At 35.6% G+C, this 72089-nt stretch overlaps 1 protein-coding gene across 1 annotated transcript; it reads left to right on the forward strand.

Moving 5' to 3' along the window:
- The first annotated feature begins 5014 nt into the window (after positions 1 to 5014).
- Positions 5015 to 55212, forward strand: AHR (aryl hydrocarbon receptor). Its single transcript, XM_025993183.2, has 11 exons — positions 5015 to 5677; positions 17260 to 17447; positions 31700 to 31803; positions 34660 to 34749; positions 36395 to 36518; positions 37789 to 37919; positions 39331 to 39533; positions 40249 to 40358; positions 41222 to 41363; positions 48795 to 50058; positions 52679 to 55212. The coding sequence occupies exons 1-11, from the start codon at positions 5613 to 5615 to the stop codon at positions 52823 to 52825; spliced, it is 2568 nt and encodes an 855-aa protein (XP_025848968.1). The 5' UTR covers positions 5015 to 5612; the 3' UTR covers positions 52826 to 55212.
- The last annotated feature ends 16877 nt before the right edge of the window (positions 55213 to 72089 follow it).

Here is a 72089-nt window from a genome sequence, read left to right on the forward strand (position 1 = left end):
CTAAAGTTATTAGTTGGTATCTTAAAAAAATAATGCACCTTGCATTTTTAAAAATATTTATGTTGTTCTTAAAGAGATGTGCACATCTATTGGGCACTTTACAAATTCTCAAAGCTTGGAATTGGATTGGAAACCACTACCCTCATTTTCTATTTCATAGTCATTTTCTCATGGTCCTTGTGTTTTATAACTACAACTTACAGGGATGCCTGGGTGGCTCAGTGGTTGAGCGTCTGCTTTGTCTCAGGCTGGGATCCCAGGGTCCTGGAATCGAGTCCCACGTCAGGTTCCCCACAGGGAGCCTGCTTCTCCCTCCACCTATGTCTCTCCCTCTCTGTGTGTGTCTTTAATGAATAAATAAAACCTTTTTAAAAAATTACTACAACTTACAGAAACCCAGCATCACAAAGATATGATGTCATCAAAAGGAAGAAGTACAATTTCATGTTGAAGTTCTGAACTACATGGAGCTAGTGGTTTGCGTGGTGTTCAACTGATGTCATTGTGTTGGCTAAATGAAATGAATGAATACATGTACTGTGACAGAATAGGGTTAGCGTTCAATTTAGTTATTTTCCTTTATTCTAAAACAGCTGCTATCTTTAGCAGCATTCCTAAAACTTAATTCTTTTTTTTTCTCATAATACTTAGCAGGAAATAGGAACCAATAGACCTACAGCTGCATCTGAAACATCAGAGAGTAATCTCACATAATTTAAATAAAAGCCTAACATTGCTTTGGATAAAGGAGTAAAATATTCACAAACCCTTTTAGGCTAATTATTTGTTATAAGAAAGAAATTACATTGTTACATAAAAATTGATCACAGGAAATTTTAAAATCTGACTGATAGCCGCAAGCTACACTTTGAGAACCATATTCAACAGCAGACATATTAGAAGTAGAAAGTGATAGCTTCCAGAAAATGGCAACTCTTTTTTTTTAAATGGAATTATACTACAAAGACTAATTTCATTGACATACTAAGCAAAAATTGTCAAGGAAGTGCATGGTGTTACTATTAAAATGAAATTCTGAAAACTGTATTAGTCTTATGATCTATTATACAAAGATCGATTACTAAAATAAGACTGTAATATAGTATAGCATCATAGGATTTCTGGATAATGAAAATAGTCCTGAAGTCAAGCAGAAGATTAGGGTATGGAAGTAGGAACAAAATAAGATAATGATTATATCAAGTCACTAGCAACTTTAAAAAGGGTGGACATTTTGTAATAACACTAAAATTGGATTGGTTTATGTGATTTAGTACATTGCGTTTATCTCATTTCTAAAAGGAGCTTTAAGCTACACAATCAATAAGTTACATTTTGGTATGCATTTCTCACTCCTGAAGTTCCTATGCTAGGAGGAAATTATTTGTACACTTTATACATTTTAGATAGAATGGCAATGAATAAGAATACAGAGATGAAGAAATAAAAGAGAAGGTAAGACATAGACAGCAAAGTCCCCTGCATGCAGTGTCACTTTTGGGAATTTGTTCCCTCTTTTGCCTTAAACTGAAAGCTAGCTGTCCCTGAGGCTATCATCTTCCAAATGGTGCCTAATTATTTTCTCTCATCACACACCCAGGATATAGGGCTTATGTCTACCTAGTTCCCTGTTGCCATTTCCCAGATCACTTCTACTTCATAGACGTGTAAAATGGAAACAAAACCCATCAACCACAAAAAACACCTGGTTTCTTTGTAGGTCGTGCTAGAATATGTGCCTCATCACATCTCCCTCATCTTTCTGAACAAAAATCACCAGCCTACCAGGTCTCACCCACTGTTCTTCTTTCCCCCAGCTTCTGTGGGATAGTGCACCTCAAACTTTATGTACAGTTGAACTATCTGAGAGATCTTGTTAAGGTCAGACTCTGGCTCAGCAAGGACACTCAGAGCATCTGCATTTCTTATAACTCCCTAACAAGCTGTGGACCACTATGAAAAATAAAGCACTAGAGGAGCTATTTCTACTATTACCTCATCTACTATACTCCTAATTCCCCTGTTCTGCTGGGCCACTCATTCCTTTCTGTCTTTACTATTTTTAATACCTATTGTTCCTTCATTGTTTCTTGTCTTTTTTACATAGTCAATATCCATTTCTCCTCTCTCTCTCAACTGCACAAGTTCATTCATTAAAATACACACACACATAAAATCCCAACCTAACCCTTTACTCTCCTTCTAGCTACCTTCCCAAGCCTCTCCCTTTTACAGCCAAACTTTAAAAAATTGTCTGTATTTATGTCATTTCTTCATTTCCAACCCAATTCATTATCCACCAACATAATGTTCAGTAAAGTCACCAATGAGTCCATGTCGAGAAGCCAACAGTTTCAGTTCTCATCTTATGTAAACCTATCAACAGCATTCAATACTGTGAACCACTCCCAACAGTTCTCCACTTTGTTCTCTATGACATAATGATCTGCATATTTTCCAGTTAACATTTTAGTGACTCTTTTTAAATTGTTTTTTTAAGTCCATCATCTTCTATTCAGCTATTAGATATTATATATTGAAATTGTTTGGGGCCCAGTCCTTCTTTTCTAGTATATATTTGTACCCTAAAATCTCCATGCTCTGTCAACTAAATGCAAATGACTTCTAAATTTATGTCTCTAGCTTATACAGCTTCTTTGAGTTACAAACTTGTGTACTCTATTGCCTGATATCTTCCCTTAGATGTCTTAAAGGTATCTCAAACATAAGAGATCCATGCTAAATTAATGATTTCCCAGAAGTACTTGCCACACACATAGCCAGGTACACAGTAATAGAAAACTATTAAGTTGTTGACACATCCTCTTCCCTTGCTGTCATATATCTACTCTATCCTCCAAGAACTCCCACATATCTATGGAATGTATTCAATTTTCTTCATCTCTACCATCACCTCTACCCTAGTATCAATAATTGCCATCTCTGGGGTAGTCTACAGCAAATGGTTTCCCTAGATGTATTACTTCCATGTACTCTACTCTAATCCTCCCTCTTTAATCTGTTCCACACTCTGCAGATATGATATTTTTTAAACACAAATTTCACCATTGATGCTCCAAGCTTGTTTTTGTCCTTCATATCTGCCAGGCTCCTTCCCAATAAAGAGACGTTGCTTATACTGTTTCACTGGCTTGGAATGCTTTTCTCCTCTTTTCTCCTAGCTAATGCTATTTATCCTTCAGACCTTAACTCAGTTACTATTTTTGGGGGGGGGGGAACCTATCTTTGCCTTAATGACCAGGTCAAATTTACCTAATAGATTACAATATTACAATATTCCTTGACTACACGGTACATTTCTGCTTTTATTCACCATTATCTCCCCAGTTCTAGCACAGTTCCTGACACGCAGGTGTTACCCTTTACAAAATCTCTTCTCTTGATAAATTAATGTATGGAGAGGATGATACCAGTTTAAGAATCCCAAATAGTATGCCATTTGAGTTGGGTACTCTCCCTCTGTAATTATTGAAGAATAAGGTGGAGACAAATTCAGGATATTGCAAAGAACAAAATGTATTAGCATTTGCTGTAATAAATAGAAGTGGAAGGGGACTTGAAGATGTTTCATAGGGGACCTGGAGAATGGTAGAGTTGATGATAAAGCAGTTTCAGCTAAACTAAACAATAAGCTCCATTTATTGAAGCACTGAATTTGAAGTTACAAGCTCACCAGTTGGAAAGGGCTTGAAGACCTATCAAAATGTAGGAATGTAGGATACGGTGAGAGATATCATCCAGACATCTTAGCCTGGATGCCCTTCTGTTCCTAGCAAGGAAACAGAACTTCTCTGTCTGTGTTCAATACCCTGGTTACCGGGATCCCTGGGTGGCGCAGCGGTTTACCGCCTGCCTTTGGCCCAGGGCGCGATCCTGGAGACCCGGGATCGAATCCCACGTCGGGCTCCCGTTGCATGGAGCCTGCTTCTCCCTCTGCCTGTGTCTCTGTGTCTCTGCCTCTCTCTCTCTCTCTCTCTGTGTGACTATCATAAATAAAAAAAAAATAAAATAAAAAATTAAAAAAAAATATCCTGGCCAGCACAGAAAGAGTCAGAAATCTTGGAGCCATTTGAGATCGATGTCTTCTCGTCTCCTGACCCCTCTCCATCATCATGTTTGTTCTTTCTTCTCTGTCCTACTGCCACTTTCCTGGACTTTCACCTGGACTATTTCAACAACTCTCTTACTACTCCCCCTGCATGCAGGCTTGCCCTCCTGTAATCCAGTTTGCACTTTCCTCCCAGAGTGACTTTTCTGACAACCGCAATGGCACTTTTCCTGCGGAATATCTTTTAAAGGCTTCCACTGACTACAGGATAAACTTTAGACTCTTCACCAAGGCTTTGTGATCTGATTCTAGAATTCCTGAACTTCACTTTCAGCTCCTCTCTCCAATCCTAACAGACTTATTACCTCCAAATGCTCCGTGATTTCCTTCTCCCTTGCTCCCTTTCCATCCCATTGACTATAAAATAACCAAGTTATTCTGGCTGGGGAAAAAGATATTATATTGTCTAGCGTGGAGACAAAAAAAAAAAAAAAAAAAAAAGGCCAAGCAAACTCCTAGGCTTCAAGTTCAACTCATACGGAGGAGCCTCCTGAACGGAGCCTTCCCCTCTAGGAAAATATTTCGAGTCCACTGTAATTCGTAGTCAAAGTTAGCTGAGTCACTCTCACAGAGGTGAAGTTAAGCTCAGTGTTTGGCAAGTCTGTCCTTGAGCTCCTCTAGCTACAAGGAGTTCGGCTCCTACGTAATCAGCTGTCACACCTCTTTTCTGGACTGGAAAGGTTTCCACAGAATCCTCCCCTTGACCTCAAGAAGATGGCTACGGGGGTGGGGGGGCGTCGTTACGCCTTACGTCACCACGTACAAGGAGGGTGGGGCCCTCGAGGGACTGGGATGGAGGGGCGGGGCCAAGCGGGGCAGGGCGGGGCTACGGTGTGCTGGGCGGAGCCGGAGAGGGGTCGGGGGCGCTTCTGCTGCGGAGCCGGCGTGTGCCGCGGCGAGAGGGAGCGCGGGGAGCGTCCGCTCGACGCCCGGTCCCGAGAACGTGACCGGGACCGCGGGCTCAGAGCAGGGGCAGCCGCGTAGCCGAGCGGAAGCTTGTGGCCCCGGACTGCGGCCGGAGTCCGCGTTCTGCAGGCGGGGAGCACCCGGGATAGGGGAAGCCCCAGGAGCAGCGCGGCGGCGCCTCCCTTACCCGAGGGGCCGCGGCGACGGGCACGGGGCGCGGCGCCGCAGCTCGCGACCCGGGCCAGGATTCCAAAGAGGCGGCCCAGGCTCCTCCCCCGGCCGGGCCGCCTCACCTGCGGACAGCGCCGCGCCGCCTCCGCCGATGTAGGAGGCACCTGCGCCTCTGGGCTCGCGGGTCTCCGCCCCTCGCCCCTCGGCCTCGGACCCGCGCAGCGCACCTGGACGCGCGCGGCTTGTGGGGCTTGTGGGGCTTGTGGGGCCCGGCGCCTTCGCCCCCGCCCCGCGCGGACGCAGGTGGAGCGGGCGGGACTGCGTGGAGCCCGGCGCCGGCCGCCGCAGTCGCCCCGGTTCCTGCCCGGTGCCGCTCCCGGGGAGGAGCCGCCGCCCGCCGGGCACCATGAACAGCAGCAGCGCCCACATCACCTACGCCAGCCGCAAGCGGCGGAAGCCGGTGCAGAAAACGTGAGTGTCCGGCGCGCGTCCCCTGCCCGGTGCGGGAGGCGGCCCCACCCCGCCCCCGATCTCCGCCGTCCAGAGCTCAGGCTCGTTCCCGACACCGTCTCTGCAGCCGAGACTTGGAGGCCGGTGGAGAGACCCAGGCCTTTGGTTTTTTCCGTTTTTAATTATTGCATTTTAAAAATTGCGCCCCCCACCCGCAGCCCCTGGCGCGCGCACACCCACCCACCTGCACCTCTGTTCTGTGTTTTTTTTTTTTCTTTTCTTTTTTTTTTTTTTCTGCTCCTAATTTGTTGACAGGTCTAGCCTGCCCTGTGGGGCTCGTGGATTAGTTAACCTAAAACCGCCTTGAAATCCCCTTCCACTTTTAATATCCTCATGGGTTAGGTTAAAGGACGGTTATTATTCTGGTTCCTGGCAGGGCCAGATGTTTTAAAGAGCTGAACACGTGCCGTCTGCAAGAAAGGCTCTCGGTTCCTGTGAAGGTACTTTTTGGTCCTTGCAGCCGGCTTTTTGGTGCGCTCTTATTTACTTATTTGGCAGTAATTTTGTAGCGCTCAACGTGATCATATCAGCAACGCACATAGAGGTGGTAGCAGAGATGAGTGAACGTAGTGGACAGGAGACAACGGAGGATTTGCATGTGCAGCCACCCCGTTTTGGGGAACTTTCTTACACTTTTGAGATGGTTTTAGGGTCTGGAAATGGAAAGATTTAGAGGTGGAATTATTGAAACAGACGTTTGCATTCTTAGTATCTTTCTCTAATTACCTCCCCGCCCCCCTCCCCACTTCAAAGTTTTATCAGTTCTAATAGAGTGATTAGAAACTTAGGTATTTTGTTTTGGTGAGATATTTGTGTGAGGTGGTAAATAATGTTTCAGAAAAAAAAATCTGTGCTTGACACAGATTGCTGCGTGTTGGCTGTATTCATGTGTTTATTACTAATGATGATGTTTGAGTTACTTAACGTTTTTCAAATTTTCATAAACCATTTTAAGAACACAAACGTTTACTCAACACAAGTCAGAAGTGTGCATTTTGCTTAAAGCTTTAATTTAGGTCGTTAATGCAGCTCAGAAAACTAAGTTTAAAATTTGTGTTTGGAGCCAGTAACTGGATTTTTCGTTATTTTCGTTATGTTTCATTATTCTGGAGTTTTAATTTCCTTTTAGAATTTACGTTATTATAGTTCTTCAGATTTAGACTTGGCATTAACAGAGAATATTAACCTCTAAATACACTGATTAAAATTTGGAAGTCTTATCCTGCAGTGTGGCTGACATTAGGCATAATGCCTAGTCAGCAGTTTTCTGTCTTGGCAGTTCTGTGATACATATTTTGTAGAGTGGCATCTTATATAAAAATGTATTTGCCTAACCTACCCTCATCCTTATTTAAAATTGAGAGGCATCCCAAATGCCTCTCCATGTATTTATTAATATCCTAATACACCTAATATAATATAAAATAGAGATATCATGGGTTATATCTGTATGGTTAGAAAACTTGAACATATCCCTGATGAATTTTTAGGTTTTAGTCATTGTTGTAACAAAGGCTGATTTAAAAAACAAAATCAAAAGCCTTAATACTGTATTCATTATAAAGTGTAGCAACTTTGGTTCTAATTAACATTTTATTAAAGATCTTCCCTTTAAACGTATTTTTTTAATGTAAGATGTACCTTTCATTATTTCATCTTAGTGTTTTAATATACTTCTAAAACTTTTTAATATACTTGTATTTAATAATCTCATAATACAGTATAATTAAAGCATTTTCCACATTCACCTTAATCTTTGTTGAGCACCATGCCTTGCTGCTAGTCATATAAATACCTTAAAATGTCACTACATTGCTCCCTAAGAAAAGCCTAGTACTGGCATTCACATACAGAATCATCTAAAATTGATTATAAGTTATTTTTGCCTGAATGAAAAATGGTTTACTTTATAATGCAGTTAATCAAAGTTAATTTTAGGAATGTGGCTATTAAACCCAATATTAAATTTAAGTTGGATTTTTAGTTACTATTTTTTAGCTGATGAGGTCTAAAATCCAGTGTTGTCAGAAAAATACATCTAGTCTGAGCTGAAAATGCTATTGAGATCTATTTAACTTTGATCCCTTAAGTGAGAGTCATTTTATTTTACTTAAAGAAAAAATATGTTGTAATTATAGGATTGTTACTAAGACAGTCATTTTAATACACAATTCCATAGCATCTTGGAACCAAGTAGGTGATAACTTTAACCTGAAGCTCTTCCAGTTCATCTTCAATTGAATTTATTAAACTCCCCCTAGTGGCAAGTCTAACATTGACAATTACCTAATTGGTAGGATATACAACTTTAATGTGTTAAATTTAATCCCACTAAAGTACCTTGTACATAGTAGATGCTCAGTAAATGTTTTATTTATTTTTGGAGTAATTAGGATAGGAAATATAAGGATCCAAAACAACCTTGCACCAGACCTATGTTCCTAAAGGAGTTTTCAAAAGATACACTTAACAGTGGATTCTTTTGTAACTTTCCTTAAGGCGTTGCTCTATATGTAATAACCCTGCTTGGAAGACAAACAATCTTTTTTTTTTTGCTTACATTCTGTTTCTGTTTTCTTTGGAGATGAAAGTATTTTTCTTCATTTGCTTTGTTTTCTTATGAAGATTGGTGAAAAGCACACTATTGAATTAAACAATCTTTTTTTTTCCTAGTGATAACTTTGTATATATTTTTATAGTTTTTAAAGTTTTATTACTAGAGGGAAAATTTTATTGCTACTTCAGTTTACTGTATTTCTAGAAAATAATTACTGATGGTAAATAATAGGTGTTGAATAAATGATATCTACACTTAAAAATGATTATCACCATAGTGATGGTCAAGATAGCCATCATGAAATGTCAGAACCAGTAATTCTTCTCAGTTTTAGATGATCCTGTTTCCTTTGTTAACATAGTAATAATGTTAACGAATATAAAAGCGGGCAGCCCAGGTGGCTTAGCGGTTTAGCGCCGCCTTCAGCCCGGGGTGGAGACTCGGGATCAAGTCCCACCTCAGGTTCCCTGCATGGAGCCTGCTTCTCCCTCTGCCTGTGTCTCTGCCTCTCTCTCTGCCTCTGTGTCTCTCATGAATAGATAAATAAAATCTTTTAAAAAAAGAATATAAAAGCATGCTCTTTCTTGCTATATTTGCTAAGTTGCTGCTCCATTTAAGCCTCATGAACCTCATTTATATAAATAGTAGAATAAAATTATGTATTGCTTTGCTGCAAATGCTTTTTATAAATGTACTATAATACCGTTCTAAATAGCTTTTGAAATAAAAGGATAGGTCTTTTCAATTATATAATTATTGCTTCGCCATCATTTTTCTTTCAGATGGTTTTACTTAGTTTGTACATAGTGACTCTAGAGACTTACATATTGAAACTATTAAATAAGTGAAAGTGTATAGTTATCAATATTTGTGAAAAATAAATGACAAAAATAAGAAAAAGTGAGAAATAAATTGAAATAACATTAGGTCTAAACTAAGAGATGAGGTCTAGTTTCCTTGCTTTTGTAGATCTGAGCAAGTGACTGACCAATAGAGCAGGACAGTCCATACCTACAATGCCAGTTTCACAACTGAAATGAACAAAACAAAAGCTTTCTATAAACTGTAAAGGTTGTTAACATATAAATGAAACAGAAACATAAATTCTATTCTTTAAATAATTTTAGCTCATATTATCACAGAACAATCAGTTCTCCTGCAAGAGGCAGTGTATGATTATGTTCTCAGTTATGGTTAAAACTGAAATGGACTACTCCACTGACAAACTTACATAGTATGTGCTTAGCATTGTATATAATTAGGATAATTACTTAGGAATAAATACCATGCAGATATCTAACAGTAGTAACTTTCTACTTCCATACTTCTTTTAAAATGTATTTTTTGTACAGTGGTTTAATTCTTAAAAAGCTGCTGTTTATTAGTATTTACTATGTTGCAGGTGTGCACAGTGTTTTATATACATCATATTTTATTTATATAATGATAGTATGAAAGGTATTATTTGTTTTATAGATGGCGGTCTGAGGTTCAGGTTCAGAATTGTCAGGTAGTATATGAAAAATCTTGAGTTTGAATATCATGTTTCAGATCTTATGGCTCCAGAGCTTATGTTGTTATCAACTTTACTGCTCAGGTGGTAAGTGTAGTGATACATTCAGTCCACCAATATACTAGGGATTTCCTGAATATCCACTGTTTCTCCTTAAATAATTAGTGTTCTGAAATAAATGATTTACCATTTCCTAGACTTGTGAACTCCACACTTGCACTCACACTCTTTCCTCTTAGTCTTTTCCTACAATCCTCTTGATTTACTACCTACCTCTTGTCCTTTACAATATTGTTTTCAGTGGCTGACTAGTACTCCTTTATGTGAATATTCCATGATTTATTTAACTGCTTTTCTTTTGGGGGTAAATTTTGTTATTTCCAACCTTTTAGTACTTTACTATTTCAGAAAATAACCTTGAGATACGTGAGTTTCTATGCAAATTCTTAGTTGTTAACTAAGGAAAAATTCCTGTTAATGAAATTTGAAAGTTCAAAGCTATGTATGTATACTTTCAAGGTGGAGCCAGATATGCTCTGAAACAATATCAAATTACTCTACAAAAATTCGATTCCTATTGGTAATATGTGAGAGTGCCTGTGTCCTTGCATTTTTGCTTTAAAATGTGAATTGCCAATTTTGTAAGCAAAAAAGAGAGGTGGGGTAGGTAATCGAACATAAATGTTGGGATTGTGAGTGTACATGTGTGTGTATGTATTTGAAATTGTAGTACTAGTAGTAGTAAATAGTGTCTGCAGATTTTTCTTCTTGAGATGTCCTTTACATGCTATTTTTCTTTGTCTTATATTTTTCAATTATTTTTTAGTTTGTTTTTTCCCTTTTATTGATAGAATTTTTTTTGGGGGGGGTGAAAAGTATTCCTATTAAATACATATGCAGGGTTAAGAAAGTCCATAATATGTGTATAAATGCTATCTTCTTTTTAGCATACAGGTATGATCTGTTTTATTGTGATAGTTAAGGTTACTAGTGTTCTTTCATCTCTCCTTCACCCCCCTTTTTCACCCTCTCAGTATAACTATCATTACGTCAGTTTAAATACACTTATATGTTCCATTAGTTTTTAACAGTAAATATTGTTTGCTGCTGAGCCAAGTAATATGCTATGATTACATTTTCCTTCCCTTCCTCCTGTTCTGTTTTATCATTTATTTTGTTTCTACCTATTTTTCATCTTCATATTATTATCTGGGTTTAACTCTCTCTTAGGTGTATTCGAGACAGGCTGTTTCTGTCTCTGGTTTTCCTTGTCTAGGATGACTTATTCAAAGAGAAGGGTCTTTGTAGATAGTTATGTGTTCTGCTGTCATGAAACTGGAGGTGACCTCCCTGACTTTTAAGATCTCATGTACATGTCACATCTTCATGAAACCTTCTCTCATTAGTCTACCTGCTTTTACTTTCCTGAACTCTTGGGCGTCACTTTTTTATGGCAACTGTATTATTGTAGGATACATTGTGTTTGATTTTGCCTTGTTATAATGCATCCTCTCCTGGTAAGAAAGATAAATTCTTTAAAGTTATGTTAGTCTTTTGTCTTTGTAGCAACGAGAGCATCCTAGTATCATGCATGTGGGTAGTTGAGCTTTATTTACTAACTTAACAATTGACCACTTAAAATTTTCATTTCAGTGATTTTGGTATCGTAGATATATTTTATGTGGGTCCCAAGAGAAATAATTTAAAAAAAAAGAAAAGAAGACAAAAGAAAAAAAAAGCTACATTGATATAAGAAGAGGTAAAGGGGAATATTTTTAATGAGTTTCTTCGGGATTTTGGAAGTAACCATGATTTCCAGGGCATATTTCATGTTCTGGTTTTCACTGGTAAAGTCCTAGAGACTGTAAACTGTATGTATTGCCTCTTCTTTTGTATAGCAAAAAAAAGGGAGAAGGAAGGATGTATTACTGTAGAGTAACATCAGGAGAGTGACTGAAGAATTCTGACTCATTAAAAGTGACTTCCAGTTAGATTCTCTGAAGTTTTTATAGATTTTTTTTCTCATCTAAGAAAGTAAAATATTCACCTGTATTCAGCCTGCCAATGAAATTTGACTTCATTTGTGTTACAGATCAGTCTCCAACATTACATTAATCATATAATGTATGACTTTAAACATTTCAGCATTTACATTCAAAGATAAATAAGTACACACTGAAACCATGAGGTGGAAATGATGAATGAATGGCTTGAGTATAGTCACTATGGTACAGAGATTTATTGAAGAATATGTCAATTTCCTAGCTGTTGGCTAGAGTGAAGAGCAGTACCATGTCCCATGGAGAGAGGGGGATGCCCGAGGTCTGGAAAATATGAATGAGAGGACATTCAGGTATAGGGGCTAGAAGTAAAGATAAACAACTTATGAGTAAGTAGACAGAAGCAGTTGAGAGTAGATTAAATCACTGAGAGGAAAATGCTGATAGAGCAGACTCAGTACTGTGATAGGTAATCTTTGTTAGAAAATGCTGCTTTAATCTCATAGGATTACTGAAATTGTATCTTTGCATGTCATTTGAGGTTTTACGATAAATGTCATATAAAAACAAACATTTACAGTTAAGGTAATTTATGATTAAACTGGGTTAAATTTTTAATTTTGCTTTTAACAGTGGGCACAAGTGATGTGTCTAAGACATTCTACACTGGGATATGAAAAAAGCTTGAAAGACAGCGCTTATACTGGCATTAGTTGTGCTGCTGGGCTTATTAACGACAGCACTTAGAGCATGCAGGGCTTCTAAAACAGAAGCACGGTATGCAGTCCGCTAGAGTGTTGATTTCACAATTCTGATTTGCAGGTTGGGGCAAGGTTTTTGAGGTAAGGCTTAAAAAATAATAAATTGCTCCTTGGCTTTATCAACATCAGTGGTCTCTCTGTTTCAGGAGATATCATAACTTCAGATCTCCCAAATCTCATCTTACAAGGATTTTGTTTGTATTTCAGATGTAGCTTTTCATTTAAATAGATGGTTGGCAGTATATTTTGGCATAGATTTAAAGGCTTTACAAAAGTAAAAGTACTAGCATAACCCAAGTTGCGTATAATTGATGTAAGTTTACTCTCTATATTTATTATGTGCATCCTTAAAATGTGTAAAAAAAGATGAAATATTTTCACAAAATAGTTATGAGTATTTCTCACAAAATCAGTGAAAAAGCATGTCATGTCTGTTACATTAGCTTTAACAACAGTGGATTTGAAATGCAATGCCAAGTAGATACTTCTCAGCTCTGACCTTGCTTAATTTTTCTGTGTATTTGATTTTATTCTGTAACCTTGAAAATATTCTGCTCTAGTTCTTTTCCTGTCTTATTATAATTCCCTCTCTGTTGTCTTTGCCTGTGCTTTTTTCTCAGCCTTAACCTCGATGTTGGTATCATCAAGGTCTGTCTTCAAGTCTCTTTCTCTTTGTTTGTTGTACCTTCTGTTTAGGAAATATGGTCGTTATCCCAAGCTATAAATTCCAGTCATTGGCAACCTCACCCTCACTCAATTTTGTCGTCTTCCATACTTCTTGTGCCCTGTCAGCAAACATTTGAGTCTTGCTATATAGCAAACTTTGTGATAGGCACAAAGTGTCATTTTTTAAACGTCTCTCACGACACCTTACAATCCCTGTTATTACTGCCTTTGGTCAGGCTCTGATAATTTTTTGGGGGGGGGGGACACTTCTGATTGGCAAACACTAATTTAAAGTCCATTCTATGTGAAATGCTATGCTGAGCAACGAAGATACAAAAGTGATCAAATTTACATAGTAATAAGAGCAACTAACAGGTATATGTAATACTGGTTATGTAACTTGGGAAATTTATCTCCTGCTATGTATTCCATAATGTGCATAGTAACACATTAGAGCTGTGGGCAGTTTTACATGGCACAAAGAAATAGTTTGATCTAGTGCAGGGTGGAGTACTGCTGGGTGCCAGCACAAGATAGGCAGCAGTACCACATGGAGGGATATCCTTTTTTTTTTTAAAGATTTTATTTATTTATTCATAGAGAGAGAGAGAGAGAGAGAGAGAGAGAGAGGCAGAGACACAGGCAGAGGGAGAAGCAGGCTCCGTGCAGGAAGCCCGATGCGGGACTTGATCCAGGGACTCCAGGATCACACCCGGAGCCTAAGGCAGGTGCTAAACTGCTGAGCCACCCAGGGATCCCTACGGAGGAATATCTTGAGTGCTATTTTTCTCTTTTACCATGATTGTTATTTCTCTGTGTCCTATCCATTTTTCTTGCTTCGGTGTTTGTGTTACTGTCTTCTTTTTGATGTTTTATAATCATTACTGGAAAGCTACTAGAGTGCAAAATTGCATTTTCAACTTACTGAAAATGCTATTTGCAGAGGATATTCCTTAATGGAATGGTTGTAGAAGACGTTTGCACAATATACATAAGGCACAGAAGTACTACAGGAGGAATCTATTGTGAATAGGTCAAGGAGGACTTCACAAAAGTGATCTAATTGAGCAGGGCTTTGAAGCTGATGGGACAGAACAAGAGGATTCTGGAGAGTAACACGTATGAAGCCATCAAAGTATATGTTTGTAGTGAAGTAATTTCTTCCCCCTGGAGTATAATGGACAAGGAAGGCTTTGGTTGGAGGAATGAGACCAGAGAAATAGTTAGGGGGCTATAAAAGATCCAGAAGGATTTTGCTTGCTAGGCTAAGGAACATGGACTGTGCAGAGCTACTGAAAGCTTTGAATCAGAGGAGTGACGTAGATTTGTCTTTTAGAGAGAAGCGCCAGCTTCAGTGAGAGCTGCCCTACATTTCATCCACTCCGTAGCAAGAGTCAGCTTTGTAAAAAACAAGACTGGTCATGTAAATACCAACTGAAAGCTTAAGATGACTCTTAAGATCTCAAAGTCTGATTTTATGCCATTTCTGTGAGGAAATTTACTGTTTGCTCTATCTTGAACACTTTTTCATCAGACACCCACATGGCTCACTCTTTCATTGTATTTATGTCAGTGCTGCAATGTAACATCAAAGACCCTTCCTGGCTATCAAAACCAGCACCCTTGGCACTCCCCAGTTCTTATCTTACTTTATTTTTCTTCTTAGCACTTACCAGCCCCCCAAATGAATCTTTCTTTTCTTTTCTTTCTTCTTTCTTTCTTTCTTTCTTTCTTTCTTTCTTTCTTTCTTTCTTTTCATTCATTCATTCATGTGTCTTCCGACTGAAATGTAAGCTTCATGAGAACAGGAAACTTGAGTATGTATTGTTCACTGCCAAATCTTCTGTGATTGGCCCATGGTAGGTGGTCACTGTTGCAAGAATGTGGCCTAACCAGCTTTCTCCTTCTCCTTTCTCTTGTTCTCTATGCTTCACACTCCACATAGGGAAGATCAGTTTTTCAGGCCTGCTTCCTCCTAAAATCCTGTTCATCTTTAAAGGCCCATCTCAGATACCACCTTGTCTATGAAAATCTTTGTTCAAGACTTTGCTCACATACTTTGCTCCTGTTACACTTTTTGAATGTGCAGAAGAAGAATGTTTTCCTAGACTACCCAGGACATGATAAGTGAAAGTAAATATTTGTGTTAACAAGTAATTAACCAATAGAGAATTACTCAGTGAGATAGACATGCATGATAGGTAAAATTCGAAATTTAGTTGATTAATTGAAGAAATTTAAGGTGACTTGAATTTGATTATAAATGGAGTATAATTAGGGGAAAATAGAGAAGCAGTCACCAGTTTCTGTTAAGTATGCAATTATACAGACCGTCTGGAGAAAGTACTTGATTTATTTTGTATATCATATACTTTACCAATTTATTAACTCTTATTTTTTTAAAAGATTTTATTTATTTATTCACGAGTGACACAGAGAGAGAGAGGCAGAGACATAGGCAGAGGGAGAAGCAGGCTCCATGTAGGGAGCCCAATGTGGGACTCCATCCCGGGACTCCAGGATTACGCCCTGAGCCGAAGGCAGTCGCCCAACCGCTGAGCCACCCAGACATCCCTAACTTTTATTTTTGTAGAAATAACATGAACTGTAATAAAAATAGAAATATACAAGTTCTAGAAATTATTTGTTAGGAACAATATAAAAACAACCTTTTATATTGACTTTTTAATTAATTTTTTATATAAAGTATGACTTCACATATACCATTGAAAACAAAGTAGAAATATTTTTTTTTGTTTTTTTGCATTTGGTTTTGTTTTGTTTTTAAAGATTTTATTTATTCATGAGAAATACAGAGAGGCAGAGACATGCGCAGAGGGAGAAGCAGCCTTTCTGTGGGAAACCTGATGCAGGACCCCGAAGGCAGATGCTCAACCACTGAGCCACCCAGGCATCCCTTAAAAATATATTTATTAAATCAAATTAGTAGCACTACACTCAAGTCAATTTCTACTTTTTTTAAGACACTGTAATTTGAAATGTTGAAAATGTCTTTGTCTTCTCAATAAAACTGGGAGGGGGAGAGTCTTTGATGTAAGAATACTCTGCATAAGTTTTAATTTTTCTGGCAAATGGAAAGGTGCAGAAGATGATCTATTTTGCTTTTTAATATCCTCTCTATATTTCATTATGGGTATCTGATGATCTACAAATTCCCTTTAAATAATGAATTTCTGCTGTGAAACCCTGGCTAAAGCCTTTGTGAAGTTACCTAGTTTCTCATTTCTAAACTCAAGTTCTATTCCTAATCGTAAATATCTTTTTTTTCAGATGAGAATCATGTTAAATGTTGGGGTTTCATTGAATTTTCTAATTGAGACATTAACTATGAAAGCTAATAATTAAGTAGAATTATTAACCAGTCCTAACAGCAAAATTTGCCAGTAATCACAGTTAACCTCTGATATCTGTCAATCAATTATAAATAACCAAAGTCATTTTTTTTTTTAATATCAGAAGACCCCTTAGATGGCTGGACGACCATCTGGAAGTACCTGAAGTCCTTTGAATACTTGTTACTGACAGGATGAAAGTGTTAAATATAGGAAGCTAAGGGTGATAAAGCTAAACTTTTTATTTGGGGTAGCTCTTAACTATCTACATCACAAATGATGCCAAGATGCTTCTTGTAGAAGATAGCAAAGGAAGCATAATTTTCACATAATTTATTGCAGATACCTTTTTTTTTTTTGTAACAATGGCTGGGTTTAAAGAAGACTCCTATTGGACTCATTATTGGGAATCGTTATACAACAAATGTATGAAGTAAAGGAAGTATGACGCATATAAGATATATGCAGCATTTTCTCAAGATAGGATCATAAGCTTTTAATGAAACATGAAGAATTTTACCCACTCCTTTGTTTTTCTTAATCAAGATACAAAGGAGCATTTTGAAAGAATTTATATTAACTTGAAGTAGATTTTAGATGTTTGTTTTATTAGAGAAATATTTGAGGAGCTATAATGCAATAGAAATGTTTGCCTCATGTATTTTATTTTGTGATATTTTGTTTATTTTTCAGTGTCAAGCCAATCCCAGCTGAAGGAATCAAGTCAAATCCTTCCAAGCGACATAGAGACCGACTTAATACAGAGTTGGACCGTTTGGCTAGTCTGCTGCCTTTTCCACAAGATGTTATTAATAAGCTGGACAAACTTTCAGTGCTTAGGCTCAGTGTCAGTTACCTAAGGGCCAAGAGCTTCTTTGATGGTAAGAAGAAGTTTTGCTTACTGCTGTATAGTAACATTTAAGTGTTCCAGATTCATTCATCAAAAAGATGCTGCCACTTAGATGACATGTGGTATCATTCTTTGAAAATCATATGCTTAAATGTTAGGCCCATATTAAGTATGTCAGTTTTTGTTCCACTTCTCCTTCCAATTCAGTTTTTGAAAGTTTCTCTTTTTTTGATGGAATAAAACACTTATGCTATGACATATTTTTGCTGATTCCCTCCAATATGTTTGTGTAGATATTTCATTCTTTAAAAATTATGTACACTTCTACTATTTTATGGTTACTGTGTATTTATTCCAGGAGAATAAAATTAAATTATTTTTCCAACCAAAAGAATATTTTAGTATAGGAATCAGTAGAATTGGATTTCAGTCTCCATTGTGCCATGACAAACTCTTTGTTTTTAACCCAACCAGTTAGCATCCTTGTACCTTGCTTTACTCAGCCATGAAGTTAGGGAGTTGAGCTAGCTCATGTTACCTTTCATTATTTCATAGTTGTAAAGTATTTTAAGTGGAAGTTTTGGTTTGAAAATAACATTTTAGTGTATCTTCTCTTGTAAAATAATTCTTCAAATTCTCTTTTTATCTCTTTATATGTCAGAAGTAGATTTTTTTTCCCCAGGAAATGTTCAGTCTTTTAAATATATCATGTTATTTTACAAACAGTGGTAAAAAATTGTTGATAAAATCTCAGTGGCCTATATCAGTGCTTCTTAAACTTGAAGGTACTTACAGATCATAAAGGGATCTTGTTAAGATGAAGGTTCTTTTTCAGTAGGTTTGGGTGGTAGGTGGAGATTTTGCATTTCTAACAAGCTTTCAGATGATGCTGATACTGCTCCCCTAGACATATATAAAGATACACATTTATAATTAGTTTCTAGAATATTGCAAAAACAGTTATTTCCTCTTAGGTTTGTATTTAAATGGTTTGATTGTTTAGTCTGGGAATTTTTTTTCTTTGCTATCTGCATATGTTCTTTATTTTCGATAAAAGCTGTATCATTTAAGAGTTGTAATTTGGGCAATATACGTTGATATAAGGATAATTATTTCAGGGCATATTATATGTTTATTTTTTTTATTTATTTATTTTTTTTATGATAGAGAGAGAGAGAGAGGCAGAGACACAGGCAGAGGGAGAAGCAGGCTCCATGCGCCGGGCGCCTGATGTGGGATTCGATCCCGGGTCTCCAGGATCGCGCCCTGGGCCAAAGGCAGGCGCCAAACAGCTGCGCCACCCAGGGATCCCCATATTATATGTTTAAAGGTTCATAATGACACTTAAATTTTTTCTGGCCTATCAAGTCTTCGAATTTTCAATTTTCATGTACACCAGATCCTTCATCTTCAAGATGAGTTATGTGATATTCAGTGATGTGTGTGTACATTTATCAACTGAATAGTCATTTTGTGATAGAGCTGGAACTAGAACTCCAGTTTCTAGATATCCTATGTTGTTTTTCCCTAACCATATCTCAGTTACTTCTCTTTTTTTAGGAATCATTTATTTAGCACAGTCCTAAAGACTTTAAACTGTGATCCTCAAAATGTAGTCTCCAAACAAGCAGCAATAGTGTCACCTGGGAATTTGTTAGAAATGCCAGTTCTTGGGCCCCACCCTAGACCTGCAGAATCAAACTCTGGCAGAGTGGTAGGGTTAGATGCATATGGAAGTTTAGAGCCCCTATCATAGACTCTAACCTTGCGGCTACTCCTGGCTTTGTGAAATGCTATCCTAATCCTCAGCATTTGTTCACATGCAGTGCTTACTGCTTGACCTTGGCGGGGGAGGGGGGGTCCATAACACATAGGATGTGGTCTCTGCCCTTGGAGAGTTTATAGTCTAGAAGATAGAGAGATGTTATTCCTTGATTCTGGCAAAGATGAATTGATGTCAGTCATTTTGTCTTTTCATTTCCTGCTCCTCTACAATGAAAAATCAAACTATAAATGTTAAAAAAGAAAAAAATGTCTAGATTATGCTCTATTTAGAAGTAATGAATCAAGATTGAAGCAACTTAGTGTGTAGTCAACTGCCATTTAAGTATTAACATAATTATTGTTTTCTAGGCAGTATGTGTGTATGTATGCTAATTAAGGTAATATATGTATGTTTAATGTATAAATTTATATATAAGTATATTTTTTATCATGATTAGACATATGTGTCCTGTTCAGTACCTCAAGTAAAGAAGATTTTTAAGCCTACTTTATAAAGAATGCTGTAGGTTAGCAGGGTTCGTTATGGAGTTCTTATTAAAAATTATTTCCTTAACTCTTCATTAATGAGTTTATTTTTTTATTTTGGTTTACTGTATTTAACAGAGGATCTTATTACCCTACTTGCTTCATTCCTTCATCAATTATACTACCTTTAATCTTGGTCCTTTGCATTACTGCTTTTAAACTTCATTGTATATCAGAATAACCTGGAAAGCCTATTAAAATTTAGCACATTCTAGGGCATGCTCCTCTTAGGCTGATTCTGTGTAGTTTCTATGGAGAACCAAGGAATCTATATTTTTCCTATGCATCTGAGATGAGTCTGAGGCAATGATTTAACTTGGCTTCAATTATGCTTGCATTAGTTAATTTTTTTTATTTGCCTTCAGAAAGACAAATCCCAATGTACAAAATTTTAGAAAGACTATAAATGTGTTTGCTTAGTTTTCAGTGGAGTGCATACCCTAAGTATTTTCTTAGGTTGTGCAATACAGGAACAGAATTAGATGGAAGGTGAAGGAAATAATCAGTAGAAAAGATCCCATAGTCTTCTCCAGACCTCTAGTGATCTAGGAAGGCAATGCAATATTTTGAAAGGACAGAGACAGTAAATTTTTCATGGTAATTCTTAAGACCTGAACAAATACTAAATGCTGCAAACGAGGAGACTTGGAGCATGCTGACTGATGAGGATTTTTCTGTGCAGTTAAAACCACTCTCCCACTATTAGGGAAATAGTATAGTGAAGTGAAGGGAAGCTCTAAGTGAATAACAGGATGCAAACAGGGGGTGTGTGAATTCCTGCGGAAAGAACAATATAAACGAGTAATCATACAATCTTGTTAGAAAGGAAACTCAGGTTTTACTGTAACAATAGATATTTTTCCAAGAAAATACATCTATTTATTGCAAGTTTAAATAATCCAGCTTGGGTGGATCTTCTTAAACTTTGGAACCATGACTCTACTTCTATGACTGACTGAAAAGCAGCAGCGCTTAAGATTTAAGAACACAAATATTTACCCATTTCTAATTAATCCAAACATTCTGAAATATAACTATGAAGTACTTGAACAAGACTTAGTTATTTTTAATTTATGGTAAAGTTAGAAGCAGTTCCTTCTACACTACTCAATTAAAATTATTTATAATAAATTTTGTAATTCAAGATTGCACTTTATTCTAAACACTGTGCAGGTGCTAAATTCACAAAAAAGAAAAAGAGGGAGAAAAAGATTTCTGCTAATAGCTCTAATAGTGTCTCAGCAACTGTGACAAATGTAGCATATGAAATCCTTTAAAGATGGACCTATTCAATATTATTAATGCAGTATTTAGCATTTTCAAGGGAAGTAAGAAGATTAGGAGTTTGTTTTGGTTTGAACTGAAGAAATAATGGAGAGAATCTTTGAATGTTTAACCCTTGAAAACTCTTGAACTGTATATATTCTAGACAATACAGAGAATCGTCAGAGAATTATTTTTCCACTTTATACTCTGTTTACACTACAGATGAAGTAATCATAAAATTTTTCACTTTTATATTACAATACCTTGATTTTTCTGGTGCACTTAAAAGTACTATATATATTGCCTATTTCACTAATTAGAATGGAAACTCCTTGAGGATATTATGTGTACTGCTGTATTTTAACCAGTGACTTAAACAATGTCTGATTCATAGTAGGTATTCAATAAATATTAACTCAATTTCACTAACTTATATCTGAAAAACAATGTAAAATTCATGTTGAAATTCTAGATTATTTATTTTAAAATACAGTTCTAGAGCTTAGTTTAAGATGTAAAAATTTTGAGCAGCCTGGGTGGCTTAGCAGTTTAGTGCTGCCTTCAGCCCAGGGTGTGATCCTGGAAACCCGGGATCGAATCCCATGTCGGGCTCCCAGCATGGAGCTTGCTTCTCCCTCTGCCTGTGTCTCTGCCCCTCTCTCTCCACACCCCTGTCTCTCATGAATAAATAAAATCTTTTTAAAAAATGTTAAAATTTTGCTTTTCCCAGACAATCTGATAGTAGCCAATTACAGTTATTGGTTCTATTAATAATCTTATCTTCTATCTATAAACAAAAGATGTGAGAAATATTTTATGGAATTATAGCCATAAAATTTCTTACATGGCCTCTGATTGGCTGGCTTATATAGTAAAACGTGTACAAGTACTTAAGAATGCAAATGTCAAAGCTACATACATCTTTTTAGGACAAATTAGTATCAACTGTACCGTTCGCAAATCAGTCCTGCCCTTTGCATTCGTTAGCTATCTCTTTGCTCCTTTGCCTTGTCTTTACGGGTATTATCTTGTTCGTGGTTCACTGGTTTCCTTCTTTGTTGGATGCTCCTTTTGTACCTCCCAGCAGTCTGGCAATCTTGGTACTTTTAAAATTTTTGTTAGCGTAGATGGAATGTGCAAATAGAACTGAGCATTTTTTAAAAAATCACTCCCTCTGTAAATTTGAAAGATTAAAAATTCCAGAAGAAAGTGATACTTTATTATTAATTTCTACACAGTGGACATATGTAGACATGTTTTAAGAATTAAAAACAGTGATGTATTAATAATGAGAGACTAATTAAAATAGTAAAAAGCTATTTAAGTTGTATTCAGTTTCCATAGTAACATTGCTCTTCTGTGTTATCTTTTATTTTCCCCTGAAGACTTCTCAAAATTATATATCTTTGAAGTCTCTCTGTAGAATCTTTTGTGTTTTCAGAAAATACCCCAAATCCAAAATTGACGTTTTCTGATGTTGGTGATTAAGCATGATAAAGTGCCACTTTTGCCTCTCAAGACGAATTAAATCAGTCCAGACTTGAGGACTGTTAAATGATCAAATGGAGCTGTGATCTGACAAGTCAGTGAGGAATTAGGTCCTGGAAATACAGTCTGAAAGCCTAAAATCTTTAACATTACATTCAAACTTTTTACCAAATTTTAGAATGTTAAGATTAAACCTTATTTGCTAATTAAGAAGAAAAGTGGAGCATTAAAGGAAGTCACAAAATAAGTATTTGTTGTTGTTGCACAAAATGAGTATTAAACTCAAATACCATGTTACCTCTAGAGGGAAAAATATCTAATATGTTTAAATAACTTAATGACTACGATCAATAATAATTTGTTCAGGGAGAATAGGATATGTATGTTTACAACCCAGCATTTGAAATTGGTTGATACTAAGGGAACAGCCTTTTTCCTCCTGTGTTGTGTCCCTTAGTACCAGTTCAAATAGTGGACATTGGCCTTGTTGACCAATTGGAATCAGGATGGTAATGTTTTATTCTTAGAGTAATTACAGCATATAAAAAATTTTGAGTTAGATTTCATTATCACTTTATCATCATTATGTAAGTTTTAATTGTTTAAATTATTATTACTTTTGGAGAGCATCCCCAAAATTTATAATATGGAAATGACTCTTTTATATCTCTGCTGAGACACAAGTATCTCATGAGTAGAAAAGGCAGAAAAGTTTTCTTTCAGTGAGGCAATAGTAGGGGTCAGTGGCATGTAATAGTTGTCATTTCAATGAAATAATCATAGTACATACTACATCACTAAAATATAATTATTAACTGTGAGATCTTTTACATCTTCCATTATTATATGTAAGTCCTGGGTTATTCTTTGTGACATCTTTATAATTGGAGTAAATAAATTTAATCTGTGGAAAGGAAAATTTAGAAATAAGAAGGAGATGATTTTTGTCTAGGTTTCAGGAAGCCTGACAAAAGTGAGTTTGGGGATCTGAGTTTCTAATTCCGAACTCCTGCATTATGTAGCTGTCACAGGGAACAGTTTCTGGTTAGTTTAAAAACTAAGGAACGGGGTAGCCCCAGTGGCCCAGTGGTTTAGCGCCACCTTCAGCCTGGGGTATGATCCTGGAGATCCAGGATCAAGTCCCACATCGGGCTCCCAGCATGGAGCCTGCGTCTCCCTCTGCCTGTGTGTCTCTCTCTTTCTCTCTTTCTGTCTGTCATGAATAAATAAATAAAATTTAAAAAAAAAAACCTAAGGAACGTAGTTCTTGAACCATTTACACTCACTTAAAATAATCACCATTTTATAAAGTGTAGTAATATTTACATATTGGGATGTTCTAAATTCACAAAGGCTAAAAATGCTCTGAGAGGAGGATGACAACAGTTAATTTACATGATGGGATGATCTAACATTTATTCAACCTCAGTGTTGACCATAGATCTTTGTTAATTTTATTTTAAATTTTAAAAATATCCATGCTCTTTTCTTGGTCTTCCTTTTTTAGTTATTTAACAGCTCCCTTCCAGTTCATTAGGTTTTCAAAAGAGAGCTATTGTGTTTATTCATCTTCAGTTTGTGTGTTTCTCTAGATTTCGATCCTGTTTTGGTATCCGTGTAACACAGAACACTATCTTGAGAAGCACATATGCAAAGAATGAGCTTGAACAAGCAGAGAAATGAATTAAATAAAAAGCCCTTTTGAGCATTTAAGTTTTATAAAGTTTAATAGGTTTATATATGTGCTTTTCATTCATGGAATTTGTATGCTTAATTTCATCTGCATTGCTATAATTTTTAAGTTACTGAACACCAAGTAGTTTATAAACTTTCAGTATAACTCTATCACAGCAAATGTGATTTCTTAATTCTAGACATGTCTATAGTAGGATTATTAGCCCAAAATATGAACACATTTGAAATCATCATATGTATTGAGTTTCTTTTGTCTATGGTATTATCTACTTTATCGTAATTGAGCCATATTTTTTCCAGAATTCACATTCTAAAACGAAACTAATTATAACATTCATGATAGCTTCCATAACTAAAACTATAAAATTTAATGATTCTTTTAATTAAAAAAAAGATTTTATTTATTCATGAGAGACACAGAGAGAGGCAGAGACATAGGCAGAGGGAGAAGTAAGCTCCCTGAGTGGAGCCTGATACGGGACTCAATCCAGGACCCCGGGATCATGTTCTGAGCCAAAGGCAGATGCTCAACTACTGAGCTGCCCAGGGACCCCAACATTTTTCTGTTTTAAACTAAGATTGACCATGAACAGGTTCAGATGATCAAAAATTGATACCTTTAGTTTTCTTTTTTTTTTTTAAAGGAGGATTACCATTGAGGTAATATTAAAGCCAGCTAACTTACAGCATTTTTCCCCCTTTTCCACCCCAAGTAAGGATTTTAACTGTCTATAGTTAATTTGTTTGATTTTTTTGTGTGGCTTTGTTATCTGGTTAATGGAAATCTACATCTTCCTGTTACAGAATTTTAAAAAGTGTATTCACATAGAGTAGAGAATTAATCACTTTAAAGCCTGTAATGAAATGCAGTTATATTACCACTAATCATTTTATTTAATAATCAGGTTTATATGTTATTTTTAAATCATGCTCTTACAGCTTTTCTACTTTCGGATCAACCATTTTTAGTCAGTAGTTCAAATTCATTTATTTGTTCATAGCTGGAGATTTAGATTTTGGAGTCATTATAATATAGTGGGAATAATATTCTAAATCATGAAAGTGAATAAAATATTCCAGAGACCACATAGAATAAGAGGAGAAATACCAGAGATGAGATGTTTTAAGGATGAGCAGAGGTGGAGGAAAGCAAATCTGTATATATATGGAATATAGAACTCTTCTGAGGTGACAGTTTGCTTAAGGATGCCTTCATTTGGTGTTTCAAGTTCTTGAATTAGAGGGTCAAAAGAAGATTGCACGTGAAAGTATAAACTAAAATGAAATTAAAGTCCATACAGAAAAATCATAATATTACAGGAATAATATTATGGTCCTTGATTGTCCTTAGAGGCCAGAAAACCATTCAGGTGTTTGCAGTGGGAGGTTGAGAAAGGAAACAAGCAGTCACATTGAATCAATTTAGCCTAAAATTGTATTTAATTATTCTGGTTTCTTCTAGCCTTAAATTTTCTCATATGGTGTGAGGTGCCTTTTATGGTCAGTTTCACAGATATTCTTTTGTCAGCTGGATTCTTGATAGTATCCAGTGTTATGTGTCTGGTCTCTAAGTTAGGGAGGTTCCTCCTCTGTATTTTAGGATGGTGGAGGGAGATTGTCATCTAACAAAAGCACTGGTAGACAGGAGACAGACTAATCCTGTGGCCTTTGATATGACCTTTAACCTCACTGTTGCTCAGGGTCTTTATCTTCTCAGCATGGACAGTAAGAATGCTTGCTTGCCCCAGGTTTTAAGTTTGTGGTAGATTTACCCTAAAAATATGAGATGTGTGAAGTCAATTTTATAATTAAAATTGTTACATAAATTATAATTATTTCTTGTGGAATAGTGATATTTTACTTATTTTCATGGATGATTTTGTGGTCATTGTTCAATATGCATAGAGGCCTTTCAGACCAGGTATTCATATCATCTGACAATCTCTTGAATTCATTTTATGTTTTGATTTAGAGATGGAAATTTGCTAATAAATTTTTTAGCTTTATAGCATAATATATAATAATTTATTTCCCCATATTGTTTCATTTTTCAGAAGTGGCACACACTCAAATCTAGAAAATCTGTTCAGGGAAAGGTGACATGGCTTGCTTTGGTGAAGATATAAACAGGGCAGTGTGCTACTTGTTCTATTTGTATACATACAGTATTTTTGTTATTTTTTGTTTCATTCTTGAATTATGTGCTTCTTTTTTATCTTTATAAAATTGGCATTATTTCCTGAAGACATTCATATTAAGAGCACTCTTTAAGTAGAGGAATGATAATTTTAGAAAATAGTAAGGGAATGAGATCTGGAACATTTATAAGTTATTTCCAAAATTGTGAATTTCCAAAGTCACTGGTTCTTAAAATATGGCACCTGGTCCTCAGCATCACTTGGGAACTTGTTAGTAGTGCAAACTGTAAGCCCCCATCCTAAACCTCCTAAATCAGAAATTTTAGAGGGTGAAGTCCAGCAACTGGTATTAATAGGTATTAATAGCCATAGCTTTCCTGGTGATTCTAATGTCTGTGAAATTTTGAGAATCACTGCTCTACTTGATTAAATTCTGCTACAGAATGCAATTTGAATTCCACTCTTGTACGTGTGGAAAGCTCAGTGCAACTTATTCCCCACTGAAAAGGTAAACTAAGCTGCTGTTGGTTTTGCTAATTCAGAGACCTAATATAGTTACAATAGAATTGTGTATAAATGTAAAACTGGGAAAATGTTAAGCAGATATAGGTCTAACTTTTAAGGACTTATTCAGCTTTAAAATGATGTTTTTCAGATTTGCTAAAAAGAGAGTAAACTACCAGTTATGCAACCTGCATTCATTCATAAAGATACAGACTAACATTTGCTTTTTTAAAAACTGAATTTACTTTTATTCTGCCTTAGTGATTAGAAATTTCTAGGTAGAAAAAAAAAATCTGTCAGTATCATCAGAAACTACTGCGTAAACTGTGTAAACCTAATCTTTGTGTCCTGGAAATTGAGAATATAGTACAGTTTTCTTTAATTTCAGTTTCTTCCTTCTTCTGCCCAAAGGAACACTTCATTTACAAACACCAAAATCTTTGTGTTGAACTCTCTCTCTCTCTCTCTCTCTCTCTCTCTCTCACCCCCAGGTATTTAGAAGAACTCTCATTAGGTGCACTTAATATATTATTTGGAAATTATTTGTAAATACTGATCATACTAGACTAAGCTAGGGGTGTTTTCCTTATGTTCAAGAAATACTGCATTACCTAACCCTTTGTAACTTATAGAAGTTTATGTGGTTGAATTTTATAGTGATAGCTGTGCTGTCTTGTATGCTTATATCAATGTGAGAATGGAATTTAACTTTTTCTGCCAGAAGTAATAAAGGGGATGATAAATGTAATTATAAAATAAATTGAATTTATATCAACACAAGAAGATTTAAAAGTCTTATGCTTTTTCCTGGCAAGATATTTACCATGTCATCTTTCTGTTTAATTGCAAACTGCAGTAACATACAAAATATAGTTTACTACATGCCAGTATTTCTTCCTTGTGAATTTTTCTGTTGAACAATTTGGAGCATGTTTTTCAAAGAGGAAGTATTTGGCTTGTAGGGAGAAGTGGAAATCCAAGCTTAGATGTGTAAGGAAGGAAAGTGTCATATAGGAAACAGTTATGGTTAAATACTTGAGGGAGTAAGACTTGAATCACTTGGTAAAATGACTATTTGATAATATTCTGGTAATATTTATACTCTGGTTTCCTTCATCAATTAGATTAAATGCTTGTGTAATTCTTTCATTGATCTCAATGAGGAAATAGTTGAAATATTTCAGTGCTTTATTATCTTAATATTCCACAGACTGTTTAAACTCAGGTCTTTATATTTTGGAAGGTGTAGTATTCTTGCAGGTGGGGAGGATTTTAACAAATGTCTGTTTATTACAGCAAATGCTTCTCAAGTAGCAGAATTGGTTGTGACTTACTTTCTGATATTACATTTTGTTTCTATGAAGTGTCATATATTTAACTCCAGTGATGTAATGTTTCAAGTATCCTGTGCATCTGATTATGTGTATAATTTTTATAACTTACAGTTGTGAAGTACTTTCAAATTTTTGTTGTATAGGCATCATAGCAGTCCTGATACTCATTTTTTCGTGTCATCTTTTCATAATGATTTGAGGGTATATCAACTCAGTAGCATATAGCCCATTATTGCTGTCCTGGGCTGTAAATTATGTATTCCAGTTGTTACTAAGGTACCCTGCCTCTTATTTTAGCCCTAAAAATAATTTGTCTGCAGAAGTATCATTGTCCTCAAGTACAGGTGAAGTCCAACAGGTGGTTAATAATAGCTTGAACACTAGGGTCAGGCTATCTAGGTTTGACCTAGGCTCCACTACTTCAAACTCTGACCTGGAGACAGTTTCTTCATCTGAGTCTCAGTTTCATTGAAAGGACAAAATAATACCAGTCTGATAGGATATGATTATAAAGATTAATAAGATCTAATGTATAGAAACTTCTTGGTATATGGAATGTGTTCAGTAAGTATCACATATTATTATTAAGGAAGTTATTTAAGGCCACTTAAGTGGTAGGAACTACACTGGTGATAGTACTCCACATCATATTACTCTTCTGTTGCTGTCTAACCGAGACTAGAAATATATACGTGGAAGTGACTAGTATTAAGGTAGTTCTAGCAATTTTAAGAAGGGAGAGGTAGCGGGTATAAGGTCAGATAGAGGATAAACTTCGTGGAGGGGCAGAAATTGCCTAGTATGGGTCAAGAGGCTCAGACATAGACAAGATTTCTAAAAAGTCACATTAGTATATTTTTACAAAGAATGTGAAGGGAATTCATCTTTCCTAGACTCATCTTTGCACAGTATTTACTTAAATCCTTTACTAATTATTAACTTTAAACATAAGAGCAACAAATATTTTTAGAAGAACTCTCCATTGATCTTTCTTTAAAATGTGCCTGTTGCTTTTCCCTTACACATATTAAATATTTACCTCCCAGCATTTACAGTTGTAAGCATTGGTGTTGAAAAAGTTTCTTCTCTTTATTTTTTCTTTCAAGTTCCTGTAATACTTTAATTAAATCCCATTCTGCTACTTAATGTTTCTGACATTCTTTTCTAGTCATTTATTTTCCATAATTTATATTCCCAACTAAAGGCAGAGTCTGTTTGATGTCCATTTATGTTGGCCAGTATCCCCAATACAGGGTCAGAAACAAATCATAGATTATTCTGAGATGAATGATCTTGGTGGTCCAGTAACTCTAGCTGGAACTGACATCAATTCTATTAATTAGAAATTCATTTTAAAAGATTCCTAATAAGATAATTTAGACATTTCAAAATTTGATACTAGTAACATCTACCCATTTTTACAATTACTTTGCTGCTTTTTACAATGTGAGGGTTTTGTTGTTTTCTTTTTAATGGTGCATCTTACTGACATATGGTAACCCTTAAATGGTGCCTCATACTGGAGCTTTTAAAAAGTAAGAGAGTGTAGATAACCCTGACATTGTGAGCTTTTAATGCATTTAAACAAATTTGGCCATTAGAAAGCAAGCAGCAGCAGAATAGGAAGGGAGAAGAGACCTTTTTTCTCTTGTCTTTTTCAATGAGAAAGACGAAGCATTTCCTTTGGTCCTGATTAACTGTTAGATCAATTTATGTACCTCAATTTTTTTTTTTGCCCTAAGGAAATATGTTCTCTGGCCTTTTGAAATTGTTACAGAGGCCAAACTTTTGGCCTCTTTAAAAGCAGTATGTTTCAGGTTCTGCAAAGGCAAGAACTTGGCATAAGATTGCAGTGTGACACATGCACTGATTTACCAGAAAATATATTTCAGCATGAAAATGTGTTATGTGTGAAGCTTTACTCAAACTGAGAGAAAATCTGGTTATTAGTAAATCTAGTTTTCCACTGAGCCAGATTATCTTTGGCAGAATAGAAATCTAATGAAATAAGTCTTAAAAAGAATATTAAAGTCCGTGCTTTTTTTTTTTTTTTTAAGATTTTACTTATTTATTCGTGAGAGACACGGGGGGGAGTGGGGGGCAGAGACAGGCAGAGGGATAAGGAGGCTCCATGCAGGGAGCCCTACGTGGGACTCAAGGATCCGGGTCTCCAGGATCAGGCCCTAAACCACTAAGCCACTGGGGCTGCTCTCAAAGTCAATGTTATTTAATGATTTCTCGTATTTAAATATTGATGTTTAAAAACAGATCAGGAAATGGAAATACATTGTGATTGTATAAAAAAGGCTATACTTTTTAACAAACTAGCCTATAGGATCTGGGAAACACTGCTAATAAAGTTACCATTTATTGAACTTCTGAGCCAGGAACTTCACATATATTCTCATTATTCTTCACAATAACCGAGCAACATGGTTTTTTGTTTTTTGTTTTCAATTACCAGTTCACATTTTGGGACATAGGCTCAGAAAGCCTACACATTTAGTAAATGGCAAAGCTAAGATTTGAACTTCATTCTGTCACTTACCAATATTAAATGAAATGATATTTGAGAGTGCTTGGAAAAATTCTAAGTAAGTACACAATAGCTCTTACTACTCTTCAGTTGTGTTGCCTCCCAGACTATACAAGACACACACACACACACACACACACACACACACGAGAAAAAGAAGAGAGATGACAGAGAAGGAGAGAGAGTGTTATAACCTGCTACCTCCAGGAGTAAGCATCCTGCCATGGCATCAGACTTCCCCTTATATATATAATCCACAAGCAGTTAGAAGATAATAATGGAGAAGCCACTTTAAAAAAAGGAATATGTAGAAATAAACATAAAAGTTAATATGCAAATCTTTTTGTGAACAACTTCAAAATACTCTAGTGGGACAAAAAATACAGATTTGAACAAAAGGAAGAACATGTTCTTGGATAGAATGATTCAAAATCATAAAGTTGTTAATTCTTCGTGTGTTGATTTACAAATTTAACAAGACTGTAGTAACAATACTACTTGCTTTTTACTCTAAAGCTAGACAGAAGGATTCTAACCTTAATGGAAATATATTTCTTAATAAGGCTGATGGTTGATTCTCCCTCCTCACCATTATATGTTCACTGTTTAGGTATGTATATATTGATAGTAAAATCATTTTACAGGTCATGTTCTGAGGAACCTTATAAGTAAATGAATAAGAGTGGGGAGAGTTTTTATAGCAGCACTATGTAGTTCTTTAAAACTCTTAAGTTACATGCCAAAAATCCTATTGAGCTCATCACAAATTATTTTTAATACTTTATTGTTTTTTAATAAATTATTTATTGGTAATTAATTATTTTTAGCAATCTGTCCACTGATTTGGAAACCACTTATTGACAAAGGATTATACTTAGTCATTATAGTACTAGTGGACAGTATTTCACATTATGTCTCTGTTAGGTATATGGAGATTTTCCATTATAGCCCTTTGAAGTCACTTACTTGAAAAACTACTTACTATATCATTGCTTTTCCCTTTTCTGCATAGTTGCATTACAGTCCTCCCCAACTGACAGAAATGAAGTCCAGGAAAACTGTAGAACAAAATTCAGAGAAGGTCTGCATCTGCAAGAAGGAGAATTCTTATTACAGGTAAATTTTAGTAAATATAGTTTCTCATAATAAAGACATGGTAAATGAAAGATTAATGAATCAGTCTTTTAGTTACTCCAGTTTATTTAGAACTCACCCAGTATTTCATGTCACTTCATCTGAACTGCAATAGTGGTGTTGTGTTGCTAGTATGTGAAAAAATATAATTGTATCAAGTAGATTAGAAGTCTACTTAGCGATTTCCCTGTTGTATTTTTTTAACTAGAAAGAACTCCTAGATTATTTCAAAGGTTCTCATTTAAGACATTGAATTTACATATGCTTTTTCAGGGATATCACTTTATTAAAACAGTTAATTACATTTACTTAATAGTTCAATATTGTTCTTAAACTAAATTTCATTTTTCAATATGTTCTTATAACTGTATTGTCTCTTAGCTACATCATGTCGTATCAACATGCTAAAGATTTTTCTCAACAACTAGAAGCCCTAATTTTTGCTTTAGAACTCAGAGAGTTTTTAGATTTGTTTGTAAAACTTTTTTTTTTTTTTACTCTATTTTTTTGGAACTGATACGATGTTTAATTCTCATCTAAAATTCTCAGGTATTTATTTTGTTGAAAAAAAAAGATAGAATGAAGATGTGTGCTGTGCTATGTGCTATTACTATTATGTGATCATTTTCAATTCCATCCAGTGAACAGAGTGAAGAACTTAGTTTCCTTTTGTGACAGAAAGTAGCTGCAACTTTTACTAACTCCTTTAATTCATTCTGAAAATGTTTATGTGTAACTCAATAATTTTAACATTTTTTATTATTTTTGTAATTGTGAAAATTAACTTTTGCTCCCATTAGGTTAAACAAATTAAATGTATTCAAGCATGAGTCCTCTTCCTGGCCCTGGCTGAGGATCTTTATTTATATAATAGCTTCAAACATAAAGACTCCTTATTCAGGTCATAGGAAAACATTTTTATAATTGCTGCTTTATATGATTAAACACACACCTCGGGTTCTGGAGTAAAGTAATAAGGAAATCCTACATTTCAAGAGAAAATAAACAAATATGGAATGCTTAACATTTGATAAAGCAGTTTAAATTATGGGCCAATGATTTTTTTCCCTCCTAGAATATTTAGGCAAATTTTAAGCATATACTATGTCAAGGACAGAGAATAAAAATAATATTAATGCAAGACTAGTATTATTTTTTAATTTTCTGAAAATTGGAAACATTTAGGTATTTAAAATAAATGCATCTGGTACAAATTATGTTGGATATCACTTGTAAATTAGTTTCCAATAGGAAGCATCACATATCATATGATTTGCTAGGACCCAGTTGGCTGGATCTCTTCTGAAACAGATGATCAAGAACATTGTAGACATATGAAAATGGTGTATTTCATTACATACAGTTGTCATAATGACATCTAACTATACTTTCAGCATATGGTTATCAACCAAGTATCCCTAAGGCATAGAGAATGTTTCCAGAGATACAATATACTACTTGCTGTGACACTTTTAATGAGAAATCATTTCCTTTAGTTTTAACAAAGGAGATAAAGAAAATGTTACACCGTGTTTTATTACGAAAAATTTAAAATACTTTCAAGCTTAGCTTAAATTCATTAGTATTATATAAGGTATAAAAATAAAAATAAAAATGACTTTCTCGGGCAGCCCAGGTGGCTCAGCGGTTTCGTGCTGCCTTCAGGCCAGGGTGTGATCCTGGAGACCCCGGATTGAGTCCCATGTGGGGCTCCCTGCATGGAGCCTGCTTCTCCCTCTGCCTGTGTCTCTGCATCTCTTTCTCTCTCTGTGTGTGTGTTTTTCATGTATAATAAACAAAATCTTTTTTAAAAAATGACTTTCTCTGTCTTTTCATTATCCATCATTTATTTCAATCATTTTCATTTGTTTAATCATCTTCTGCCTGCTGCTATTTACTATCATGCCTATTAGAATCTGCAGCTTCATTTTTGAGTTAACAGAAGTTGAAACCATAAATAACATTATCAGTTGCAACTTATTTCTCTCATATTAAATAGTAAGTGAACCTCATCATGATTTTCAGATAAGTAGGGCAAATCTTTGTGACTAATACTAAAGAATAATAATCTCTTTCATTAATATGTAATTAACATACTCTGTTTGTTCACTAATAATTCAATATAAGTAATAACCTTCTTCCAAATAGTATTTAAGATCTTTTGAGAGATACATAAAATTGGCATGCATATATTCTTTTTAAAGGCTTTTTTGTTTTATTTTTGACAATTAACATTTGTCTAAAAGCTTGTGATACTGTATCTTAAATTATCTTTGTGCTTTCTGGCATAAGGAGTTTATTGGAAAGTACTAAATTCATTTCACTGTTTGAACAATCATGACTCTCCACAAAAGAAATGCATATCATCAATGGATACTCTTCTCTATAAAAAAGATAATTCAGAAGGAAAAAAATACAAAATTGGGTGTAACTGCTAACTGAAATTTAAGACTATTTAATTTTGAAGGTGTTATTAAACATTTCAGTTCCCGGTGGGTGCCACCACCATTCATTTGGGGGCACTCACCAGGTACTATAGCTATGATCTCTGAATACCCAAAGCATGAGGAAAAAGAAACCAGTTTTTTATTGAAGTTACTGTGATTGAACATTAAGTTTAGCTGTCAGCTTTTCCTTACCTAAATCAAAAGGTATAAATAGATTCTTTTCATTCGACAGTATATGGTATATCTGTGTTTATGAGATGTTATCATTTTAGCCATTTTAAAGAGAGATTTTTCAGCAATAAAAGTGACAACCGTAACTGAAGTCAGTATTTATGAGTGGCAATATTGTTATTTAGTCACATTACTAATTTGATAATCTTTTTCCTTGTAGGCTCTGAATGGCTTTGTGCTGGTTGTCACCACAGATGCTTTGGTCTTTTATGCTTCTTCTACCATACAAGATTACCTAGGGTTTCAGCAGGTAAGTATATTTTTCTCAAGCCATGTAAAAAAATTTTTTTTTGGAGAATTAACTCTACTTTTTATGTATCATATGCTTTAGGCATAAAAGATAATTTGTATATATAAAATATCAATCAAAATATTCTTTAAAATAAAAATATATTTTTAGCTAAAATTTTTATACTATTAATAATTTACTACATTACAATTTTCTTAAATGTTTATGAGATTCATACATATTGTGTTTCATCTTACACTTATTAAAGACTCTTATATATAAGAAACATTCAGGTTAGGGGCAGATACACTTTGGATGGGGGGCAGACAAGGGAATATTTGCCATCCCATTAGTTATGGATACCGGAGGGCATACGGCAACTGTGAAGTGAATGGAGTGATATGTAAAGGTACAGGCAAAGTATCATGGCTTAAACCTTTAATTCTGTCTTAAGCTGATAATGGAAACTTTCCTGAAGGAAATGGTATTTAAGCTAACAAAGAAAGCATAAGATTCAGGTGGGTGGGCAGTTGTAGAGAGAACACAGGAAAGAAAAGGTAGAACTATGTTAAGCAGTAGTAGACCAGAAGTACTTTAAGAGATGAACATGTTTGGTTTGTTTAGTGTCATTGAATAAATGGTGCATAAATGGAGTGGTGATTGTCATATTTGAGGGACAAAAATATTTGGTATAATTTGAGAACAGTTTGTAAATACCCTTGAATGTTAGCTATTCTTATGTGCCAGCATTTCTTAAATTCTAAAATGTGTAGGACTCACTTAAACTTCATGTAAAACTCGAAAATCTTTGGGCCTTACTTCCAGATAATCTGATTCAGTTTGGGTCAGAGTGGGGCCTATCAGTTTGCATTTCTCACAAGCTCACAGGTGATGCCAAGGCTGCTGGTTGGAATAGCAGCATCTACAGTGTTATATAGACTGAAATTTAAACTATGTTGTATACACGATAGAAACCACCAAAAGTCTTTAGTTTTTGTTAAGGGACTGTGTATGCTGCAGTCTGTGTTTCAGGTGAGAACTCTGGCAATTGGAGAATAGATGGCATTAAGATGGTTTAATGCTAGATTAAGTACACAGGGAGGTTTAAGTGTAGATAGCTAAACTCGATAGATAGTGGAATCTGGCCCTCCCACAAAGCCTGACTTACTGAGAGGCAAGAGGTAGAGGAAGGAATCTAAGCTGGTAAAAGCACGATCCTTTACTCTTCTAGAAGTAAAAGTTTAATATAAAGAAAATCATTAGAGGACAGTGAAAGAAATACATAATACTTTTAAGCGTTAGAGAAGTCTAAGACGACTAGATTTTCAGACAAGGTTTTGTGAAAGAAGTAGGATTTAAAAGATCAGTAAATTTAAAATGAGAAGAACTGAATGTGTTGCAATTAAGGAATGAGATGATGACTTAGAGACTGAAAAGCATTCAAGTAGGGAAGTGATGGTAGTTAAATTTGGCTGACTGGTTACAGTGTTCTGCTCACTCTAGCTTTTCCTATCTTGGATGACTAGAGAGTTTTGCAACAATCTGACATACATTTGTCACCACTGACAAGCACTCAGTAATCTAGCTACGTTTTGATATTAATTTAGTAAACCACGTTTTTTAAATCAGTACTTTAAAAAAGTCTCCTTGTATCTTTTTTCTTTAGTCTGATGTCATACATCAGAGTGTATATGAACTTATTCATACTGAAGACCGAGGTGAATTTCAGCGTCAGCTACACTGGACATTAAACCCTTCACAGTGTACAGACTCTGGACAAGGAGTTGATGGTAAGAATGTTTGCCAAAAGACAGTATGGTGATTTCTTGATACAGTTCTCTGAAAGGAGGCCAGAACCTCTGGGAGATGTATAACTCTACGGTAAAGGTTGGAAAGAAGTAGGAAGACATTAGTCTGTGGTTGTAGGCTCCAGCCAGATAACAAAGAGCTTGGTAGCCTAAGGAATATTTTGACAAATTATTGATGAATTTCAAGCAAGAAAGTGTTACCATACTCAGTAATATATTTTAAATTTTTTCTTAAAAAAAATATTTATTTATTTATTTATTTATTTATTTAATTGATTGATTGATTGTGCATGGGTGGGGGAAGTGACTGAGGGAGAGAGAGAGAAGCTGACTCCTTGCTGAGCACAGTCTCATATTTAGGGCTTGGTCCACACCCTGAGACCACGACCTGAACCACAATAACAGCTTGATGCTTAACTGAGCCACCCAGACGCCCCTCTCAGTAATATATTTTATAAAAATCACATATAATATTTTGAGAGACTGGAAGGAATGTGTAAGGTTGATACTCAAGTATGTATAAATTGTTCTGTCTATCGAATGGACCAAATAAAAAGCAAATTAGAATATGCAAGTATAAAAAAACTTTTCGGAATCCCTGGGTGGCTCAGCAGTTTAACAACTGCCTTTGGCCTGGAGCATGATCCTGGAGTCACAGGAGTGAGTCCCACATTGGGCTCCCTGTGTGGAGCCTGCTTCTCCCTCTGCCTGTGTCTCGGCCTCTCTCTCTCTCATGAATAAATAAATAAAATCTTAAAAAAAAAAACTTTTCCCTCTGCAGTGCTTTTAGAAGTCTAGGAAAGTGGGCAGCCCGGGTGGCTCAGCGGTTTAGCGCTGCCCTCAGCCCAGGGTGTGATCCTGGAGACCCGGGATCGAGTCCCACGTCAGGCTCCCTGCCTGGAGCCTGCTTCTCCCTCTGCCTATGTCTCTGCCTCTCTCTCTCTCTCTGTGTCTCTCATGGATAAATAAATAAAATCTTAAAAAAAAAGTCTACGAAAAGTGTTAAGAAGATAAAAGGCATTGGAAAATATATTTTTGACAATAGAAATAAAAAAAAACTGAGTAAAGTTCTATGTAGTAAGAGTGATATTCTGTGCATTTTAGTTTCTTTTTATTAGCTACTCTTCTGAAAATGATTCTTTTTTGTATCAGAACAGAATCCAATTTAGAAATTAATGCAAATTTCAGCTCTCCAAACACTTGATTGTACAGCAAAATGAGGCGTAAATTCGTGCTGCTATTATTTCTACAGATGCTAATGGGCTGCCACAGCCAGTAGTCTGTTATAACCCAGACCAGCTTCCTCCAGAAAACTCTTCCTTAATGGAAAGGAGCTTCGTGTGCCGACTAAGGTGTCTGCTGGATAATTCGTCCGGTTTTCTGGTAAGATGCAAAGTATTATGATACTGGCAATTCCTATTAAGTTTCAGAAAGCAAAAAAAAAAAAAAAAGACAACTGAAACTACTTTCTTTGGTTAGATTTGAGTTTGATATTTAAAACTCCTTTAAGAAATAACTTCATGAAGGAAAGTAACTAAAAAATTACTTTTTTCAGATTTTAGTATCTTCCATAACTCAAAATCTTAATCTTTTAGGATGTAGTGACAAAGACTGAGTGAAATATTATAGAACCTTGATCTTGCCTATTTTTAGGATTTCATAATATGTAAGACAGAGAACTTTGTAGCCCTTTTTTAGGAGCAAAATGCTTACCCTCTTTGGATTTAATCCTTGCCAGCCAGAAATATTATCATAGCTTTTTCTACACAACTACAGTAACTGCTATCTAAAAATGGTTGTATATTCGTGATTGCAGAATTGTCATGTGGTATGAGCTGCCATTGTGTAGCTTGAGCACCTGAACAAGATAATCAGGGAGCAAGCAGGTTTAGCAGGATACTCAGAGTGAAAGGAGTCTTTGTCCTTAAGATAGTGCACTCCACTGGGTACAGAAGAGAATATAAAGCATGATACATATTACTTTTGTGAATTATCAGGACTTTGAAATAGATAATAAAATCTTAAATATTAGCAGTTATTTTTGTTGATGTGTTTATTTGTGAAGGTAATTTTGCTGACCCACAGTTAGAATTGTGCTTTGAGGTAGTTTTCTTAGTACTGATGATCAATTAATATGTATTTCTGAGATAGAATTTGTATACTTGGGTCTTTTCTTCCTTGTGTTGCTGTCATATACTGAGGTCAGAATCATTGCTCAGCCTGGTTAATACACTTCTAAGCAACTAAATTGATCATTTTCACATTTAAGTTTCTTTGTTTCCTGTCTTCTAAAAGTGCCCTTTATTGTTAGTAGAATTCTACATTCTTTAAATGATTTGATTATTCATTCTAGCATCTTAATAAAATTGCATTTTATCTCTATATGAAAGATTACCATAGGTTATGAAATAGTGAGCTATGGACTATAGCTTATCTGTATTTGAAAATTAGTATGTACTTGATGACTTTATTACCATTCATTGAGGAAATATGTACTGAATGCCATGGTGAGGGGAAGGAAGGTATTAATAACAGGGCAATTGTGAGCTCAGAGAAAGATACAGATAATTTTGTTGTGACAGCTCCCTTGTCAGCCCTTTTAGGATAGTGTTTGTACTACCTGTAGGGATAGTTGTTAATGGGCTTCCTGTGAAGAAAAGAATGAAAATAGCATGAGTCAGCCTCATGAACTTTTGTGGAATTTTCAAGACTACTGGAAATGGCCATGATTGAGCTTTTTGAAATGAACAATTTTTAAGCATTAATTTTAATGAACTGGTTTCGGTTTTCTAAGGCAATGAATTTCCAAGGGAGGTTAAAGTATCTTCATGGACAGAACAAGAAAGGGAAAGATGGTTCAGTACTGCCACCTCAGTTGGCTTTGTTTGCAATAGCTACTCCACTTCAGCCACCATCCATCCTTGAGATCCGAACCAAAAATTTCATCTTTAGAACCAAACACAAACTAGACTTTACACCTACTGCTTGTGATGCCAAGTAAGTAAAACTTTTTCAGTTTTGTTTCATTAAATATATATTTTGTTGCAGTAAATCTCTTAGCATATGAAACATAGAGTGTACCTTGTAATGTTTATTATTATATGAGCGATTATTTCATACTCTTTCACTATCGCCTCTTAAAGTAATTTCATCAGGCTCACAGATCATCTTAAAATTTTTTTACAATACTTATCACAATTTATGTATCATAAAGATGACTTGCTTATTTTAGTAATAAGATTCAGTATTCTGATGACATTTATTGTTGGTTTATTTTATATTTTTAACACATACAAACTTTGATTTTTAGCTTTAGAAGTTTAATAACTTCCAGAAAATTATGAAGTGGATTTGATATTAGCATTCTTATCATATCAAAATGTAAAATTGTTTTTCTTGTAACTATGGGATTGCAGACAGGTTTGAAAAACTTTGTCCCTCAAATGGAGCATTCTGACATTTTTATTACAGATTCTTTTTTATGTATGTAACTCTGTTAGATTTGTCTTCCACGCTAATTTTCATGTTCTTTGTTCAAGAGATGAAAATCATCTAAAACTTAAATTAACAGTCATAAAAAGAAGAAAGCAGTTACATGAATGTGGTTAATTGATTGTTTCTACCTGCTACTGTTAAATTCTGAATGTCAAGGAAGACACAATGCAGAAAAGAGCATATAACTAATTTCTTATTTTACCTTTTTTTTAAACAGAGGAAAACTTGTTTTAGGCTATACTGAAGCAGAGTTGTGCATGAGGGGATCGGGATACCAATTTATTCATGCTGCTGATATGCTTTATTGTGCTGAGTACCATATACGGAGTAAGTTGTATTTCCTTGTATGCATGCCTGAAAAGTGGCATACATTCTGGTACATATTTCAGATTATTACATAATGTATTTAAGGTAACTATTTGAATAAACTTACACTTAGTGTCATATCATTATGATTGCCCTGAATTACACTCTATTCTAAAGTGCTCTATAGCTGCCACACAAAAATATAATAGCTTAATTACTAGGAAAATGACCATTTGTCCAACATTTTATTTAATTTTTAATAGCATTTTAAATGGTATCAATTTATAAATCTATTAATATATATTAACATTTTATTACACAATTTTTATTATTTTTATTTTATTTTTTTTAATCATTTATGATAGTCACAGAGAGAGAGAGAGAGAGAGAGAGAGGCAGAGACATAGGCAGAGGGAGAAGCAGGCTCCATGCACCGGGAGCCTGATGTGGGATTCGATCCTGGGTCTCCGGGATCGCGCCCTGGGCCAAAGGCAAGCGCCAAACCACTGTGCCACCCAGGGATCCCAATTACACAATTTTTAAACATAAATGATAGAAATGTTCCCCTTTTAAAATGAATATAATTTTTATCTTTTTGTTTTCCCCAAAATGTATACTCTGTAGTTTCATGTATTACCAGGATTTTCTGACCTATCTTCCCTTTAACCTACTAAATAATAAGTTTAGGCTGAAATAGAAAAAAACAACTTTGAACAACTGTTTCTATGCATTTTAATAAATTGTGTTTAAAAGTTGTCAAGACATTTATCATATTTTATGATCAGTTTTTCGATGTATCGAAAAATATGTTAGAGGGGCTTTGTTTCAGAGATTTTCTTTAGTATGTTGATTTTGGGTTTGATAATTTTTGTATTTTATTTTAGTGATTAAGACAGGAGAGAGTGGCATGATAGTATTCAGGCTCCTTACCAAAGACAATCGATGGACCTGGGTTCAGTCTAATGCACGTTTAGTGTATAAAAATGGAAGACCAGATTATATCATCGCAACTCAGAGACCTCTAACGTAAGTACAAAGACAAAAATGTCTCATATTTTAATTTTTTAAAATGACACTGCTTATAAATCCTCTTACATGAAAACTTCCAAATAAATCCTATGAGAGTTTTCTCTGGAAATAAAAGTTGAAAAGATAATATGTATAGAAAGAAGGCATAAGTGAAGGACATTGAGAAGATAGAATTAACAAACTTTACTGAACAACTAAACTTATAGAACTACAGAAGAGAATTAACAATGAAAACTCCAGGGTTTTATTGTGGTATATGAAGATGAAAAGTAATACCATTTGTAAAATAAAATAAATATAGAAGAATGCTGTGTTTAGTATATTTTCTAAGCAGGCAGTGGTTTTTAGGTTTCTTACATATTCTGTAAATGAGTATTTTGTCAAATACTGTATTGCAAATATTTTCTCCACTCTGGAGAGCTGATATTTCTGTGTGCTTTGTATTAAGGATCAATGTCTATATTCCTTTATGTGTATATCCAAGTGACCAGTAACATTTATTGAAAAGACCATCTTAAAAAAAAAAAAAAAAAAAAGAAAAGAAAAGGCCATCTTATCCCCCCTGCACTGAATTTTAATTAGGGGATTTGCTCCCTATCTCTTACTCTAGTTGTCTATTTTCACACCAACCACACATTGTCCATTGCTCAATCTTTATAATAAATCTTGATCTCTGAGTGTATGCTCTCCATCATGTTTGTTGAGTTTTTTTGTTGTTTTCCTTTAAGACTGTCCTCTGTTCTTTTTATTTCCATATATACTTTAGAAATCAGTTGTCAGTTTCCACCAGAGTATCTGTTGGGATTTTGAATGGAATTACATTGAAACCATAGCTTATTTTGGGAGAATTAACGTCTTTATAATATTGTTCCAACCGTGAACATGGTGAATAAATGTATGTACGTGGGCATATGGGTACATGGGTATGTACCTGTCTTTGTTTGAATAATGGGTTGTATTTTTCTTACCCAAGTCTTATATTTTTTTCTTAATTTTATTTCTAGATACTTGAACCTTTGCAATGGTATTCTAAATGGTGTGTATGTGTAGCAATTTCTTTTTTTTTTTAAGATTTTATTTATTTATTCATGAAAGACACAGAGAAAGAGAGGCAGAGACCTCTCTCAGGTCTCTGAGAGGCAGAGGAGGAAGCAGGCTCTGTGTGGGAAGCCTGATGTGGGACTTGATCCCAGAATTCTGGGATCACCCCCCAAGCCAAAGGCAGACGCTCGACCGCTGAGCCACCCAGGCGTCCCTGTATAGCAATTTCTAATTGTTGGTTATTTTTGTTTATTTTATTTTATTTTATTTTATTTTATTTTATTTTATTTTATTTTATTTTATTTTATTTTATTTTTTTATTTTATTTTATTTTATTTTTTTATTTTATTTATTTCATTTCATTTCATTGTTGTTTTTAATACTGTCTTGTATTCAGTGACCTTACTATAATCCACTTTTTCTCAAAAGTTGTCTGGATTATTCAATATTTTCTAATACATACCATGTATGTAATTTTTGTCTTTTTAATCTTTAGATATTTATTATTTTAAAAAAATTCCTTTATTGCACTGGTTAGGTCCTCCATAAAATGTAAAAGAAATAATGATACTGGGACGCCTGGGTGACTCAGAGGTTGAGTGTCTGCCTCTGGCTCGGGGCATGATCCCAGGATCCAGGATCTAGTCCCACATCGGGCTCCCTGTGAGGAGTCAGCTTCTCCTTCTGCCTATGTCTCTGCCTCTCTCTCTATGTCTCTCATGAATGAATAAATAAATCTTTAAAAACAAAAAAAGAGATAATGATATCAGGTTTCATTTTTGTCTTCTTTCCAGTCTAAGGGGGAAACTCTTTAGTATTTTACTGTAGAGTATGATGTTTGTGGTAGTGTATTCTTTTGTTATTTATATATACATATATATATTTTTTTTAATTTAAAAGCTTCCTTTCTCTCTAGTTTACTAAATATTATCATCATGAATGACATTGAATTTTATTAAATACTTCCTCTGGATTCATAGACATGATGATGATTTTTCTCTTTTATGCTCTATTGTCTTTTTTCATTGTAAGATCTATAGTGATTAAGAAACATTTCCTGATATTAGAAATTTGCCCCCTCTCTTTTATTATTGCTAGAAGGCCATTAGTTTTTTTTTTTTTTTCCATTAGTTTTTTTAGTCTTTTCAAGGATCCAACTTTTGTTGATTTTCCCTATTGTATGTTTGTTTTCTATTTCACTTTGTCTGCTTATTATTTTCTTCCTTCTAATCTCTTGGGTATAATTTGATATTTTTCCAACCTTTTCTTTAAGCTATTAGTTTCCTTTTAAGTACAACTTCAACTACAGTCCTAATGTTTTGACAGGTTTTGTTTTTTTCTATTCATGATTTGTTTAGAAATATAGTGGAATGTACTTTTTACATTGGGGATTGTGTAGTCTTTTTGTTACTGAATTTTAGGACAATTCTACTGAAGTTAGAAGACATTTTCTGAGTGATTTCAGTTCTTTGAAATTTGTGGTAGCTTATTTATGATCTAACATATGGTCAATGTTAGTAAAATATCCCATGTGCTCTCAAGAATATATGTTCTGTTGTATGTATGATATTCTTAATATGTCAGTAATATAGTTTCTGCTGTTCATATTTTCATTATATGAGTTTCATGTTTGCTTGTTTTGTAAGTTATTAAGAGGTTTGTTGCATTTTCTCATTACTAATGAGTCAGGACATCTTTTTAAAACTTTCTAGGGCATTTTCCTTCTGTGAATTGTCAGTTCATATCTTCTGTTGTGTTGTTTGATTCTCTCTTGGTCCTCACTGAAACTCTTTATTTGGGGCACCTGGGTGACTCAGTGGTTGAGCATCTGCCTTTGGCTCAGGTCATGCATGATCCTGGGGTCCTGGGATCGAGTCCCACATCAGGCTCCCTGCAGGGAGCCTGCTTCTCCCTCTGCCTGTGTCTGCCTCTTTCTCTGTGTCTTTCATGAATAAATAAATAAAATCTTTAAAAAAAACCTCTTTACTTAACATGGATATTAAATTGTATATATTTATACACACATATACTATATAGAGTATATATATATGAAATAATAAATATGACCTATTTTTGTCTATGCTTTAACTTGATTTGTTCTTTTGCCATGCAAGAGTTTTAATTTTTATATCAGTTATGCCACTATTTTCCTTTAGAGATTCTGAGTTTTATTTAGATATGGCTCTTCCTACTCAGATTTCTAAATTTTTTAAAAGTATAATTAACATACAATGTTATATTGGTTTCAGGTGTACAACATAGTGATTCAACAATGATATACATTGCAATGCTCACTGTAAGTGTAGTTACCACCTGTCAGCATACAAAGTTATTACAATATTATTGACTGTATTCCCTATGTTGTACTTTTCATCACCATGATTTATTATACCTGGAAGTTTAAACCACTTAATCTCCTTCATTTGTTTTACCCATCCTTCCACCCCCTTCCCTCTGGCAACCACCAGTTTATTCTCTGTATTTGAGACTGTATCTGTGTGTGTATGTCTTTTTGTTCATTTGTTTTCTCTGGACTCCATGCAATTGATTATTATACATTTATCTTTCTCTGACTAATTTCATTAGGTATGCTATACCTTCTGGGTCCATCCATGTTTTTAAAAATGGGAGGATTTCATTATTTTTTTATGGCTGAGCAATATACCGTACCTTCCTTATCCTTTCATCTATTGATGGACACTTAGGTTGCTTCCATATTTTGGCTATTATAAGTAATTCTGCAGTAAACAGAGGGGTGCATTTATCTTCTCAAATTAGTGTTTTCATTTTCTTTGGGTAAGTACCCAGCAGTGGAATTACTGAGTTGCATAGTATTTCTATTTTTAATTTTTTAGGGAACCTCCATACTGTTTTCCACAGTGACTGTACCAATTTACAGTCCCATCAGTAGTACACAAGGGATGTGTACTTTTTTGATGCCCTTTTCCCCATATTCTCAGACTTATTATTTCTGGTGTTGTTGATTTTTGCCATTCTGACAGGTGTGAGGTGATAGGTCACTGTGGTTTTTTTTTTTTTTTTTTTTTTTTTTTGCATTTCCCGATGATAGTGATATTGGTAATCTTTTCATGTGCCTGTTAGCCATCTGTATATTTTCCTTAGAAAACTATCTATTCAGGTCCTCTTTTTTTAAAAATTTTTATTTATTTATGATAGTCACACCAAGAGAGAGAGAGAGGCAGAGACACAGGCAGAGGGAGAAGCAGGCTCCATGCACCGGGAGCCTGAAGTGGGATTCGATCCCGGGTCTCCAGGATCGCGCCCTGGGCCAAAGGCAGGCACTAAACCGCTGCGCCACCCAGGGATCCCTCGGGTCCTCTTTTTAATCAGATTTTTTGTTGTTGTTGAGTTTTATGAATTCTTTATATATTTTGGGTATTATCCCTTTATTGGATATATCATTTGCAGATATTTTGCTGAATTCAGTAGGCTTCCTTTTCCTTTTGTTGGTGGTTTTCTTCATGGTGCAAAAGTTTTTTGTTTTCAGTGTAGTCTCAATAATTTACTTCACTTTTGTTTTCTAATTTGTTGGCATCTAATTTTTCTTACTAGTTCCTTATATGTATTTCTGTAGTGTTGATTATTACTTTTATTTCTGATTTTATTTATTTGTGTCTTCAATTTTTCTTCTTCCTGGCTAAAAGTTTATTAACTTTATCTTTTCAAAGAACCATCTCTCGGTGTCATTGATCCTTTATATTGTTTTTATAGTCTCTATTTCATTTGTGTCTCTCTGATCTTTATTAATTGTCTTCCTTCTACTAACTTGGGGTTTTTGTTCTTTTTCTAGTTGCTTTAGGTGAAAAGTTAGATTGAGATTTTTATTTCTTGAGATAGGCCTATATTGGCATAAGCTTCTTAGAACTACTTTTGCTGTGTCCCAAAGATTTTAGACCATTGTGTTTCCATTTTCATTTGTCTCCAGGTATTTTCTGATTTCCTTTTTGATTTCTTTGTTGACCCACTGGTTGTTTAGCCAGTAGCATGTTGTTTAGCCTCCATGTGTTTGTGATTTTTTTCCTAGTTTTTTTCCTTATAGTTGATTTCTAGATTCATACAGAAAAAAATGCTTGATTTCAGTCTCAAATTTATTGAGACTTGTTTTGTGATCTAACATGATCTTGCTTTATGTGTGTGTTCTTCTTTTTTGTTTGTTTGTTTTGTTTTGTTTTGTTTTGTTTTGGTGTTCTTCTTTTGGATGGAATGCTGTGTGTGTATATAGTTGGCCCATCTGGTCTAAGGTATCCTAGAAAGCCAAAGTTTCTTTATTGATTTTCTGCCTGGATAATCTATCCACTGATGTAAATGCAGTGCTAAAGTCTTACTACTATTGTATTACTGATAATTTCTCTTTTTATGTCTATTAATATTTTGCTTTATATATTTTAGTGCTCCTATGCTAGGTATATAGGTATTTACAATTATTATATCCTTTTGTTGGATGATCCCTTTATCATTTTGTAATGCCCTTTCTTAACTCTTGTTATAGTCTTTGTTTTAAAATCTATTTTCTCTGTTAATAAATAAGCTGGGGTGATACTACTTATTTATTTATTTTACTTTCATTTGCATGGAGTATTTTTTTTTCCATCCCTGCACTTTCAATCTGAATTTGTCTTTAGGTCTGAAGTTTTATTCTTGTAGGCAGCATATCGATGTCTATTTTTTTAATCCCTTCACCCACCCTGTATCCTTTGATTAGAGCATTTAGGCCATTCACTAGGGATGGACTTACTCCATTTGGTTCATTGTTTTCTGGTTGTTATTATGGTTATTCCCTGTTCCTTATTTTCTTGCTCTCTTGCCTTGTGATCGATATCTTTACTTAATGTTATGCTTGGATTCCTTTTTCTTTATTTTTTTTTTCTGTATCTATTATAGATTTTTAGTTTGTGGTGACCTGCAGGTTCCTGTATAACATCCCAAGTATATAGCAGTCTGTATTAAGTTAATGGTTGCTTATGTTTGAACAGATTGTAAAAGCACTGTTTTTTTACTACCCCTCTCATCTTGTATGCATCTGATGTCAAATGTTACATCTTTGTGATTCCCTAATTTTCTAGATAACTGATTTTACCGCTTTTGTCTTTTAACCATCATAAGGTTAAATCAATCATTTGCAAATGATTGCTCTACCTGTACTATAGGTTTCCTGGTGAATTATTTTCTTTCATAATTCTCTTTACCTTGGGAAACTCTTCCTCTCTTCTTCAATTCTGAGTTATAACCTGGCTGGGTGGAATATTCTTGGTTGTAGGTTTTTTCCTTTAAGCATTTGAATAGCTCATGACACTCTCCTCTGGCCTGCAAAGCTTGTGCTGCAAAAGTAGCTGACAACCTTTATGGGGTTTCCTTTGCATTCAAACAGCTGCTTTTCTCTTACTGTTTTTGACTTTGATGTGTCTTGGTGTGGGACCTCCTTGGGTTCATCATGTTTGCAGCTCTCTTTAATGCTTGTTTCCTTCCCCAGTTAAGGGAATTTTTCAGCTATTATTTCTTCTCATATGTTTTCTGCCTTTCCTCCCCCATCTCTCCTCCTGCTAGGATACCTATAACGTGAAATTTGTGTACTTGATGTGGTCACAGAGGTCCCTTAACTGATCTTCTTTTCTTTTTTTTTTTTTTTTTTGTGGTTCCACTTGGGTGCTTTCCATTGCCCTATCTTCCAGATTACAGATCTGTTCTTCTATCTCTTCTAACCTGTTGCAGATCTCTAGTGTATTTTTCATTTTAGTTATTAACTTTTTCTTTCTCTTTTTTGAAGTTCTGAGTTCATCCATTCTTCTCCCGAGTCCAGTGAACATTACTTTGAACTCTTTTATCAGGTAGATTGTTTCAATTGTTTCTGAAGTTTTGCCTTACTCTTTCATTTGGAGCATATCCCTCTGTCTTCTCATTTTTCACTTTCTAATTAGGTGAAACAACTACCTCTCCCAGTCATGAAGGAGTGACCTTCTGTAGGAACATCTCCTGTGTAGATTGCATGTATGCCACTGGCACCTTTGGCTGGCTGGCTGCTGCTGTCCTGGGCACATGGAATCCTGGGTTGCTCTGCACAGGGGGTACCCTGGCCAGGATGGTTAATTCCTAAATTCTTACAATTTATTTTTATATTCGGATCCTTATTCTACTCAGAATTTATTTTTTCTTCAGGATGTCATGGATGTAAACTGAGTGTGGAAATAATATTTTTCTAAAAACTTTTATAGCACTTGTCATCAGAGAAATCTTGGTCAAAATTAAGTTCATGCTCCCTGCTCTCAAACTCAATTACAATGAACTTTGCTGGGTTTTTAAATTTTTTTTTAAAATATTTATGATACAACTCTTCGTAATATATGCCAAATTTTTTGCATCCAATTTTAGAGATGAAGAAGGAACAGAACATTTACGAAAACGAAATATGAAGTTGCCTTTTATGTTTACTACTGGAGAAGCTGTGTTGTATGAGATAACAAGTCCCTTTCCTCCCATGATGGATCCCTTACCACTAAGGACTAAAAATGGTGCAAGTGGAAGAGATTCTGCTACCAAATCAACTCTAAATAAGGATTCTCTCAATCCCAATTCCCTCCTGGCTGCCATGATGCAACAAGATGAGTCTATTTATCTCTATCCTTCGTCAAGTAGTACACCATTTGAAAGAAATCTTTTTAATGACTCTATGAATGAATGCAGTAATTGGCAAGACAATATCACACCCATGGGAAGTGATAGTATCCTAAAACATGAGCAAATAGGTCATTCTCAGGAAATGAACCCAACACTCTCTGGAGTTCAACCAGGGCTCTTTCCTGACAATAGAAATAGTGACTTGTATAGCATTATGAAACACCTAGGTATTGATTTTGAAGATATCAAACACATGCAACAGAATGAGGAATTTTTCAGAACCGACTTTTCTGGTGAGGATGACTTCAGAGATATTGATATAACAGATGAAATCCTGACATATGTCCAAGATTCTTTAAGTAAGCCTACCTTCGGGTGTTCAGATTACCAGCAACAACAGCCTATGGCTCTGAACTCCAGCTGTATGGTACAGGAGCACCTGCAGTTAGAACAGCAGCAGCAGCAGCAGCAACAGCAGCAGCAGCTCCTCCAACACCACCAAAATCACATAGCAGTGGAGCAGCAGCAGCAACTGTGTCAGAAAATGAAGCATATGCAAGTCAATGGCATGTTTGCCAATTGGAACTCTAACCAGTCTGTGCCTTTTAGTTGTCCTCAGCAAGATCTACAACAGTATAGTGTCTTTTCAGACTTACCTGGGACCAGTCAGGAGTTTCCCTACAAATCTGAGATTGATGCTATGCCATGTACACAGAACTTTATTCCCTGTAATCAGTCTGTGTTACCACAACATTCCAAGGGGACACAGTTAGACTTTCCCATAGGAAATTTTGAACCATCCCCCTACCATACTAATTTGGAAGACTTTGTCACATGTTTACAAGTCCCTGAAAACCAAACACATGGACTAAATCCAGAGTCAACCATAGTAACTCCTCAGTCCTGTTATGCCGGGGCTGTGTCCATGTACCAGTGCCAGCCGGAACCTCAGCACAGCCATGTGGCTCAGATGCCATACAATCCAACCATGCCAGGTCCACAGGCATTTTTAAACAAGGTAAGGGTTTTATCAGACTGAAGAAACCCTTTCAGTGATCCTTCTTACATTATAAATACACAAGAGTTGTAAACGTTTTATGTCTGTGACTACTTTTATGTAAGCCAGTACTTTTCTGGTATTAGTATGTTAATAGGAATAGGTCTTTTTTCTTGAATTGTAGAGGAGAAAGAAGTCAAGGGCTAAGGCAACCTAATATGTCCTTTAGTTACCAAGTGAAATTATTACAAAGTATATTGTTTAGAATAGATTCTTGAGTTTATCTCTCTTCTTTATATGATCCTTTAAAAATTCAAAAATCTATTTGCTTTTTTTTTAAAGATTTTATTTATTTATTTGACAGAGAAATAGAGCACAAACAGAAAGAGAAGCAGGTTCCCTGCTGAACAGGGAGCCTGACATGGGGCTCAATCCCAGGTCGCTGGAATTGTGACCTGAGCTGAAGGCTGACACTTAACTGACTGAACCATTTACGTGCCCCTATATTTGCAAAGTGTTTCCTTTAGGTCCACCTGGGTGGTTCAGTTGGTTAAGTGCCCAACTCTTGACTTCTGCTCAGATCATGATCTCAGGGCCGTAGATAGAGCCCAGCATGGAGCCTGCATAAGATTCTTTCTCTCCCTCTCCCTCCCCCTCTTAAAAAATTTAAAGCTCAGTCTTTTTTATATGAGTTAAAGCCAATATAGTTGTGCTTTCTTCAAATGCCTTTGTCCTGGGTGACCCCTGAATTCAGCCGCAATACCTTCAAGTTATCTGCCAGATGCTCATTTTATCTTTAAAGTGGAATATTTTCTTCTGGAATTTTAAAAAATTTTCTCTCGTGTTGTCAAGCTTGACACTGTATTTTCATTTTATTTTTTAAAATTTTACTTATTTTTTTAAGAGTTATATACTTTACTGCAAGCACCCCTGCATTTTGATTTTTTTTTTAATGTGTCATCAGGATTCTTCTAGCAGCCACCACAGTTTAAATCTAAAAGTAATCGCTGAAAAAAAAAAAAACGTTAACAATGATGGTAGCTGCTTTCTCTATCTCTCTGGCCTCCTGGGAATATATTTTGTTTGCATTCATGCTTTTCCATTAAAAAATATTTAGTACACTTTAAAGAATAATTCAGTAGGCTTTTGAAGAAAATCCTGATCAAAATTAAGTTCATTGATCTCTATTTACTATGTATTAAAGTGTTGGAATAGCAGAAGAGATTCAAGTTCATGACATTTTTCACACATTTGGTTTGCCTATAGATGAGGTTTTTAGTAGAAAACGGCAGTGGAAGTTTTTCCTCTGATATATATCCAACGTCCCTCCTGACATCCTTCAGTTATCTCAAAATTTAGTTTTCAGTTCAAGTCTATCTCACAACATCGCCATAACATGGCAGAGGTAGGCAACCTGAGTAAACTGCTGACACGTCCCTCATTTACAGGGTTTACAATTGTATTATTCAAGTTGTTCAGTTTTGTTTTTTTCTCCCCAGTTTAGTTTTTTTATTACTTCTTTATGAGTAAGAAGATAATAGGAAGTGAGTAGCCCTATGGGTTCCCCCAGGAAATGATTTAAAATTAAAATTACCTATGTGGCTCACATTGTATTTCTATTGGACAGCACTGCTTTTGACAATAAATTTAAAGAGAATTGCTGACATGCATCATGCTTTGACTAATGAGTCATTTATTCAAAGACTACCATTCTCTGATAATACCAACATCTGTTTGAAGACTCCGTGTAGATGCCATTCATTGAAGACATAGATTATGTGACTTTTTACTATATATTTAATGTTTTGGAGGATCTTTTAAGTCTAATGTTAACATGTGACATAGGATTTACTTGAAGCAATTAGAGTTATGAGTTCAAGCTATTTGAAAGTTGCCACAACTTTCACTAACTATATACTAAAATACAAAGGTTCTATATAAATCCCTACAGAATTGTGTATCTGCCTCTTTTTTTTTCAGTAGCAGTTATGGACTAATTTTATTGTAAAGAAGATGAGAGCATTTTATTTGGTAACTTAATCTGTAATTGGGACCATTTTTAATAGTACTTCTCAAAAGCATATAACAGATAAAAAATTGGTTTAGGAAATCCTATCTGTGCTATATTTTAGGAATATTAAGACATCTCTATCAGAACTGACCTTTTATGGAAAAGTCCTAGGTCTACAGTCCAATGTATTAATTTTGAATGCAGTCAATCCATTGGTACCCAGAACTTGACTAAAATGGAATCTGGTCAAAGCAAACCTATTTATGACAGATATATTATGTAACTGTGAATCATAGTTGATACTCTCTGATCTGTCAGTTCCTATCCAAACCAAAGACAACTTGTTCATCAGATACTCTTCTAATGTATGGAATGCCAAATCTGAGCTCAGACTGATATATCACACATTTGTACCATCTAATGGAGAAACCAGGAAGTTATAAATGCAACACATAGTATGTGCTCAGTAGGTCTTTGCTGAATGATTGAAATTTTAGCAACAGTAAAGAACTTGAAGTTTAACAATATGCAAGGCAAATGTTTTAAAAATGCAGTTTAATATATCATTTAGTGGCTTAAGATACTTGAAAGATCTAGTCTGATTAATCGCATTGCTATTTTTGTTTGCAGTTTCAGAATGGAGGAGTTTTAAATGAAACCTATCCCGCTGAATTAAATAATATAAATAACACTCAGACTCCCACACATCTTCAGCCCCTTCATCACCCACCAGAAGCCAGACCTTTCCCTGATTTGACATCCAGTGGATTCCTGTAATTCCAAGCCCCTTTTGCACCTTGGTTTTTGGATGAGTTTGCAGAAGATTACAGAATAATAATACTGTCAGTGTTGGTCATCAGCAAGTTTACATGGAGGCATTGATGTGTGTTGTTTGCGCTATTTTTCCAAACCAAACGTCAGTGTTTTTAAGAGTTAAGAAAATTACCAGAAATACATATAGTCATTAAACTATAAATTGTGCTGCCACAGGGAGTGAGATTCCATCTCTATTTCACATGATTCTGAGTACCAGAGAATATACAAAACTTATTTAGGGGAACTGTAGGACACTTTTAAATAAAAATTTCTGTCAGAAAAAAATACTTTTGAATTTTCAGCTTCTAGATTATTATTAATACACCAAATACAAAATTAAACTCCTTTTGTTTAGCTTTGGCTTTTATCTCAGATATTAAAGTAAGTGATTTGGTGCTTTTATAAAAGATAATCTCAGTGCTTTCCTCCTTCATTATTAATGTAAGTGCCTCACAATTTTTTATACCTATAACACTGTAGGATGTATATTTGATAGAAAATATACTTTTTTTAATAACATTCTGTGCACAAATATCATTTGTATTTCTTAAATTCAGTCATTTTTATTATTCCAAGCATGTTTTGAACTGCACTACTCACCCACTTTCTTCAGGAAAAGGGCAAATAATGATTGAAAAGATATTTATTATATAATCTAGTCGCTCCTAGACTTTAAATGTTGCTCTGTGCCTTATGTTGAAAATTTTTCAAAGTAAATTGTGTTTCCAAATTATTTTTTGATTATCCTATAAATATTAAGACCACAGCACTAAAATTCGAACAGTGTTTTCAGAAGAAAGAGATATACTACCATTTACTAAAATCTCCATGATAGTTGAATGTTGCAATGTGGAAAAATCTGCTTGAATGCAACCTTTTTAATTAACTTGCAATGAGAGGTAGCTTTATTTCTAGCTCTTTAATCAATCACCCATTTCAATGTGTATAAATTCCTTAAAAAATATTTTAGATCTAGAATGAGCTTTAAGGTATAGTATGTTGACTTTATAAATTTCACTTCTTAGTACGGTGGAAACTATTTGTTTTTCTCATATTTGAGGAGTGTTCAGATTGAATATAGCAATGTTTGATGAAAAATATTGTTATGAGTGAAATGAATGGTGCATTTATAGTTTATAATGAACAAAATTATTTGTAAAATATTTTCAATCTTTCATTTAAAAAAAGTCTATACCTTATATATGCATATAATTTGGGTCTTACATATTTTATCTGTGTGTCTTTGTAAGAAATCATATAATGAATCCAACTGTTTTTATCTTGGTATTGAGACAACCATGCAGTTCTCTTAACATCAAGCATTATGTTGTTTCTATGATAAAATGACCTTTATTAATCACCCTACTAACTTGACCGTCCCTCAGGTGATTTTTTTAAAAATACCCTTTTATTTAAATGTGACATCTGAAGGGCAGACACATATTGCATGTATTGCATAAAAATATGATGGAGTAACAAACTGAGATGTAGTATTAAAATATAACATTTTTCACTTTTTTAGTATATGTATATAAAAGTGGCTTCAGATAAAATGTCAGTTCTATGCATTTTTAGTCAAAATTTTGAATCTGTAAAATCTAAATTCTCAAAAAAAACAGATTTTAAAACATTTCATAATTTGTTTCCAGCACCAAGTATCACTGAAGATTTAGAGTAGGGTCTGCATTAATATTCCATTTTTTACACATAAGCCTTTCATCAAAAGTCTTCATGTAACCGTTTTTGTTGGTCTTTCCCAACATGTTACTGGGTGAGTTAATTAGCAGAAAAATAGGCTTATTTAAAATTGTGAATAGGATGACAGTTATGCACTTGTACAATTACAAAATTTTAAAGCAATATTGTATATTTTTATCTATATAAAATAACTAAAATGTATCTAAGAATAATAAAATCACATTAAACCAAATAACCATTTGTCTATATTGCTAAGTGCCAAACAAAGAATGCTGTATGTGTACTGCTCTAACAAGGGATTCCTTTTTACATGATGCACACTTCTGAGGATGTGGATATGTGTAATTCAAACTCTTCCTATACCAGGTTGTTCTTACAGTATCTGAAGATTTACCAGTGTTCTGGTAAATCTTTTCCTAATAATGGTGTATTAGGAAACTGTCAATCATTACTATGCACCAAATAGTGTTTCTCAGTATTACCAAATTTTAGGCACATGTTTTCATGGCTTTTCTCTTTTCTTCAAAATGTTACTGTTTACCTATGCCATGCGTACATTTTTGTTCAAAATATGATTTATAACATCCTTATCAAGCAAAATTGTATACAGTAATATATGGTAATAAAATAATCACTAAGTATAAATAAAATGTTTTCATGTAAATTCTTTCTGATCCATATAGAAGAAATGAGCATGTTTAATTAAGCATTATAGTATTATAACTATATTAATGAAGGCAATCTACAATATTTAAGGATATGTTAAATAATTTATAAACTTCTTATAAAGTTCTAAGAAGAACTTTATTGGATAAATAAATTATCCTGGATAATTGTAGCCTTTACCTGAATTTATATATATATATATTTTTTTTATAAATACACTCTTCAAGTAACTTCATAGATTAAAGTGCTGCTGAAATGGAATGTTTTTTTAAACTTTGTATTAGTGTTTAGATGTAGTGGTGTTAGGATCTCAGATTACATTTTTTTTTTTTTTTTTTATGATAGTCACACACACACACAGAGAGAGAGGCAGAGACACAGGCAGAGGGAGAAGCAGGCTCCATGCACCGGGAGCCCGACGTGGGATTCGATCCCGGGTCTCCAGGATCGCGCCCTGGGCCAAAGGCAGGCGCCAAACCGCTGCGCCACCCAGGGATCCCTCAGATTACATTTTTAAATTCCATTTTCATATTTTAAGAATATTCAACACATTTTTAGAACAACTCATCGTATTTTGTGTTTAGAACGAGAATGACTACTCTCCTTCCCATCTGGCAGCAGGCTTAGTTCTGACCATTTGTGATTCTCTTTCTCAATATACTGTACCTTTGGAAGCACACCCATTCTGCAACTCTTTATGAATTGCTTCAAAATCAGTTATCTCCCCTCTGTAAAGGGGTAAAATAAAAAGACACCTCAATCCTGATTGACATTTGTGGGACATCTGAGAATGTAGCAAAGCTAAGCATGCACGCCCTGGAGTCAGTTTCCTGGCCTTCCACAGATATGACAGGAATCTCTGGAAAGGTTTGTTACTCTGAGTTTCTGCAAAGTAAGGATCACCTTAATACCTGCCTCACTGGACTGTTGGAAGGATTCAGTAAATAGTTTATATAAAAATATTTAGTTCCCAATGGCCAAAACTGGAACAATTTGAGCAACAAAATAAATAATAGCATATGATTAAAACCCAAAGAATAAATATCCATGAGTGCCTCCTCATATACAGAAGTGATTAAATAAAGGAGCAAAAAGGGGCAAACCTTCCTCACGGAAGAAGCCCGAGTATTTAGAGATACTACACTTTCCAATCAATGGAGTTTAATACCTCCTCCTCCTCAGAATGGGCTAAACTGAGAACAGAGCAGAAAAGGGGGAAAAAATTACATTCTAGAAACCTGGCAAGCACTGCTTTAACCTAGTGATCAAGGTTGATGTCACCAATGTTAAGTCAGGCTAGCATGTTCTTCCTAAATGATACTGTGACAAGCACACTTCAGCTCTATGGCATCCTCAGAAACACATAATCCCAGTCCACTTGTGAGAGAATACCAAACAAGTGCAAATTGAGAAACATTCACAAGACTCCTTAAAGCATTCTTTAAAAATGTACAAGTCAGTAAAAGCAGAGACAGAAACACTGTCACAGACCAAAGGATACTGAGGGGGGCACAGTGATTAAACATGGTATGGCACCTTGGACTACATCCTGCTACAGCGAAAGGACACAGCTGCAACCAAGGGTCCAACTGCACAAGAAAAGCAACGAATGTAGAAATCCTAATAAAACTGAACAGTGAGGGGTACAAGATGACGAACTCATTTCCTAGTTTCACCCATGTCCTGGAACTGCAGGAGACATTAGTGTTGGAGGAACCTGAATGAAGGGAATAAAGGAACTCCCGATGTTTCCATATCTAACGTTAATCCAAGATTATTCCAAAATAGTTTTAAAAATCATTTTCCTATTAAAAAAAGTTTGTTGATTGCTACATAGCAAGTACTCAGTAAATACCTGCCATTCCTCTTCCCTGTGATACTTAAACTCTTCTCAAGTGGAGGTAAAATTGCATGACACCAATCCTTCTCATCCTGCTTACTCTTGGTTTTTAGTCTCCAGTTCAGTGTTCCTTTTCTCTTTTACTTCCTACTACCATCCTTATCAATGATCCTTCTAGTCTTATTTCTGTAACTCCTACACATCAACTGTAAGAGTCTATTTTTCCATTCCAGCTGAGTACGACCCCAAGTCAGACTTGGCACATGTGTAAATGCTTTATCCTGTGAATTTGAAAATTTCTTCTTTAATTACATCATCTTCTCTCCTTTCCCAATCCTGTCTTCGTTTAGCCCCTCACCTTCTAATAATCTCCAGTCCCTAGATGGCATATTATTCTTTTTCAGTCCATCAGCCTGGACCTCAGTATCAGGATTTCAGTATTTTTTCCTTGTATCCTGTAATTGCTCACTTCCTAAATTGGTAACTGCTACTCTAATCCATAGTCCTGGCCAAAACACCTTCTTTCCCTAATAAGCTGGAAAAAGTGACAAAACTGAAAGAATTGGCCTCACCACAAACTTTTAACATGTCTATGGCAGAGACTGACAATTACCTACACTAATAGCACCCCCTACCTTCTTAGTAAGAGAACTCTGACTTTCCTCTGGTCACACTAAGGGAAAAGGACTACATTTTTCCAGACTCTTTCATGATTAGGTGTAGCTAGTGTGAGTTTTGGCAAAATATGAAACCAAATCGTGTCTGATACTGCCTGAAAGCCTGCTTAAAGAGACCTAATGCAGCAGCAAGGAACCTACTCTGCCTTTTTCCTTTCCTCTGCTAGCCAGCACATGGCATGTGACAAAGATAGAGCTAGCAGCTCTCCAACTGGGAAAACAGGAGCTGGAAACTAGACAAGTGAAGCAAAAATAGGACTCTGCACTTTCCCTCCTTCCATCCTTTCTTCCCTTCTCTCTCTCTCTCTCTCTCTCTCTCCCTCCCTTCTTTTATTCCTTCCTTTTCCTTTCTTTTTTCATTCAGAGGAGCACATGGGCTTGTGTGGGATGAGGGAATGGGCAGAGGGAGAGAGAGAATCTTAAGCAGGCTCGATGCTGGGTGGGCTCAATCCCACCACTCTGAGATCCTGACCTGAATGGAAATTAAGAGCTGGATGCTTAACCAACTGAGCCACCCAGGTGCCCTAGACCTGTTTTATATAAAACCTCGATAGACTTCTGTCTCAGTTAACCCATCTTTCTAATATCTACTGCACCCCTACTCAATAGCATTCTCATCTTCTCTCTAGCTACAGTATCTCTAGTTTGCCTGAAAATAGTCTCATGGAAACTTCAGTATTCTACTCTTTGACTTCTATTTTGCCTTCAATCATCCTCCCAGATCTCCCTTATTCTATTTTCTCACATCTTCGGTGCACTTGTTTCTTCAGCATACAAGCATAATCCACTTTCTCCTAAGAAAAAGAAATCAAACTACTATCTCATTGTTTTGTTTTCATTACATCTGAATAGAGCAGCTAGATATAGCTTGCTTCCTTTACTTCATTATAGACCTCTTATTAAATCTTTACACTCTGAATTTTACTAATTCCAATTTTATGTGTACAAATGTGCTATTAAGTCTCAAAGTTTATCTTCCCTGATACTTTCTTTCCTTGGCTTCTCTAAGATTGTGCTAGATTTTCTTGACTTCTGCTTACTCTTGGTCCCTCTCTTCCACTTTCTATTACTCTACAGATAGATATTTTTTTAATACATTTTTTTTAATTTTTTATTTATTTATGATAGTCACAGAGAGAGAGAGAGGCAGAGACACAGGCAGAGGGAGAAGCAGGCTGCATGCACCGGGAGCCCGACGTGGGACTCGATCCCGGGTCTCCAGGATCGCGCCCTGGTCCAAAGGCAGGCGCCAAACCGCTCCGCCACCCAGGGATCCCCCAGATAGATATTTTTATAAAGTTCAGTCTGTCCCTTTTCCTCATCTCTCTATACCTATCTCTCTTTATAATTTCAATCATGTGTATGACTCATGTGTATGACTCAATGTATATGACTCAATGTGTAGCTTAGACCTCTCTTCTGAGTTCCTGCCCCAACTTTTCCATCATATATTCTGTACAATAAATAGTTTTAAAATATCCCACGAGCACTTTAAGTTGTCTTTGAACAAAACTGAATGAAACATTTTCCCCAACTCTAGTGATTCTCCCACCATTTTTCTGTGTACCTCCATTTCTATGCTTCTAGTAGCCTAAACTCAAATCCTCACATCTCTCCCTCTCCATCATCATAGTAGTCAGTTCCACTGGACAATGGAATCTTTTGCTTCTATACTTAAAAGATCTTAGACACTTTTGATTGAAATCATAATTAATAACTCAGCTAGAATGATGTGCTGACCCACAGCAAGAAAAGGCAGACTAGGGGAGAAAAATCTACATGAGATAGGAAAGGAGTGTGTAGGAGAGAACCAGTTATAGAGATTGAAAGAAGTTTTAAAATTAAAAACATAGTTTTTAAGAAGGATTTAAGAGTGATTAGAGAGGGGGAGCAAGGAATTATTCATTCAACAAACATTTATCTAACCAGTGTTATAGGGAGAAGTTCTAGGTTGAAGCTAAAGCATCCACCTTAAGAGTTTCTATTTGACTCCCTCCTGATGGAACCCATAGGTGTCCCTCACTTATGGTCTATGTCCTTAAGGACTTGGTATCTCTGATTTCAAAAGAACCAGTAATAGTGTATTTTACAGGGTATTCATGGGCCATCTTTGCATCTATATCATAAGGGGAATGCTGTAAAAATTAGATTTCTGAAGACACTCCATGCTCACTCTATTAACAAGCATCTCTGATGATTTACATGTACATTAACATGTCAAAAAAAAAACCCATAGTCTTATGATGTAATTATTAGAGTATGGAGGCTGCCCAGGCTACATGGTCTTAGGGATCCTGAATGACCCTCTGACTCCCACCTGAGAAGCAAAATCACCTCATTAGGTGAACTGCTCTTCTCTCATAATATGTGATCTTTAGGATATCAACACTTGCTTGGATAGAATTTATGTCTGCCTATTTAGCTTTGCTGTGCTGTTGAGATTAAACTTTTAAAACTCCCTAGGCAGAACCAGTTTTGGCTTCCTTCTTCCACCTCTAATCCCACTACTACCATCTTGGGCAGGATCCACAGCCCCTAAGGATCGGTTTCTGACACCATGCCCTCTACCTCCAGTGAAATTTTTCAGGAGGGAAGATAAAATCCTATTTGTAGTGTCTGACATATATAGTCTTGCATAAAACAGCTGACATTTTAAGACCAACTAAAACTGTGAAGGAACACAAATTCACATACAGAAGAAATAGGAATCAAGGATTAAGACATTGGAAAACAAAAGAATGGTCTGAGATATGACTGCCTACTTCAAATAACTAATATACTAACATGGGAGAAAAAAACATACTTTTGTTGTCTATAGTACAAAAGTTAATTGATGATCAATGATAAAAGTTACAAATTCATAGATTTTACCTTAATATAAAGAAGGCTATTGTTTAAAGATGCCTGGGGTTACCTGGGTAGCTCTGTCAATTAAGTGTCTGACTCTTGATTTTGGCTCAGGTCATGATCTAAGGCTTTTGAGATTGAGTCCATGTTGGGGGCTCTGCACTAAGCCTAAGATTCTCTCTCTCCCTCTCTAAAAAAAAAAAAAAAAAAAAGGAGAAAGAAAAGAAGAAAGAAAGAAAAGAAAAGAAAAAAGAAAAGAAAAGAAAAAGAAAAGAAAAGATAGGTAGATGGATGCTTGGAGATAAAATAGTTGAGTTGGAAATCTTACGATCTTCCTGTCTCTAGAAATGATCATTTCGAATTTATGCTGAGAAAATACTTCAAAATTCTCATGTATTATATACCCTATCACTGCTAAATTTCCTTCTGAGAGTCTGTGATTGCATAACTTCTATGTTAATCTTTGAGATGATGTATTTCTTGCCCCCTGTTTGAGGTTTCAAAAAAACAAAGGCCCAGAGACTATTCTGTACAAGTCTCATAGTTGGTGATAAAATGACCTCACATATCTAGAGTTCTGGTCCAGTATTCTTTACCCAACACAAGAAGTTGGTTTTACCTCCACCCAGGAAAATCAGAATATTCAAAATCTCTTTTTAGCCTTGATATATGAAAATTTTTGTTTTCTTTTATTCAGAATTATAGTTTCGGGTAATGCTAAATATCCCAATGCTTGAAAAATATCTCTGAATTTATTCTCAACTCCATTCTCTTAAGATGCTATATCTTTAAAATGTTTTAAACTACCTATTTGTTGACACTTTAGTGTATTGAAGTCTAATTTGGGGACTTTGGCATGAAGATTTAGAACTGATACTGAAGGGCAGCCCGGTGGCTCAGCGGTTTAGCTCTGCCTTCAGCCCAGGGCCGGATCCCAGAGACCTGGGATCGAGTCCCACATTGGGCTCCCTGCGTGGACCCTGCTTCTCCCTCTGTCTCTCTCTCTCTGATCTCTCATGAAAAAAAAAAAAAAAAGAAGAACTGATACTGAAATCTGTGCTGTAGAATTAAGTTAACATAATTAGAATTTACCTTGAATTCTAAGTGAGTATCTGTTTTTTGTAGGTATTAATTTCTATTGCCTTTTAAGCCACTTCCCTTCCTTCTTATTGCATCAACTGATGTAAAAAAAAAAAAAAATCCAGACTAGCTGTCTTTGAATACTGATGGAGTCATTGTCCTTAGAAGGAGGACGTTTACCTTATTGTCAAGAACTGTGAGTAGTCTGAGAGTTGACCCTACATTCAAGCTAACAAGTGAGCCAGCCACAGTTTTATCACTGCTAGCAGAAGGACATGGCATACCTGTGCCAGAGGCCAAGGACAGTTTATTACTTACAATAGCAGCAGCTGTTCTGTCTGCTGGTTCTCCACAAGAGCAGCAAACCTCTTCACAGGCATTAACAGGAAAGAAACCTGAATGGAGGCAATCCAAATCTTCTTTAATGGTATTAGAGATACCTGACCCTTTGCTCTACAGGAAGACATTACCTGTATCTTCAAAGGCTGCTCACTATACAAACATCTTGAAAAGACTGTTCGAACAAAAGCAGTCAGTGCCTTCTGTAAGAACCACAAGAGACCCACAGAAAATTGTCTCCATCACTTATGACTGGTTCTGATTGTTCTTTCAAGCATAACACCTTCCTTGCTTGACTGCCTCCCCATTCTTAACTGCAGAGACAACTGTTTTTTGAGAGGGATAACATGGTAGACCAGAAATATTCTCTATCCTCAAAATACATTAGTCTAAAGCTCCTTGGAAATTGTTTGGAAACCCTGACTTTAACACTCTATTCCAAGTCCCTGTCCTAATGTACTATTCCAGGGTACATTATATTTGAACTCTGGCTCTGCTCCCCTGTTGGATGTATGATATAAAGAGCTCATTTAAATTTTCTGTGCCTTTACTTCCCTTCTCTGTAAAAATAAGGATATACAAAGAATGACTTCACCTTATAGGATCTTTAGGAGAACTAATGAAATAATACACATAAAGTGCTCAGCATAGTCATTGGCTCATGATAATAAGTGTTAAAGAACCGTTAACTCTTATTATTTTTGGAATCTGTATTAGCTATGTTAAAGATGAAGCAGTCTAACAAAAATACCAAAAATGGTAAAAAATAGACTTGGTCTAATATAAGTAGGCTTTGCTCCACAAAGCCACAGATGGGTGGGGCAACCCTTCCATCCTCAATATACTCTAGCCACTACCTCTTCCAACCAGGAAGAAGAAAAGGAAGGAACTTGTCCAGGCCAAGGACCTTTGAGAAAGTAAGTCAGAAATTACACACATCAATTCATCTCACATTCTGTACCCATAATCATAGTTATGTGGTCACACCTGGTAGCAACCATCTGCCCAGCTACAATTCTATTTCTATGTAAGACAAAACAAAACAAAACAAAACAAAACAAAAAAACCCCAGAGTTGGATAAAGTATTTAGGAAAAAATAAATAGCACCTTTTCATTCAAATTTTGAAGCTATTGAAAAATAAGAGAAAAAACTTGTCATCATTAAGCACAAGAGTCAAGCATGGATCACCCACTGTATTCCCCAGTCTCCAATCTCGGCCTTAGAACAGACGATTCTGGGATAATTTGAGTATCCAGTCCATGTCCACTTTTCCATGTCACTGCCTCTTATAGTTCCATAAAGAGAAAAAAGGGAAACGATCAAATCCCTCATGCCCAGGAATATTGACAGATTTGTTTCACATATTGGAAGAATGTGGACAGTGGCTGTCATCCATTTGGCCTTTCTGCTACAGAGAGAATCAAGGGGTAAGGCAAAATAAAATGTTGCCCAATAAAACTTAGGAGCACTTACAGCAGATAAACTGGCTCAGCATAGAAGTAATGCCTTACGATAAAGTGATGATGACTATGGATAAGGGCTTCAATCCTGTCTGCCTTTCTAGAGGCTCTGACATTTTCTTCATGATCATTTTATTTAATACTGCTAATATGAAATTACTTGTATTGTCCATGAAGTTTTTTGGTTTTGGCCTCTCTAATATTCTCAATCATAGTTGTCTTATATATTCTACTGTTTCCTATCCTACAGATTATCTGTTTTCTTTGCTGGACCAGTGCACAGTGGGAAGACTTGAGAGCTGATGTGTGGAGACATGAGAACATTGCCTTAATACTCCTATAAATAAATGGGTGGCACTGTGGGCCCATTCTTACAGGCTGGTGAGAAAACCCAATTACACAGAGAGATGAGGAAACTGATAGGAAGGAGTGTCTGTTCAGGTCACACAGGCAGTAGGGGATCCAGCATATGGGCTTTGCAGTTTTAAATTAAGAGGACTTTCAAAGAGTAGCATTTTCTAACAGCCATCTTTCAAGGGCTTTGCTGCATTGCCTAATCCAGGTTTTCTCAATGACTCTCTATATTCCATGAGGCAAACATAATTGTTCCTATTTACATATGATATAAGTATTTTATTTTATTTTTAAAATATTTTATTTATTTATTCATGAGAGAGAGAGGGGGAGAGAGACAGAGACACAGGCAGAGAGAGAAGCAGGCTCCATGCAGGGAGCCTGACATGGGACTTGATCCCAGGTCTCCAGGATCACACCCTGGGCTGAAGGCAGACGCTCAACCACTGAGCCACCTGTGCTGCCCAATAAAAGCATTTTAAAAAGCAATCAAAATGACCAAGATGGTTCTAGTAGACAGAATAATGCTGCCCTCCTCCCTGCACCCTACTGAATATGTTCATATTCGAATCCCCAAGCTAAATGGCAAAAATGTCTTCCCAGATGTTATTAAGATCAGGACCTGGGGAAAGGATTATCTCAGTGGAGCCAGTGTCATCAAGAATCTCTGTAAGAGGGAGTTGGGAATGTCAGAGTCAGAGAAAGAGATGTGATAACAGAAGCAGAGGTGAATGAGAGAGAAAGGAGAAAGGGAGAGAGTGTGTGATTTGAAGATCCTCTGCTGCTTGCCTTGAAGATGGAGGTCCACAAGTCAAGGAATAAAGGCGGCTTCTAGAACCTGGAAAAGGCAAGGAAACCAACTCCCCCCCCTGGTGTCTTCAGATGGAAGTCAACTCTACTGGCACCTTGATTTTAGGACTTCTGACTTCCAATACTGCAAGATAATACATTTGTGCTGTTTTAAGCCAAGAGAAAACTAATATAGTGATTAAAAATTTTCAGAAGGCAAGAGAGGCAGTGGAAAGAAAATACTGACTCCTCCATTAAATCATATTTAGAGAAGAATAGAAAAGCTGCTCTACCTATCTTTCCCTGGCCTTTGCGGGGGATGCGGATCAGGAAAATCTGGCAGTGTTCTCCATCCTTCCTCTCCACCCTCAGATACATCTGGGCCTACAAAAGGACCTCCGCTTTATGAGGATGATAGTGGTGCCTGATGGGCTCCAGGCTTGTGCTGGCACTGCAAGGAAATGTGCAAGAATACAGCCAACTCACAGTTTCATTATAGCTTTGGCTTTTCCAGATGTTTTGCTCGTGTCAGAAGCCAGGAAATACATTGCTTACAGTCCTGCATGTGCTTCTAAAGAAGGGTCCTGATAAATGTGTCTGGTCTTTCCAAATAACCCTAAAAGTTGGCTTAATTCCTAGGAGGAAAATGGCTTTACTTCAGTAAGTTAGACATTACTCAAGTAGAGTCAGATATATGTCCTTACGTGTTTGTTCTGCATTTAAAATTAACAAAACTATTTTGAACATGCCTTTTACAGCTATGTATCTTAAATGCTTATGTGTGAAAAACAATTTTTTTACTTGTACCTAAACCTTTCAAGTCATACAGTCTAAAAAAAGATCATTTTAAGAGAATAAGTGGTAAGATAACATATATTTAAGAAATAGAATTTAAAAAAAAAAATAGAGTAAGCAACCCAAAACTGTCAGTAAAGCTCTTTTTTTCTGAACACAGTGCAGCATACATTTGTTCGATGCTTTATTTGCATAGCAATTTCACACCCATTTTCAAAATTGATTCTGACTACTATACTATAAGGTGAGTTTTTAAGGGAAAGATAGACTCCAAACAAGATTTTCAGCACACACAGCTACTAACTGGTAGCATCAAAGACTCTGGCTCAAGTCATTTGTCTTCCAACTTCAAACTTTTTTTTTCATAAATTGAAACATTAAAAAAATATATATTTTAGGGTGGCCTCTGATAGGATACCATAAGAGTTGAACTACTGGTTTGACTACATGAACCAAGCAGCTACAAGTTCCCTTGAAGGTCAGGTGCTAAACTGGGTTAATTCTCAGATAACAAGACAGGATTACTGCTTTGGAACCTATTTAAGAATTATTATTGAAGGATTATTATTCCTATAGTTGAGGAAACTGAGGTTAGAATAGGCAATAATTAATGCTTGGTCTGCTTAAAGTGTCTTGCAAGTAGCACCAGATTTAAGAATGTTTTGACCATTTGACTCATCCATCATTCAGGAGGTTTCTCACCTTTACTCAAATGAGACATGAACTATTATGTCTCCCACTGAACATTCATATCAGCTAGGAAGTTCAAGATGGCTCTTCACTCTTGATGGAATTTAATCATTCCTGGAAAATTAATGTAGGCCTCTGCACCAAGGCTATTTACAAAATTTATTCTTATATTTGTGTATGTATCAAAGTCCTTAACTGCAAACTGGACACTGAAAAAGTTATGAGAACATTTCAGTTTAAAACAAAAGTATGAAGGACACCTGCGTGGCTTAGCAGTTGGGCGCCTCTCTTTGGCTCAGGGCATGATCCTGCAGTCCCAGGATCGAGTCCCACATCAGGCTCCCTGCATGGAGCCTGCTTCTCCCTCTCCCTATGTCTCTGCCTCTCTCTATCCCTCTGTGTCTCATGAAAAAATAAATAAAATCTTTAAAAAATGAAACAAAATTATGAGAACATTTAGATAGTAGATTCCCATGCTTTCCTTGAATTTACAAATGACAGCATTTAAACATTCATTTAAAAATCATTTAAAATTTACCTGTTTGGTAAAAACAGATTTTTTTAAATTTTTTTATTGGAGTTCAATTTGCCAACATATAGCATAACACCCAGTGCTCATCCTGCCAAGTGCCCCCCTCAGTGCCCATCACCCAGTCACCCCAACTCCCTGCCCACCTCCCCTACCACTACCACTTGTTCATTTCCTAGAGTTAGGTGTCTCTCATGTTTTGTCACCCTCACTGATATTTTCATTCATTTTCTCTCCTTTCCCTTTATTCCCTTTCACTAATTTTTATATTCCCCAAATGAATGAGACCATATAATGACCAAACAGATTTAATAGTATAGAAAGAAACTCTGACTTCTGGTTTTCTTCCATGTTCTAGATACTCAATATCCAATTTTTCACTAGCCTTTTGGTATTTTGAGGAAGCCATACTTCCATCGTATACTTGTTTGAAGTAGATTTACCAGAATCCTATTCTGGCTGTGGGTGTGCAGGAGCTGTGAGTTAATGTCTATTGTTTAATTTCCTAGAACATTCTTCACAATGACATTTTTAAAGCTATTTTACTCTTAATAGCACACTGAGTCAATGTCTTCTGAAACTACAAGATTTTTTTTTGATATGCATTTTATAGAATATTAGTCACACAAGATGTTAATATGTGGATTTGATGACCAAGTAAGTTGGAGACATTAGGCAAAGAAAAGTTAATCAGATTTCTGGATTACAGGTCTCTAATGTGTTACTGTACATCTTAATTATCTAAGACTTGGAACTGGTGTGTATTATTTTCCAAACTTATTTGACAATAGAACCGTTTTCAGAGTTCATCACATGATGCTAACTATTCCAAGGAAAATATTTTGAGAAAAATTTGAGCTGTGGTAAAAGATCCCAGGTTCTTCTCTTGGACTGGTCCTGTGGCTCAGAGTCCTTATTTTATAGATATGATTAGAATACCTATATTGTACTCATTTACATTAAACTTATCTGCCATTTCTCTGCACACAGATTCCCCAATCCAGCTTTTCCCTAGTGGGAGAGTTTAATGTTATTTTTGCACCTGAATTACTCATTGTATGGGCTCTTATCTGTATCACATATAAACATATTCTAAATTTTTCTTTTGGTCAAGACTGACCATCAAAAAACTCTTTGTAGTTTAGCCCTACTATTTCCACCATCTGCTGAGAGAATCTAACTGAGTTTTCTTTTGGTGTTTTTGATCTTAGTTTTTGTTGAGGGGTACTAGGGAAAGCAGTTTTAAGAAATATATTATGGCATTTACCGTAGGGGATGTATTTAAGTTCCTTAAAAAGGATCCATATGCTTTCTTTAGTGTTAGAACTAGGAAAACAGCATGTTTTCTCCTCATCAAACTGTAATTGACTTTCTTTTTATTTTGAACACCAGGAAACTTAAAACCAAATCAGAGAACAACAAGGCCAATGATTTATGCCTTTATAGCCTGCACATTTGTGTTACATTTTTACCTCTCCCTAGCTTGCATTAACCTCCTTCTCTGATTTATATTTTTACTGCTGTTATTTATTTTACTGCTATTATTTATTTTTCTTTTCGTGCTATACTATTTTATATGTTCCTATCCTAATCAAATTAATTTTTACTTGTTGGAATGATTGCTTTTAAAAAGAGTGTGAAAAAATAAAGAAAAACAATTCTGACTGACTTAATCACTACATGCTGTGGTACCAGATATAAGTGATACTGGGAGATCATTTAACATTCGTAGTTCAATTTGTAATGAAATTTCAATGATGTTCATGACAGATGATTTTTTTCTTGTTTTTATAATTGTGCCAGTGTATGCATTTAAAGTATTCAATTTCTTTAATATTCCTTAATTGCTTTGGTTAAAAATCCATGAGTGTCTAAGGGTTTGACATAAACCATCAAGATATTTATGAATGGGGAGGTCATTCAAGCTGGCAGGAGGCTCTTGAATTCTCCCCACCTCCCCTCTCCCCCCACTCCAGACACATCAAATCTACAGTGATGGAGGAATTACCTACAAAAGAAACCTAGAAATGAATGAACTCCTACACATCAGGCAAATGAGACAATCTCAACATCAAAATGGGTAGGAAAGGTTGAGATACACTCTCGCCATACACTCCACCCCTGACACAGCATCACATATTTGGGAGTGAACTCCAAATCTCTACCTTCTCCCTGAGGAGCACAGGGCTTGGACCCAACATTTAGTACTCAACTTTTAAGACTCCCAACTGAGGGCCAGGCCCCGAAACATGTAGCTCTAAAAGCCAACAATGATTGTGTCCATAAGACCACAGAAAACAAAGGAGCCATTGTTAACAGTGTGCAAGCACTTGCTGTAGGGCACTCCCTCTAGGATTCAATGCAGAGAGAGCAGGAAAAATTGCCCATCTCCTAGTATTTCTCTAAAATGGTCCATCTGCAAACTTTGAAAGCTTCTACCTAAGAGTTAGGCTTCTAATATAGCACACACATAGGGGCTGGCTGTATTCATCCCTAAAGACCAGGGAAACTCTGGTCTCCAGACACCTCTCCTACTACCTGTAGCCTGCTCCAAGTCACCAGTATCTCCCTGGAAGGAGCATGTACACATGTCTGTACACATGTCTGTACTCCAGCTTCTGACTAAGGGATGAGTCCCTGGTATACCTCCTCTAATAGCTAATGGGGCTTCCATTTACAAGTCCAGGTCCAAGTCAGGATCACCTTCCTGTGGCTATAAACCTGAGTCCAGAACACGGATAGCAGGATAAAACACCCACCTCCAGGTTTTTCCCTGAAAAAGACTTAACTACATACATCTTCAGCTGCTGCTTGAGGTTTCAGCTTCCATTTAATCTATATCTGGACACTGAAGGCAATCATTTCCTTTGGACATTGATGAGTCTTGGCATACCTTCAACAACTGGGAATCACTAAGAATAAAAAAAAAGGTACCTTGGACAATCACAAAGCTTAAAAGAAAACTGAGAACTTGGGCCAAGATGCCAAATGAAGTTCATTTCCTACTTCAGACCACTCTGTCCAGACCTGGAAGGTGGCTATTTTATCTAATGCACAGAAACCTATGGAGAGTCAAGCAACATAAAAAAACAAAAGTATGTTTTAAATAAATGAACAGGATCAATCTCCAGAAACAGATTTTTAATGAAACAGATATAAGTAATTTACTTGATATGAGAGTGAATTCAAAATAACATTCATAAAGATGTTCACCAAGGTCAAAAGAGCAATACATGAGCAAAGGATTTCAACAAAGAAACAGAAAATATTAAAAATTACCAAACAGAAACCATTAAGCTGAAGAATATAATAAATGAATTAAAAATTTCAATAGAGTGGTTCAAAAACAGACTAGATCAAATGAAAGAAAGGCTCAGTAACTTGAAGATAGAGCAGTAGAATTCATCCAGAGGAGCAAAAAGAAAAATCCATGAGAAACAGTAAAGATAGCTGACAGAACTTATAGGACACAATCCAGTGGATCAACATTCACATAATAGAGTTTCTACAAAGAAAAGAGAAAGAGGCAAAAAGCTTACTCAAAGTAGTGACTAAAATCTTCCCTAATCTAAGGAAAGAAGCAGACACGCAGATCCAGGAATCCCACAGAGTTCCAAATAAAAACAATCTAAAGAGACCTGCACCAGGATACATTATAATTAAATGGTCAAAAGTTAAACAGAAGGAAATAATCTTAAAAACAGAAGTAAAAAAAGCAACTTTTTCATACAACAGAACCCTCATAAGACTATCAGCAGATTTTTCAGCAGAAACTTTGCAGGCCAGAAGGGAGTGACAAGATATATTCAAAATACTGAAAGGAAAAACAAAATGCCAACATGAATATTCAACCTTGCAAAGCTGTCCTTCCGAACTGAAAGACAAATCGTTTCCCAAACAAACAAAATCTGAAGGTATTCATCACCACTAGACTGGCCTTACAAGAAAGGTTTAAGGACAATTCTTCAAGCTGAAGCAAAAGAATGCCAATTAGTAGGAAGAAAACATATGATAGTATAAAACTCACTGGTAAATGTAAATATATAATTAAGTTCAGAATACTCTAGTGTTATAAAAGTGGTAGGTAAATCACTTATAACACTAGCATAAAGTAAAAACGTATTAAAATAACTATAACTATAATCATTTGTTAATGGATACACATGGTAAACATGTATAAGTTGTGACATCAAAACGTAAAACATACAAAGGGAGAATTAAAATTCAGAGCCTTCGTATACACTCAAAGTTAAGTTGTTATCAACTTAAAATAGACTACCATAAATACAAGATGTTTCATGTAAGCCCTAGGATGACCACAAAGCAAAAACCTAAAGTAAATATACAAAAGATAAAGGAAACTAAGCATACCAGTATAAAAAAAAATCACCAAATCACAAAGAGAGCAAGAGAGGAAGAAAGGAATGAATGGTCTATAAAACAACCAGAAAACAGTTAACGAAATGCCAACAGTAAGACCATACCATCAATAATTACTTCATATAAAGAGAGAGAGTGGCAGAATGGATATAAAAATAAGACCCAACTATATGCTGTCTACAAGAGATACACTTTAGCTTTAAGTACACACATAAGTTTAAACTAAAGGGAGAAAGAAGATACCCCCATGCAAATAGAAGCCAAAAGAAAGCAGGAGTAGCTATAATTAATATCAGACAAAAAAGACTTTAATCCAAAGACTATAACAAGAGACAACAAAGATCATTATACAATGATTAAGTGGTCTATCATCTGGAGGATATACCATTATTAAAGATTTATGCACTCAACATAGGAGAACCTAAATGTACAAAGCAAATATTAACACATCTGAAGGGAGAAATAAATAATAATATAATAATAGTGAGGCACTTTAATATCTTTCAATAATGGATAGAAAATAAAGATTCGGGCAACTGGGTGGCTCAGTCAATCAAGCATCTGACTCTTGATTCAGCTCAGGTCATGATCTCATGGTCCTGACATCAAGTCCCATGTCAGCTTCCATCCTCGGAGAGTGTCTGCTCAGGGATCTCTCTTGATTCTCTCTCTCTGCCTCTGTTCCTCACCCTGGCTCACTCTCCCCATCTCTCTAAAATAGACAAATAAATAGAAATAAAGAGAGAAATAAAGAAAGAGAGAAAGAAGAAAGAAAGAAAAAGAAAGAAAGAAAGAAAGAAAGAAAGAAAGAAAGAAAGAAAGAAAGAAGCTCTATACACTAAAATAGTTAGATCTAATAGATATTTATAGAAAATTCCATTCAAAAGCAAGAGAACACATTCTCGTCAAATGTACATAGAATATTTTCCAGGATAGATCTTATGTGAGGCCATAAAACAAGTATTAATAAATTTAAGGATATTGACATATATCAATCATTTTTTTCCAATCACAATTTTAAGAAACTAGAAATCAATTACAAGAAGAAAACTGAAGGGGTACCTGGTTGGTTCAGTCGA

Source organism: Vulpes vulpes, chromosome 7 (genome assembly GCF_048418805.1).
Source record: "Vulpes vulpes isolate BD-2025 chromosome 7, VulVul3, whole genome shotgun sequence".
NCBI lineage: Eukaryota > Metazoa > Chordata > Mammalia > Carnivora > Canidae > Vulpes > Vulpes vulpes.

What these genes read in the sequence shown, in the direction of transcription:
- AHR (XM_025993183.2), top strand. Translation starts at nt 5,613, where the DNA reads ATGAACAGCAGCAGCGCCCACATCACCTACGCCAGCCGCAAGCGGCGG. An exon ending in CGGAAGCCGGTGCAGAAAAC is followed by an intron (nt 5,678 to 17,259) that starts GTGAGTGTCCGG and finishes TTTATTTTTCAG; the next exon opens with TGTCAAGCCAATCCCAGCTG. An exon ending in GGCCAAGAGCTTCTTTGATG is followed by an intron (nt 17,448 to 31,699) that starts GTAAGAAGAAGT and finishes TTTTCTGCATAG; the next exon opens with TTGCATTACAGTCCTCCCCA.